The following is a 72,089-nucleotide window of genomic DNA, read 5'->3' as shown; positions in this document are numbered from 1 at the left end:
GCGATATTCTGTTTGTCGAGATCCAGATCTTCTTACATCTCAGGCTGGTTTCGTGGGTGCTCAGAGTGGTCTGGTAGATATCCAGCTCAATTCCGGGGACCAGCCGAAATAGGGTCCCCTACTCCTCCGCCATCTTTCCCTCTCCCCAGTTGTCATTTTTCAAATATTTTCTGAGCGCCCACTGTTTGCATTTTTCATTAAGGGAGTTTACATTTCTATAGTTCCATAGGCAGAGATGAATAATAAACAAACCCTCCCCTAAAAGATTTTCAAGATTAATAAAGACAGCTATATGCGCTGAGAAAAATAAAAGAGGGCATGAAATAGAGTGACTGGAGTGGGGACAGGGAATGATGGCTACTTCAGAATGGTGAGGGGAGGGCCACCAGAGGAAGTGATGCCTGAGCTAAGACTTGAAGTAATCCATTTATACAAATATATGGAGTAAGAAAAGTCAAAGAACAAGTGTAAAGACCCCCCGAACTGCAAAGGCCAGGGTAGGTGGAATATAGTTGAAAAGGGATGGAGAGGAGCATTTTAAAGTTAAATTGAAAAAAATCAGCAGGTCCAAATTGTGTCTAATAATTATCTGGTTAACAAGAAGAACAGTAACAATAATAATACCATATAACCTATGTAATATGCCAAATATTATTTCAAAGAAACATTAACTCCTTTAATCCTAACAATATCTCATTGGAAAAGTACTGTTATTAATCACTATTTTGCAAACGAGGAAACTGAGCATAAAGTAAACAAATGGCGTGCCCCAGATAACATAGAAAAAGTCATAGCGAGTATGTGGTGGAATCTGTTACTAACATAAGCAGTCAAGCTTTAAAATTTAATCACCATTCTATAACATATGTAGGCATTTGTCAGACCAAATAAGTATTTTAATTGCTTTTAAGTGCAATGAGAAGCTAATGAGAAGTATTAAGCAAGGAAGGTAAGAGTTATCCTTTAAAAAGTTTCCTCTGGCTATGTGTGTGTTTGTTTAAGAGGGGGTACTTGCAAAAATGGAAGCAAAAAGGATCAGTTAAAGAACAAATGCAGTCAGTCATTCAGCCAACAGATGACCAGTTTTTGGACTAATTGGTAGCAAGAGAGCTCATGAGAATTCATCAAATTCCAATGTATCTTGAAGGTAGAGATAAAAGATTTGCCGATTGATGAGAACTAGAAACTATGAAATAAGACTATCAGGGGAGACTTTTAATTTTTGCTCATTGAATGTGTAGATGGTGAGCCCATTAACATCAGAGGAGAGGGAAGTAAGTTGGAAAGAATAGGAAATAGAGGATTTTTGCTTTGGAAATGTTAAGTGTGGCATACCTATTAGATATCCAAGTGGAGACTTGAAGTAGAGAGTTGTAAATAAGTATCTGGTGCTCAGATGAAGGTTGGAACTGAAGATATAAATTTGGGTATCATTAGTATATGGATAACATGTTAAGCTAAGAGGCCAAATGAGTTTATCGCCTTGAAAGAAAACACAGTCTTCACTCTGATTTATTTGTGATATCCCAAACATTCCATGCTCTGTCATGCCTTTGGATCTTTGCAGGTAGGTAGGTAATAATTTTCTCTGAAAAATACATCTAATCTTACGTATCTTATCTCAAGACTTCCCTCTTCAGTAAAACTTTTCCTGATTACTTATGAAGAATTAGGGACTGATGAAAACATTTATTTTATCCATCCATCCACCTACCCACCCATGCATATATTCATCCATCTATCCATCAACCTAAAAGGCTTATGCTGGTTATGTTAGCTAACTTATGCTGGAGAGTTTGCTAATCATTTGGGAATGCCACAGTAAATACAAGGTACTAAGTCCCCATCTTTTGGATTTTTAAAATCTATATACATTGTCTAGAACTGCATTTTTTAAACTTTGAGTTGTGACATAGTAGTTCATTAAAAAAATAGGTCTTGATCAGCATGAAAAATAAGAAATAGAAAAAAAATAAAATAGAAACTATCAGAATGTATCATGTACAACAATAGTAAGTATTGCTTTGTGAATCATCCCTCCCATCCCAACATATGTATCAACTAGATTGAAACATAATGGTTATTTCTTTTATTATGGACAATGTTTTAAAAAGTTTGAAAGACATTGTACTAGACCACTCATCACCTTGCTTATGTATCTTTGCTTCATTTGACTGAACTCTGTGAGGAAGGAACCAGATCATTTTATAAAATGTTTTACATTTGAATCCTCAGAACTTAGCTTCTGATGTAGAACAAGTAAGCAATAAATGCTTGCGGAAAGATGATGGGATGGAGAAAAGTCAGAGAAAATGGGGTATTTGAAAAAGACAGCACAAAATCATCAGTGAAAGTCAACTTCAGCAGTCTTGAGTGGTTAGCCAAACACTGAGAGTCCCTGCATTATGATGGGAAGATAAGTACAGCGTAACTCCAGAAATAGATATATCATAGTAACTGGTTGTACCACAGAATGAAAGAACACCAGGCTATCAAATAAAATCTTGTCTTGTCCTATATTGGCTGTTATAAAAGACTGAATTTTTGTCTTATAATACCAATTCCATTTCTGTTCTGAAAAATAAATAAATATTTAATAGTTGTTACTTACTTGGTCCCTAAATAATTGATTGAATTTTATCCTCCGGGCCAGTGTGCATCTATGATTTGTAGATAACTTCTACATCCTTAGTAATAATTAACATTCTTAGGAGAAAGAAGTCTACTTTAAATAGAATGCTTGATCTCACAAAATAGAAAAGAATTCCAACTACGGTTACTTTATGACAAGGACATTCCATTGCCAGGAAGAATGGTAACAATTTTTATCCTGATTTAGTCCTTGTTTCCAATTCTTTCATTAAATCCAAATTTCAAGTAATAGGCCATAAATATACATTTTTAAAATTTAATCTTTTTCTGCATAAAATATTTATTTCCTGTGTCTTTTAAATTGGAACACTATTTGTTTATGTGCTTTTATATTTAAAACACCATCTTGACCACAATCTGAAGTTATAGAAAAATATTTGTAGGCCGCTTTATTTTGCTTAGTGACTATTTCCTTGAGAGCTTTTATAACAAAATATACTTATTATTTTCACAGTATAACTAGCAAAGAAAACTAGGTAAAAAAAAAAAAAACAGCTCTGAATATATGAGGGGCTTGATGATGGGAAGAAGGAAAGAAGGGAAGGGAGAAAAACAGGATGAAACAGAAAGGAAACCAAAGAAATAGGAGTTCTGGGGTTGCGGGAGCCGTGAAAAGCATGTTTAATATCTATGTCTTGCCACGTCTTCCAACTTCTTCCAAAACAACAGCAATAATAGTAAAGTTTTACCTAGAAACAAAAATACGAAACACCCTTAAAAAAAGCATGGTCCTGCTTTAACACAGTTCATCCCTAAGAAAATATTCATAGGAAATTGCAGCATGTTAAAACTTTTTCTAATTATAAAATACAATAATTATTGTTTAAAAATTGGATTATGGGTGGTGCCTCGGTGGCTCAGTCGGTTAAGTGTCTGCCTTTTTGGTTCAGGTCATGATCTCAGGGTCCTGGGATCGAGCCCCATGTCAGGCTCTGCTCAGGGGGAGTCTGTTTTTCCTCTCCCTCTGTGCTCTCGTTCTTTCTCTCTCTCTGACTTTCTCTCAAGTAAATAAATAAAATCTTAAAAAAAATTAAAAATAAAAATTGGATTATAGCATCAGCAAGCATAGCAACGGTGACAAGAGGCAATGTACACAATAGGGGTACGGATGTTCTGGGGAAACAAAACTGTGTTCCTATGTGTTCTTTTTTCCAGAAGAAAACTATTTTCTTTTGGCTAAAAGTCCATAGTGTGGGGAAGGAGACTAAGTGAACTGCATGCCTGAGATGAAGCAGGAGTAGGAGGTTTCAGGTATATAAAGTTAAAGTGACTGTCCCCTTCCCTACTCCACCTACCTAGATATATTTGTTTATATAAGTACATAGCATGTTTGGCACATTGATTTGTATATAGGTTGCACTCAATTAATATTAGATATTCTACTGAATGGATTAAAATTAAGGGACTTGGTGCAATTCTCTAGAAGGTGGAGAGAGGTACAAGAGTAAAGTAGGCAGAATAATGGTCTCCCAAAGATGTCCACATCCTAATCCCCAGGACCCGAGATGTGTTTTGTTATATGGCAAAGGGGGATAAAGTTGCATATGGAGTTATGGTTGCTAATTAGTTTATTTTAAAATATAGAAATTATTCTGGATTAATTGGTGGGCCCAAAGTAATCACAAAGATCTTTAAAGTGGAAGAACGAGGTAAGAAGGTGCAGAGTAATGTGATAAGAGACTCAGTGCACCTTTACTTGTCTTGCAGATGGAGGAAGGGGAGAGCATTTAAGGAATGTGGGTAGCTCATAGAAGCAGGAAAAAGGCAAGCAGATGGATTCTCCCTTAGAGACTCCAGAAAGTAGCACCTTAATTTTAGCCCAATGGGACTTGTGGTAGGCTTTTGACTGGTAGAACTCTAAGATAAGACATTTTGTGTGGATTGAAACCACTAAATCTGTGCTAAATTGTCACAGAAATAGAAAGCAAATACAATGAGTAAGTAAGCTTATAGGAATCTGCAGAAATGATTTTGTTAGTGATGTTCAGACAAAGTGTAAACAGATCTGAGGTGATGGTAGACATATCATTTAAAGTTTTATATTCATTTAAAAAAATAATTCCAGTATAGTTAACATACAGTGTTATATTAGTTTCAGGTGTATAATATAGCGATTCAACAGTTCTATACATTATTCAATGCCCATCATGATACGTGTACTCTTAATCCACTCCACCTATTTCACTCCTTCTCCCACCCACTTCCCTTCTGGTAACCATCAGTTTGTTCTCTATAGTTAAGAGTCTGTTTCTTGGATTGTTTCTTTTTTTCTTTGTTCATTTGTTTTGTTTCTTAAATTCCACATATGACTAAAATCATATGGCATTAATCTTTCTCTGACAACTTATTTTGCTTAGCATTATACTCTGTAGATCTATCCATGGTGTTGCAAATGGCAAGATTTCATTCTTTTTTATGACTGAGTAAAATTCCATCTTCTTTATCCATTCATCTATCAATGGACACTTGAGCTACTTCCATAATTTGAATGTTGTAAATAATGCTGCAATAAACATACGGGTGCATATATCTTTTTGAATTCATGTTTTTGTATTTTGGGGGTAAATACCTAATGGTGGGATTACCGGATCACATGGTAATTTTATTTTTAATTTTTTGAGGAAACTCCATACTGTTTTCCACAGTGGCTGCACCAGTTTGCATTCCCACCAACAGTGTACAAGTGTTCCTTTTTCTCCACATCCTTGCCAACACTTCTTGTTTCTTGTGTTTTTGATTTTAGCCACTCTGACAGATGTGAGGTGGTATCTCATTGCGGTTCTGATTTGCATTGCCCTGATGATGAGTGATATTGAGCATCTTTTAATGTGTGTGTTGGCCATCTGCATGTCTTCTTTGGAAAGATGTCTGTACATGCCTTCTGCCCGTGTTTTAATGAGATTATTTGTTTTTATGTGTGTGTTGGGTTGTATAAATTTTTTATATATTTTGGATACTACCCCTTTATCAGTTATGTCATTTGCAAATCTCTTCTCTCATTCAGTAGGTTGTCTTGAATTTTGTAGATTGTTTCCTTTGTTGTGAAGAAGCTTTTTATTTTGATGTAGTCTCAATAGTTTATTTTTGCTTGGGTTTCCCTTGGCCCAGGAGACACATATCTAGAAAAATGTTGTTATGGCCAATGTTAGAGAAATTACTGCCTGTGCTCTCTTCTAGGATTTTTATGGTTTCAGGTCTCACAATTTAGTTCTTTAATCCATTTTGAATTTATTTTGTGTATAGTGTAAAAAAGTGGTCCAGTTTCATTCTTTTGATGTAGCTGTCCAATTTTCCCAACACCATTTGTCGAAGAGACTGTCTTTCCCATTGCATATTCTTGCTCCCTTTGTTGAGGATTAATTCCCCATATAATTGTGGGTTTATTTCTGGGCTCTCTATTCTGTTCCATTTATCTGGGTGTCTATTGTTGTGCGAGTACCATACAGTTTTGATTACTACAACTTTGTAGTATATCTTGAAACCTGGGATTGTTGTCTCCAATTTTATTCTACCTTTTCAAGATTGCTTAGGTTATTCAGTCTTTTATGGTTCCATACAAATTTTAAGATTATGTGTTCTAGTTCTGTGAAAAATGCTGTTGGTATCTTGATAAAGATTGTATTAAATCTGTAGATTGCTTTGGGTAATATAGACATTTTAACAATATATATTCATTCAATCAATGGGCATGGAATATCTCTCCATTTCTTTGTGTCATCTTCAATTCCTTTCACTAATGTTTTATAGTGTTGGAGTACAACTTTTTTGCCTCTTTGGTTATGTTTATTTTCAGGTATTTTATTGTTTTGGGTACAATTGTAAATGGGATTTTTTTTTCTTACTTTCTCTTTCTGCTACTTTATTAATAGTATAGAGAAATGCAATGGATTTCTGTATATTGATTTTGTATCCTGTGACCTTACTGAATTGATTTATCAGTTCTAGTAGTTTTTTGGTGGAGTCTTTTGGGCTTTCTATATACAGTATCATGTCATCTGCAAATAGTGAAAATTTTACTTCTTCCTTACCAATTTGGATGGCTTTTATTCCTGATTGCTGTGGCTAGAACTTCCAGTACTATGTTAAATAAAAGTGGTGAAAATGGACATCCTTGTCTTGTTCCTGATCTTAGAGGGAAAGCTCTTAGGTTTTCACCATTGAGTATGATGTTAGCTGTGGGTTTTTTATACATGACCTTTATTATGTTGAGCTATGTTTCCTCTAAACCTACTTTGTTGAGGGTTTTTATCATGAATGGATGTTGTACTTTGCCAAATGCTTTTTCTGTGTCTATTGAAATGATCATATGGTTTTTATACTTTCTTTTATTGATGTGTTGTATCATGTTGATTGATTTATGAATATTGAATCTCCCCTTGCATCCTAAGAATAAATCCATCTTGATCATGGTGAATAATTTTTCTTAAGGTATTGTTGGATTCAGTTTCTAATATTCTGTTAAGGATTTTGCATCTATGTTCATTAGAAATATTGGCCTGTAGTTCTCCTTTTTTGTAGTATCATTGTCTGGTTTTGGTTTCAGGGTAATGCTGGTCTCATAGAATGAATTTGGAAGTTTTCCTTCCTCTTCTATTTTTTGGAAGAGTTTGAGCAGGATAGGTAGGTATTAATTGTTCTTTAAAAATTTGATAAAATACACTTATGAAGACTTCTGGCCCTGGGTTTTTGTTTTTGGGGAGTTTTTTTTTTTTATTACTAACTCAATTTCATTGCTGGTAATCAGTCTGTTCAATTTTTCTATTTCTTCCTGATTCAGCTTTGGGAGGTTATGTTTCTAGGAATTTATCCATTCCTTGTAGGTTGTCTAATATGTTTGCATATGTTTTTTCATATTCTCTTGTAATCCTTTATATTTCTAGGGTGTTGTTTGTTATTTCTCTTCCTTCATTTCTGATTTTGTTTATTTGACTCCTCTTGTGGGTTTTTTGTTTCTCTTTTAGATGAGTCTGGCTAAAGGTTTACCAATTTTGTTGATCTTTTCAAAGAACCAGCTCCTGGTTTCACTGATCTGTTCTATTATTTTTTAGTTTCTATTTTGTTTACTTCTGTTCTAATCATTTTTTAAAAAAGATTTATGTATGTATTTATTTATTTGAGAGCAGGAGAAAGAGCACAAGCAGGGGGAGGGGCAGAGGCACAGGGAGAGAGAATCCACAAGCAGATTCCCTTCTGATCGTGGAGTCCCATGCTGTACTTGATCCCAGGATCCTGAGATCATGACCTCAGCTGAAACCAAGAGTTGGCTGCTTAACTGACTGAGCCACCCAGATGCCCCTCTGTTCTAATCTTTATTATTTCCTTCCTTCTACTGGTTTCGGGTTTTGTTTGTTCTTTTTCTAGCTCACTGTGGTATAGAGTTAGGTTTTTTATTTGATAGTTTTCTTGCTTCTTGAGGTAGGCCTCTTTTGCATTAAACTTCCCTCTTAAGACAGCTTTTGCTGCATCCCAAAGGTTTTGGACCATTTTATTTCATTTTCATTTGTCTCCATGAATTTTTTGATTTCCTCTTTGATTTGTTGACTTATTCATTGTTTTGTAGCATGTTATTTGAACTCCATATATTTGTGTTCTTTCTAGATTTTTTTTTTGTGTGGTTGATTTCTAATTTCATAGCATTGTGGTTGGAAAAGATGTATAGTATGACTTTGATATTTTGAATTTGTTGAGACTTGATTTGTGGCCTAATATGTGATCTATTCTGGAAAATGTTCCTTTTGCACTTGAAAAGAATGGGTATTCTGCTGTTTTAGAATTGAATATTCTGAATATATCTGTTAGATTCATCTGATCCAATGTGTCATTCAAAGCCACTGTTTCCCTGTTGATTTTCTGTTTAAGTGATTCTATCCATTGATGTAAGTGGGGTGTTAAATTCCCCTACTATTATTGTATTACTATTGATTGCTTCTCTATTGTTTGTTATATAGCAGCTTTATTTATTTGAATGCTCCTGTGTTGGCTGCATTAATATTTACTATTGTTATATCTTTTTATTGAATTGTTCCCTTTATGATTATATAGTGTCCTTTTTGGTCTCTTGTTACAGTCTTTGTTTTAAAGTCTATTTTGCCTGATATAAGTATTGCTACCCCCATTTCCTTTTTATTTCCATTTGCATGATAAATGCTTTTCCATCCCTTCACTTTCAATCTGCATGTGTCTTTAGGTCTGAAATGAGTCTTTTGTAAGCAGCATATAGATGGGTCTTGCTTTTGTATCCATTTGTCACCCTGTGTCTCTTGATTGGAGCATTAAGTCAATTTATATTCAAAGTAATTACTGATATGTACTTACTGTCATTTTGTTACTTTATTGTTGTTTTTGTAGTTCTCTGTTTCTTTCTTCTCTTGCTCTTTTCTTTCATGGTTTGCTGATTTTCTTTAGTGATCTATTTAGATTCCTTTTTTCTTTATTTTTCGCATATCTATTACTGGTTTTTGATTCGTGGTTACCGTTCAGTTTGTATATAACATCTAATGCATTTAGCACTCTATAGTAAGTTAAGAGTTGCTTACATTTGAACCCATTCTTTCCTTTTCTCCCACCAACCCTATGTTTTAGGTATATGGTGTCATACTTTACTTTGCATTCTTTATTTTGTGAATCTCTTGACTGATTTTTATAGATATACTTAATTTTACTGCTTTTGTGCTTCTTACTTTTCTTACTCCTACTTATGGTTTTGCTTTCCACTTAAAGAGTCCCCTTTAACATTTCTTGTAGAACTGGTTTAGTTGTCTTGAATTCTTTTAACTATTGTTTGTCTGGGAACCTCTTTTTTTCTCTCCTTGTCTTCTGAATGATAGCCTTGCTCTATAGAGTAGTCTTGGCTGCAGGCTTTTTTTTTTTTTTTTTTTTCCTTTCAGCACTTTGAATATATCATGCCACTCTCTTCTGACCTGTAGGGTTTCTGCTGAAAGCTCAGCTGATAGCCTTATGGGATTTCCCTTGTATGTAACTGCTTTCTTTTCTCATGCTGTTTTTAAAATTCTGAATTTATCACTACTTTTTGCCATGTTAATTACTATGTGTCTTGGTATAGCTCTCCTTAGGTTGACTTTTGGGGAGCTTTTTGTCCCTCCTGGACCTGGATTTCTATTTCCATCCCCAGATTCAGGAATTTTTCAGCTATTATTTCTTCAAATAAATCTTCTGCCTCCTTTCTCTCACTTCTCCTTCTGGGATCCCTATAATGCAAATGTTATTTCACTTGATAGTGTCATTGAGTTCCCTAAGTCTACTTTCATTTATTATTATTATTTTTTCTCTCTTCTGTTCTTCTGTTCGATTGCTTTCCATTATTCTGTTCTCTAGGATGCTGATCCATTCTTCTGTTTCCTCTAGTCTACTATTTATTCCATCTAGTATATTTTTAATTTCACTTATTGAGCTCTTCATCTCCGATTGGTTCTTTTATTGTGTTTTCTATCTCTTTTTTGAGGATTTCACTGAGGTCCTCCACTCTTTTCTAAAGTCTAGTGAGTATCTTTATGGACATTGCTTAAAATTCTCCATCAGACTTATTACTTATCTCCATTTCATTTAGTTCTCTTACTGTGATTTTGTCTTGTTCTTCCATCTGGGACATTTTCCTCTATCTCCTCATTTTGTCCAGCTCTGCGTATTTGTTTCTATGTGTTCATAAAGTCAGTTATGGCTCTGCTATTGAAAGTGGTGGCCTTATGAATAAAGTTTTATATTCCTAAAGGTATGGTAAAACTTTAAAAAAATAATTCATTTGTGTTCTATTCATTTGTAAGCGTTGAAAATTGCATTTAAACTTGCTGCAATCTGTCATCAGCTTCTACCTTGTCCCCTCCTACACTATTTCTGTCCTCAGTACCAGCACCATAGCTAGGTATGCATATGCACATATATACACATTCACCACACACACACACACTTTAATTTTTTTTCATATTTGATGACACTTTTATTTTTTCTTTTCCTCTCTCACCACTCCTTATTTTTTAGTTTATCTTCCTTAAAATTTTTATTGTTGCAAGGACCAGAGACTCACTCACAGTAATTCAAATACTAGGGGCAGAGTATGCTTTAAATATATAGGAGGCAATAAGAGAGATAGGAAATCATAGAAATCCTTGAGCAGCAAATGTAGGAACTCCAGGTTTAATGGACACTGAAACTAAACAATCTAGAACCTCAGAAGTAGAAATTTGTGAATCTTTATTTTAAGTTCTTCTATTTACAAAGCAGATACTCCCAGTCTCTGGTTCTTTTGGTATATCTTCTAACTTCTCTCATCACCAATTTTTTAATAGAATTTATTTTTTAGAGCAGTTTTAGATAGAAAAATTGAGCTGAAAATACAGACTTCCTATTTACCTCCTGCCTCCACATATGCATAGCCTCCCCCATTATCAACAGATCACACCATGGTGGTACATTTGTTGCAAATGATGAGCCTATATAGATACATTATTATTACCTAGACACTATAGTTGACATTAAGTTTCACTATTGGTGTTCTACATTCTATGGGTTTGGACAAATGTATAATGACATGTATCCACCAGTATAGCATAATATTGTGCCTTTTGTAGAGCAGAAAATTTTAATTTTAATGAAGTCCAGCTTATCAATTCTTTCTTTTATGAATTGTGCCTTTGCTATTATGTCTAAAAAGTCATCCCAAATGTAAGGCCATCTAGGTTTTCTTCTCTGTTACCTTTTAGGAGTTTTATAGTTTTGTATTTTACATTTATATCTGCAATTTATTTTGAGTTAATGTTTGTGAATGGTTTGTGCCCAGACTCACTCTTTCTTTCTTTCTTTCTTTCTTTCTTTCTTTCTTTCTTTCTTTCTTTCTTTCTTTCTTTCTTTCTTTCTTTCTTCTTTTCTTTCCTTTCTTTTCCTTTCCTTTCCTTTCCTTCTTTCTTTCTCTCTCTTCCTTTCTTTTTCTCTCTTTCTTTCTTTTTTGCATCTGTCTATTCAAATGTTCCAGCACCATTTGTTAAAAAGACTGCCTTTGCTCCATTGTATTGTCTTCGCTCCTTTGTCAAAGATTAGTTAACTTTATTTATATAAGTGTATTTCTGGGCTCTATTCTGTTCTATTCATTTATTAGTCTATTCTTTCACCAGTACCATACTATCTTGTTTACTGTGGCTTTATAGTAAGTCATGAAATCCAGTAGTGTCAGTCTTCCAACTTTGTTCTTCTCCTTCAATATTTTTATCTCTTCTGGAACTTTGCCTTTCCATATAAATTTTAGAATCAGTTTGTCAATATCTACAAAATAACTTGCTGGAATTTTGATTGGGATTGCACTGAATCTATAGATCGATTTGGGAAGAACTGGTATCTTAATAGCACTGAGTCTTCCTATCCAAGAACACTGAATATCTCTCCATGTAATTTGTGGGTTAGTTGTTGTTGTTGTTTGTTTGTTTGTTTTTGTTCATCAGAGTTTTGTAGTTTTCCTTATATAGATCTTGTACATATTTTGTTAGATTTATACTTAAATATTTCATTTTGGGGGGTACTGGTGTAAATAATGCTGTTTTTTAATTTCAATATCCATGTGTATTTCCAGTATATAGGAAAGTAATTGACTTTTGTATATTAGCATTGGATCCTGCAATCCTGCTATAATCACCTTTTAGTTCCAGAAGATTTTTTGTCTATTCTTTTCAGTTTCCTACATAGATGGATGATCATGCCATTTGCAAAGACAGTTTTATTTCTTCCTCTTCAATCTATGTGCCTTTATTTCCTTTTCTTGTTTTATTGTATTAGCTAGGAGTACCAGCACTGCTTCACTGCATCACACAAATTTTGAAGTTGTGTTTTCCTTTCCATTTAGCACAAGTGTTTAAAAGTTTCTCTTGAGTGTATCTTTTACTCATGTGTTATTTAGAAGCATACTGCTTAATCTTTGACTATTTTGGGATTTTCCAGCTATTGTTCTGTTACTGATTTCTATTTTAATTTCATTGTGGACTAACAGTAAACACTGTATGATTGTTATCTTTCTAAGTTAGTTTATGGCCCAGAAAGTGGTCTACCTTGGTGAATGTTCCAGGTGAGCTAGAGAAAAATGTGTTTTGTGCTATTGTTGGATGAGGTAGTTTATACTTGTCCATTATATCAGTTGACTGATTGTGTTATTGGGTTCAACTATATCCTTACTGATTTCTCCTTGCTGGATATATCCACTTCTGGTAAAGGAGTGTTGAAGTCTCCAACTATAATAGTGGATTTATTGATTTCAACTTGCAATTCTATCAGTTTTGTCTCATCTTTTTATCCTCTGTTGTTAAGCAAATACATGTTAAAGCTTATTATGTCTTCTTAGAGAATTAACCCCTTTATCATTATGCAATGCCACTTTTTATCCCCAGTAATTTTCCTTGGTCTGAAGTTGGCTATGTCTGAAATTAATATAGCTACTTCAGCTTTCTTTTGATTGACATTAACATGATTTATCTTTCTCCACCCACTGAGTTTTAATATTTGTATTAAATATTAAATATATATTAAATATATATTTAAAATGGGTTTCTTGGGCACTTGGGTGGCTCAGTCAGTTAAGTGTCTGCATTCAGCTCAGGTCACAATCCCGGGTCCTGGAGTCCCAGGTTTGAGCCCCTTATTGGACTCCCTGATCAGTAGGGAGTCTGTTTCTCCCTCTGCCCCTCACCCCACTCATGTTCTCTCTCACTCTCTCTGTCTCTCGCTCAAATAAATAAATAAATAAATAAATAAATAAATAAATAAATAAAATGGGTTTCTTGCAGACAACAGATAGTTGGGTTTTATTTTTTCCACTCTGACAATCTTTTAATGGATGCATTTAGACTATTGAGTTCATAATGATTATTGATAAATTAGATTGATACCAGCCAGATTTATTACTCTTTTCTATTTGTTGTCTCTTTGATTCTATTGTCTCTCACTTTCTCTGCTTTTTTGGAAGTTTTAATTGAACATTTTATATGATTCCATTTTCTCTCCTTCCTTAGAGTATTAGTTACAGTTATTTTTTTTAAACCTTTTTAGTAGCTGCCCTAGAGTTTTCAATATACACTTACAACTAATCCAAGTCCACTTTCAAATAACACTATACCGCTTCATGGGTTATGTGAGCATCTAATAACAAAATAATGCTAATTCTTCCCTCCCATCCCTTATAGCAATGCTGTAATCCATTTCACTTATATATAAATGTGCATATGTACATAAACATATGTAATTGAATATATAATGTATTGTTCTTATAATTATTTTGAACACATTATCTATTAGATCAATTAAGAATAAAAAATAAGTTTTTATTTTACCTTCACTTATTCCTTCTCAGATGCTCTTTCTTCTTTTTGTGGATATGAGTTTCTGACCTATGTTGTTTTCTTTCTCTCTAAAGACTTTCTTTTAACATTGCTTACAAGGCAGGTCTACTGGCAACAAATCCTTTCAATTTTTGTTTGTCTGAGAAAGTCTTTATTTCTCCTTCAATTTTAAAGGGCAATTACATTGGATATGGAATTCTGTGTTGCTTGGTTTTTTTCTCCCAACACTTTAAATATTTCACTCCACTTTTGCTTTGCTTGCATGATTCCTGATAAAAAGTTGGATGTAATAGGTATCTTTGCTCCTCTACAAATAAGGTGTTTTTTCCCCTCTGGCATCTTTTAGTACTTTTCTTTATCTTTGATTTTTTTGTAGTTTAAAATGATGTATATATGTATATATATATATATAGATATAGATATAGATATATATAGATATCTATCTATATATATATAGGCATTTTCCCGCTTGCTATTCTCTGAGTTTTCTAGATCTGTGGTTTGGTGTCTGATTTTATTTTGGAGAAATTCTCAGTAATTATTGTTTCAAATATTTATTCTCTACTTTTCTTTATTTATTCTTCTGGAATTTCCATTATGCATATATTACACCTTTTGTAGTTGTCCCACCAATCTTGGATATTCCAGGGTTTTTTTTTTTTTTTTCAGTCTTTTTTGTCTTAGTTTTGTCAGTTTCTACTGAGATATTTTCAAGCTCAGAGATTCTTTTCTCAGTTGTGTCCAGTGTTCTAATGAGCTCATTAAAGGCATTCTTCATTCCTGTTATAGTGGTTTTGGTCTCTAAAATTTGTTCCTGATTCTTTCTTAGGATTTCCATCCCTCTTCTTACATTGCTGGTTTTTGTTTGTTTGTTATTTTGTTTGTTTTGTTTTGTTTTCATGTTGTCTGCTTTATGCATCTTAAAAATAGTTGCTTTAATTCCTGGCCTGATAATACCAACATTCCTGCCCTATTCAAGTTGGTTTTGATGGTTGCTTTGTCTTTTTAAACTGTATTTTTTTCCCTTTTGCTATATCTTTGATTGTCAGACTTGATATACTGGGTAAAAGGAACTGGTGTAAACAGTCCTTTAGTAATGTGGTTGTAAGATATAAGGGAGGAAAGTGCTCTATAGTTCTATGATTAAGTCTCAGTCTTTTTGTGGGTCTGCACCTCTGGGCTGTGAACTTTACACATAGTATTCCCTGCTCCCCCTTAGATCAGACAGGATAGCTAAAGCCAGCTTGAGTTGGGCATTTTTCTTTCCCTAGGTCAGTTAGGCTCTGATAAAGCCCCAGTAGGTTAGGATCTGGTTAGTTTCTTTGGAGGGCTGATTTTAAGAGGAACAGAGTGCTCTGGCATACTTCAAAATGGTTCCTTTTCTCTTCCTCCCTCAGGAAGCCCAAGGAGATTTTTCTCTAATATATACTGTGAGAATCTGGTTGAGCTCCTGAAGGTAAAATTCATTAACATATGGGGACCCCTTCCCCCTACCATGACTGGGTACCCCTGAGCAGACTTGTCCATACTGAGCCTTCCAGTATTTTATATCAATTACAGTTCAGGTTTCCCTACTTTAGCACTGGTTCCCATGGATATTTCTGCTAAGGTTTTCTGCTCTGGTAAGTTGCAATACTCTCTATTCTCTTGTTGATATCTCCAATTTTACAGGCAGCAAATTGCCTGCAACCTCACTTTGATGAATCTAAGAAGAGTTGTTGACTTTTCAGTTTGTTTAACCTTTTAATTATTAGGACAGAATAGTGACTTCTTCCAATAGTGATGGATGAGAAACTAGAAATCCTCATGATCACTTTTTCTAGTCTACTTTCTCTATTGTCTAGTTTCTGATTACTTATTCATAAGATTGGTCATGGCCTCTAGTTAATTTGAGAGTTATTTATTTACCATGTACTTTGTATCAGGCATTAGGAGCTGAGGTAAAATGATTATTAATAAGATAGAAAACATGTCAAGCTTCTTAGAAGTTAATTTTTTGAAAGGATAATTCCAAAATAAAAACAAGGTACACATATTTAATGGCAATGATTTTGATGATGGTATCCATTTGCTGAACCAGCCAAGATTATTGGAGCAAGAAGTTTGAGGAGATGAAGAGTTTTATTTTTGTCACATTAATTCTGAAATACCAATCTGACATGCAAGGGGCCAGGTCAAATAGGCCATTGGAGGCATAGATACCAGGTGCCTACTCCATATTTCTCAATTCATGTTTCCAAGAAAGAGATTTTTTTCCTTAAAACTTCTTAACAGTGTCCTTATCAGTGTATAATCTAGCTTCCTTTGGGTCATTTCCACAGCCATGACTAACATTGTCCCGGCCTTTCTTGATTTCACTACACAAGGCATAATATTACCTTTATAGGCAGACGTATCCGGGCTCTAGTACAGCTGCCATCAGGAATTTAAAAGTATTTTTGATCTCTAAGCTCAGTTTTCTCACCTTCTAAGATGCCTAGTAATACCCATTAGATTTTGTGAGCATTACATTTGGTAAGTATATAGAACTATCTAACCCAAATAATAGACTTTTGTTCATATTAAAAGATTAATTCAATTATACACATTATCATTTTGATTTTTTAAGTCTTTATATCTGTAATAAGAATCTTTTTCTAGAGATTTTTGGACTTTGATTAGCTAGAAACTATATGAGTTTGGGGAGTTAAATGGGTTTTGAAATCCTAATAGAATTGCATTTCTAACACAGAAGAAATAGTTCACTGACATGAATTTAAGATTATATTATATTTGCTAAATACAGCCTCTGGTCATGCCACTGTTCTTTTGGGAAACCAAATGGACTAGTAGTAGTAGGAGGAGGAGCAGTAGTACTTATAGTCATAGTAGCAGGGGTATATTGGCTGATCTTTCCTTTTGTCCTTTCTAAGTAGCATTAAGTTTCATTTTGTGGATTTTTCCCCCCCTTTGGGCCTATTTAGGTGGCACTGTAAACCAAAGTCATATCCCTTAAGCTAGAAAATGAGACTTTCCCCTCTATGGAATATTAATCTTAAACAAGATAATATGTAGACTGAAAAACATTAGTGTTCATCCATATCAAAGGTCACATGCTCAATAGATTCTTCCTGCTATAAAAGCATTCCTGTAGTTTTTGCTTTCTAGTCCTGGGACGTGGGTTTTGGTTTCTATGCATTTCTGTCTGAAGCTTTAGTTTACTCTACTGTTCTGCGGGATCCCAATATGCTTCCCATAAATTTCCTTTTGTATAAATTAGCCAGAATAGCATCTTGTGCTTACTGAGAGTCGTACCTGATATAAGACGTTGTTCACATCTTGGGGGCACCTGGGTGGCTCAGTTGGTTAAGACGTTGTTCACATCTTAAGAGTACAACATGTTCGTAAGTGTACAACAGACTTTTGAGACCTGAATTTTGACAAAATGCAGATAGAGTTTCTTGGTGCTAAGAGATGGAGCAGAAGGTTCTTATCTGAGGAGTGCCAGAATTCAAAGTGTTGAGAGACTAAAATCTATGCAGGAAAGGCAAAGGGATGCAAGAAGGGAGTTCAGAAAGTCATCAAATTAAATTGGGCCACAGGAAGATGTCACAGACAGAAGTATGGCAGTGAGAATTTGTGGCCAAGAAGAGCTGGGGCTAATGGAGCAGGTGTGAAGGAGAGGGAAAGATAAAACATGAATTCAGGAACATACAAGTTTTTCTCAGGTTGCCTCTTACGGTCTGTGCATTTATAAGGAGAGGATCCAAGGGCGCTTTACCTATCTTAGAGTACTTTGGAAAACAGTATCTGCTAGGTAAAACTAGATCTTTCTTTCATCCAGGTTTATCTATAGATATATTCTCTCCCCTATGCCTTTACCCTTGGAGGTTCTTTGCTTAAAGACAAATTGGGTTTATTTATTCCTTATCTTATGACAACCCTTCCTTCCCTCTGCCCCAAGGTATATATTTTGAGTTTTCATGCACATTTCACTTCATTTTAATTGGTGTTATAATTCTTTTCATACCATAACCCCAGTTATCAATGTTACTTTCTGTTACAACTGTATTATTTCAATATCTAGCTATAATGTTTTTGATCAAAAGACTATTTCCTTTTCAATACTAAAAAAATTCCTTTACCACATTTATAAGGTAGATAGAGTATAATAGATTGCCATGACATAATGTGTGCTTAGTTTCAAAGAAGTTTTCAATTAAATTTAAAGAGTTACTATTTAGTTTTTTTTTTTTTTTTTCCTTCCTCTCCCTGGAAAGTGTGTTTTATTTGTTTATGACTGGGGGGCTGGTAGACCTTCTCCATCATGTAGGTGGTACAAAAATTCACAGTAAAGTTTAAAGTTATTTTTCTTCTGGGACATTTGAAAATAAATATGGGTCTTTCTGAGAACTTCTAGACAGTTTGATATTAATAGCATATTTTATGATATTTTTCACTGTACAATATAGGACTCTAAAGCTTAACAAATGGCTCCAGCATCCATTTCCTTCATACTTAGCAAGGGGAGTTTTCCCAGTTTCTCCTCACATTCACTGGCAGCAAATAAAACAGAATGTTAGTTACGATCATGTATTTCCAGACACCCTAAGTCTACGTGTGATTGAACTACAAATGCATATATTTGGCATAAAATTTCTTCTTTTGAATATAATAGAATCTAGAAAAATGCAGCACTTAATGTAATTATGCATATGAATTTTTGAATGTTATTCTTTCAAGTAAGAATTATATAAATGAAAACTGATGCAGGAACCTTTAAAAATCTATGTTAGGTGCTCCAATTCCATGTAGAGCTTTCTGAAGCTTGCATTGCACCTCTTTTTTTTTTTTTTTTTTACAATACATAAGTAAATTTAAACTATTTGGAGCTTATAGAGATTATATCAGCAGTCATCTGCAGAGTGTCAGCAGTTTTGAAAGAGGTAGGATATGAATTGTATTTAGAAAGAAAAGCTTGATAGAGATCTTTTGCACTGCTGTATAGAATTGTTTCAGAGAAATATTATCTCTTGTTTGCTATTAGGTTTTGTCAGACCTGAATCCAAAAAACATATTGATTTGTTGTCAGTAAGTTGTATATGCTGGATGGATGTGTTTATCCCACAATTGTATGAAGCTAATTTCATTGCACTTGCTTGGGGGCAGATAGTACTAGAAAAGAAGCTCAAATCCACCTCCACCCTACCTCTACCAAACAATTTCCTTCATTCATTTTGAATTTGGTTCATAAATAAAGGACAGAAAAAAATCATCTCATAAATCTGGGTACTGGCTTGCACAATTTTGTTGTGATAAATCCTGAAAATTACTTTTTTCCTTCACTTTCACTATTAATGTTAAGCTTTTAGTGTATATCATTGGTCTGTCTTAGGACATGAAATATTAATTATGTTTATTAGCTGCTAATTTTACTTCTTTTACTCCATATTTGATTAGCTAAAGAACCGAGAATGGAAGCTGACATATGGTATCTCTGCAGTACTAATTGAACATCCGCCACTCATGCAATATTTCAAATGTATCAAGTAGATTGCTTACATAAGTAAGATAATGTTTTATCTCTATTCCATTAGGTTGAGTTGAATATTTACTCTTTTTAAGATTTTTTAAATTTTTATTTTTCGACAGAGAGAGAGAGAGAGACAGTGAGAGAGGGAACGCAAGCAGGGGGAGAGGGAGAAGCAGGCTTCCCGCCGAGCAGGGAGCCCGATGCGGGGCTCGATTCCAGGACCCTGGGATCATGACCTGAGCCAAAGGCAGACACTTAATGACTGAGCCACCCAGGTGCCCTGAATATTTACTCTTTTATAATATAAGATGCACAGTATGTTCTATTGTATGGGAAAAAAGAACCAGTTAGAAAAAAGAAAGAAAGAAAGAAAGAAAAAGAAAGAAAGAAAGAAAGAAAGAAAGAAAGAAAGAAAGAAAGAAAGAAAGAAAGAAAGAAAGAAAGAAAGAAAGAAAGAAAGAAAGTTTTCATGAGTTTTGAGCTCAGATGGAAATACTTACAGTGAAATTATGGTACTTACTATAGAGGGAAAGGAGTATTCCAGTGGAGACAGAGAAAAAGGAGGAAGAGATTCGTGTTGTAACCCTGGGTTTATTGAAGACATACCTACTAGCAGAGCAGCAACAATGTTCTCTCCTTTTCTCTGTCTCTCTCTCCCTCTCCTCCTCCTTCTCCCATTGTGTCTTACAGTTCTCCTCACCCTACCTTTTCTCTTCATCTTCTTCCAGGGAGCACAGAAGGTTTCTTTGACCATTTTTATTGGGTGACTAATCATATGTGCACAAATATGTCTATTTAATTCAGTAATTGTATTTAGCAAGAATAGCTAAAAGCTTACCTGGAAGTGTATGACTTTCCTTTATGTAACTCATTGTGACAAGAAAAGCAAGAAAAGTCTACCTGGAAGTGTATGACTTTCCTTTATGTCACTCATTGTGAGCTTCTTGAGTGATCTGTGTTCTTCATTTAGACCTCTCCTTTGTAAAAATGCATTTGACTCTTATTCTCCTCATTGACAATCTGAGATTCCTCATGTCCTGCACATTTCTAATTGTTTATCCTCATCAGAGTTTTCCTATGACTACCTTTACAGATACAATGAGTTCTGATAAAATTCTAGACTATTGTGCTCATGCTTGAGAGTTTTTGGGCTTCAAAATATCCAACTTCAAAAATGATGGCACCATTTCATCAGTTCTTCTGAGTTATGCCACATGAAACATCTTTTATTCTACTTACTTGCTTACTCCTTTGCAAGTAATAAATATTGAAGATTTTTTAAGAAAATAGATGTTAAATTTGTTGTTTTTGCTTTTGATTTAAAAACTTCTTTCAGATGTACATTTTATTAATAAAGTACCTACCTATGTTCCAGACACTGTTCTAGGCCCTGCAATATAGAGGTAAACAAAACTTTCACTCTTAAAGCTTATGTGTGTATGCAGGGAAAGGGCAGGCAATACTAAGTCAACAAATCAAACAACAAGGTAGTTTCCAGTAGTGTTAAGTGTTAAGAAGGAAATGTGGGCATTTTTCCTGGGTGTGGCTAGGTTGGAGGGAGGTTAATTGAATTGGATATTCAAGGAAGACCTGTTTGAAGAGTTATCTGAGCTAAGACCTGACTGATCTGAAAGAGCCGAGTGTGTGAAAATTTGTGGGGTGAGCATTCATCTAGAAAGAAGGGTGAGTGCTGGAACCTTATGGAAGGAATACATCCTTTGTGCCTGAGGCATATAAAGAAGGCTTTTCTGGATGTTATATAAGAAATAAAAGGCTAAGTGACAAGAAGTAGGTTATAGGTCAAATCACATTTGATCTTGTAGGCCCTCTATGATTTCATTTGAGGAGTTGTCACTGATTCTAAGTGAGATGGAATTCCATTGGTTGACTGAAGTCAGGGAATGACGAGATCAGATTTCATACAGGCATTTGGGTTCCTCTGTGAAGAATGGATAGAAATTATAGTGCCTTATTCAATGAGTCTTGGTTGGAGGCAAAAACAAAACAAAACAAAACAAAACAAAACAAAAAAAAAACATCCTTGGTTGGTTTAAACAGAAAGTGATTTGTTGGTCAGCATATTGGTTAGCACAGAGAATCACCCAGATGGTTGAAGAAATAGGCAGAAACACAACCAGAACCCCATCCCATAGGTCTGCAGTTGAGGCTTCACTGAGCTCTGAACACCTGGAGGCCCTGCAGTATCCAGACTCTGGGTGTTGACTCTTGCAGCTGTTCTAATTGAACCACTTCTGTGGGTCACTGGCTTCAGACTCAAGGTCCTTGGGCCATTGTCTCTGGTTTGCTCAAATTCTGCAAGAAGAAAATCTGGGAAAATGTTTGTCTTATGATTTCAGCTTCTATAGCAGCAAGCAAGTTTTTGCATGGCACGTTCTTTAAATGTAAAAAAAGGATTCGTATGCTTGACAGATAATAAAGTGACAAATATTCACCATAGAGGCTAGTGCAGTGATCCAGGTGAATGACCATTTTGGCTTGGACTAGTGAGGTAGCAATAAGGAAAGAAATCTTCAGAATTTAATTATTTGAAGGTAGAGTCAACAAGAGTTTCTTTTGGCATGAATATGGGGGATGGAGAGGAAAAGAAGAATCAAGTATAATTCCTAGGTTTGAGGACCTAGATGGATGGTGGTAACATTTTAATATTTAAGATAGACTTAGACATTTAAATGGTGATGCTAAGTTTAATTAATTCTAAAGCTTAGAGGCAAAATCAAGGGTGGAGATATAAACATAGCTTCATAGGCTTTTAGCCTCTTTTTTCTGATAAGGCATTATGTTTATCGCAGCCATTCTAGACTTAAAATTTTACTTTAATAGTGCCAATTATCTCTTTACTTAATAACTTAAAATAGCTCTGCAAAATTGCATGCAATATAAAGTGAAAACTCACCTGCTGAGCTTTCATGGCACCCTATAGTATGACTGAGCTTGGCATATTCATACTCAGCCTTATTTTCCATTGCTTCCCAGCTCACAGATAACCACTGTTATGATTAGGCCAACTATATCACTGGGTATCCCATAAGCATTGTGAAGTCCTGATTCCTATTTTTTTAAAATTGTTGTTACTCTCCCAAATTGGAAACATTATAGCAGAATGTTTAAGAGAACTTTTGAGTATGACAGACCAGCAATGACTCCAGGACCACACCAGTTATTAACTGTATGATCTAGGGATGCCTTAAACTTCCCTACTTTTCATCTGTAAAATGAAGATCTATTCCACGGGGATAAGATGATTGTACCTCTTCCATGGGGATGTGGTAAGAATTAAATGAGAGAATTTTTATAAATACTTGACACACATTGCAAGTACTCAGTAGATGGTAACTTCAATTATTATTGTTCGTCCTTCCCTTCCCTTTCTAAATGCAAAAGATCCATTCTTCAAAAAAAAGTTGTCCTTCAAGTCTAAGCTTTTGCAGCTCCTGCGGTACCCTTCAGCCTAGTTAAGGCTATAACTGAAAAGCAACAGCAACACTTACAAAGATTTATTGAAAAACAAACAAACAAAAACCAGGATCATGACTGTCCAAGGACAAAACACAAAGAACGGTCAGCGCTCTGAGGCTGAGGCTGGAGGCAGGGTCGAAGTGTATTCCTTTATAGCTCCATAGGCTGAAATCGTGAAGGCTTCTCAGTGCTCCTGTGTATCTGCGGCACCTAACTTCTTTATGTTCACTCAGTTTCTGTGCTCACTAAGGACTTCTCTACTCCCCATAACTTATAATTGCATATGTCTCTGGCTTGTTTTGATTTATCCCCACCTTAGGTCTATATGAGTTTATAGGTCACATGAATTGTGACCCTTAATTTGTATTTCTTGACCTTAATTTAAAATTTCTAGAGATCGAGTATTTGGCCTAACCTCCATGATTTCTCTTGGGTCAGATGTCCAACTGTACCCTGGGTACAAAATTAGGCTGTATAGTATCAGGCTTACACCTTTCTAGAAGCTGTAGGCAGGACAAATTAAACTAGAAGGGTTTTTGGGTACAGCAAGCAAGTAATTTGTTGTCAGTTGTAATTTGTTGGTAAGGAGGAGAAGACCGCTCAAACTTACTCAGATAATAAGGGACTTAGCTGAAAGGACATAAGAGAACCATGACAGTGTAGGGCATAAAATACAACTGGAGTAAGTAGGAATTGCAAAATTATCAAGCAAATTGCATCTTTCTATCTCAACCTGATTTTGCTCATCTCTATTTTACTCTCAGCAGACTGGTTTTATTTGCTTATTCAATAATATTAATTGCTCATTCAACATAAGCAAATAACTCAGGCATTCACTCTTCTAGGTTTTCTCTGCTTATTCATGGGATCAAATCTCCATAATTTTGTCTTACCTTGATTCTATCTCCATTGATTTAGTGATGGTTACTTTGAATTTTCCAGACACAGTCCCGCATCTCTTCTTTGCTCTGTCTACACTCATTCCCTTAGTGATCTCATCTGGTCTCATAGCTATAAATACTATATTTTTTCTGACAACTTCAGATTTATATCTTTGAACTCCAGACCCATATATTCAGCTGCTCACTTTATGTCTTGACTTGGATTTCTAATTGGCAACTCAAACTTAACATGTCCAAAATACTACTCCTCATTTCATCTCCCTTTCCAAACCTGTTCTGATCACAGTCTGTCTCATCTTAGTTGATAGCAACCCTATATGTCCAGTTGCTCAGTCCAGAACCCTTGGTGCTATCTTTGACTACTTTCTTAGTTGTACTCCTTATATGAAGTTAGCAAGTCTTTTTGGCTCTACCTTTTAAATGTATGCACCATCCAACCAGTCCTTCTTACCTCCATTGCCAACAGGCCACTTTCATTTCTCACCTGAATTATTGCAGTAGATTGTTAACTAGTTTCCCTGTTTCATCCACAGTCTATTCTAACAGATTTCCCAGAGTGATCCTCATGACAAAAAGCTCAGACTATCAACTCCTCTACTCAAAACCCTCCTTTGTTGTCCCTTCTCATGCAGAATAGAAGCCAATGTTTTTACAATCCTCTATAAGGCCCACAAGAGCTATCCCCTTCTCTTCCTTATTTCTGACTTTATCTCTTAGTATTCACCCTTGTTCATTCTTGTTCTCCTGGTTCACAGACCTCTTTGCTGTCCTTTAATGAGCTAGGCAAGACTATGCCCCAAGGCATTTGCGTTTACTTTTTTTTTTTTCTGCCTTAAAATTCCTTTCCCAAGATATTTACGTTCTCTATCCTCCAAGTTTTTACTTAAATGTTACTCTCAGTGCAAGGTCTTCCCTCACCTCCTTATTTAAAATTGTAACCTTTTTACCCTGCACTCCCTATCCCTGCTCCCTACTATATTTCACTCCAAAGAATTTAGCAGGGTTTGACATACTATATATCTTGCTTATTGACAGGTTTTCTCCTCCTCCAGTGGAAGGCAAACTCCACAAAGGCAGATTTCTGATTGATCCATTCATTGCTGTGTCCTCAATATCTGGAAAAAGGTCCGCCACTCAGTAATACATGCTGGGTCAATGAGTGCATTTATGAATAAACGAGGAAATGGCTATTTGTCATTTTTTGTCTGGTTGCTATATGGGGTCTTTATGGGGGAGAGATAATCTTTCTTATACATCTAGAACATGTAAGACATTTTGAATTTTCTGATTGTTTCATATAAATCTACTCTATGTAGCATGTGATATTCTTCCCATTTTACCAATGAGGATACTGAAATTTAGAGAGTAAAACCAACATGCCCAAAGTATGTGATGTGAACTTCAGATTTATGTCTTTGAACTCCAGACCCATATATTCAGCTGCTCACTTTGTCTCGACTTGGATTTCTAATTGGCAACTCAAACTTAACATGTCCAAAATACTACTCCTCATTTCATCTCCCTTTCCAAACCTGTTCTGATCACAGTCTGTCTCATCTTAGTTGATAGCAACTCTATATGTCCATGTTTTGTGAACTGTTATCTCCGTGTCTGTAATCTGTACTCCTTCTAATAATACATGCTGCTAGAATTAGGATTTCTATCTTCATCCCTATACATAACATTTCTGTTCTACCCATTTCTTATCCTTGCAAAAATAGCATTAGAAAAATACCTATAGATTTTATATCCCTTTGGGGTCAACAAGTAGAAGATCAATATTCTCACAAAATATACTAGACTTTGGAGTAGAGATTCTCCTATCGGTACTGCATTCCTTTTCTGACAGTCATTAGTGGCCCTTCACCCTTTATCCAGACATTTATCATAACGCTCTGCCCATTTCCTTTCTCCACAGCCTGCCTCTCTTCCCAGCTGAGCTATTTCCTGCTTAAAATCTCAGCCTATTCTTAGGGTCTGGTGTCACAAAAACAATATTTTTCTCTAATGTTTCTGAAAATATTAATTGTAGGTTTTCTGCAAATTTCATCTGTTCCCTACCCCACATTGTGTCTTTTTCCTTTGAGATTGTTCCTTTTTCTTTTTCTCTTAAATTTTTTTTTTCTTATTTGGTTTCTATCTTTAATATTATAAAGGTTTCTCAGTTCTTCCCTGGTTGTGCATTCATATTAAAGAGTAAATGAAGCTTTGGGGGCACACCTGGGGCTTACCCATTAAGGCGTTATAGAGGGCAGTCCACAGCCAACTGTGAACATGTGTCTTTTCTTCTTGATCTCTCCATTTTCTTTATCTGGTCTTCTGCCTGGTTGTCACATTCTGTAAGCTAGTGTGTGAAGGAGAGTAAGAATATCATCATTCAGTCTGTAGACTTTTGTTAATTCCTAGTGTTTAGTACAGCACATCAGCTCTCCTAGAGCTATGTTTCCAGGTCTGCAAGATTAATTGCTTCCTTTACAGAGAGGCAATGCTCTGGTTTCAGCTCACCCCCACCTCGGACTGGCTCCTCCCCCCACCCCTTCCAAAAGTACATGTCTTTAATTTCTGAGTCTGAGATTCTGTGACTCAAACCAGATTAATTCTTCCAGTTTTCTTCCCAGGCAAGCACATAGGGTGGAACTCTCTATATTCTTCGATGTCATTTACTACTCACAGCAATAGAGCACATAGCTTTTAGGTGTCCTGACTCAAGAGATGAACTGCCTTGCTTCAAACCCTAACTCTGCCACTTATTAAGTATATGATCTGAGTAAATTCTTCAACCTTTCAGGGCCTTCCTCATCTGTAAATTGTGGATAATAATAGTACCTATCCCAAAGAGCTACTAAAATAATGAAAGCACTTATAAATGTGCCTGACACACATAATAGATGCTAGAGAAATGTTTGGATGTACTGTGTACTTTCATTCTTTCTACAGTCTGCTGATTTCTACCAGCTCCTGTTGTTTCTCTTCCTATTCTTTTGTCCTTATAGATTAAGATGTCCTATTCCCTTATTATCAATTTAATAATGTTTTTGGAACAAGCTGATATAAATACTTTAATACTTTATAATTATCTTAATAATGCAACTCTCCCAAATCTATTCCCCTCTTTATGTATTAGCATGGGAAATCAGTACCTGTTCTGGTAATCTACCTGGTACTTGCATACCTCTGGGAAATGGCTTGTTTTCCGGTCCCCTTCCTAGGGACCAGAGTCCTACTATCAAATCCCAGCCAGCCTACCAGTGCACAAGCCTCTCTGACTGCCAACTACTTGCTTGCTCAGATTTCCCCAAATTCCCTGTGCCGGGAGTCACCTTCACCATGCCGAACCTAAGGAGACACTTCTACTTTGATGTGTTGAATTTTCATTGCCTGTGTTTTGCCCTTAAATTTACTAATCACTGTTTTTCTTGTTAGCTGGGATCAAATTCTTTGTTTTTGAACCTTTCAGAGCCTCTCCGGTTTTTAACTGGCCCAGGCCTAGGTATTTAACCAAAATATTACACAACTTCCTTTCTTTCTATTTTTAAATTCTCACTTCCCATTTTCATTTTTCTCTTTTTTCTCCTATTCCCTTCCTTCTCTGAAATTTGAAAGAACACTTTTAATGACTTTTGAGGCAGGGCTTTTTAGTGATAGGATGACAGCTATATTATATCCACTGGAAATATGTTTGAAGAACTGTATACACAGGAAATAGCAACGCATTATTGTTTAGGGAAATGCAGTCATCTTTCTCATTACTATAATAAGGGGCATTTTTATTTTTTATTGTACACTAGCAAACCATTCTGATTTCATTCTAGTTGCACATTAGGCTTCATATTCCAAAATGAGGAACAGTAATGAGGAAGAGTAATTATTCATAGTTTACTACAGTGAAATGATTTTGTGAGAATGACATTTTCATAATCACTCTCCCCCACCAGTACTGTCATTACTATCAAATTAAGAAATATACAAATATTTATTTAGAAATCTCTGAGAACATAAAGGGTTTAAGATTGTGTTATGTTTACTCTTCCCTCCCATGGGCTTTGAGAAGACATGGCCATTTTGAAGTGGACAAAAATGACCTTGAATTTACAAAATGCATCTAAAATACTCAGTAATTGAAGCTACTGAGTACTAGAGAGGGAGAGTAATTAGAGTGTGTACTAATGTTAACAAGTCAGAAGTACTATAACAATGGAAGTGAGGCACTAAGTCTGGAGCAGGAAATGCTGCTTGCTCCATTTTCATATACTAATTAAAATACAGCTGCATTTTTATTTGGTTGTTCACTCTTGCTTACCATTTATACCATTGTGTCATTGTGGATACCAGTGTGTGTACTATTCTGTCTGTGAGGGGCTAGGCATCTTATTCACTGTGCAGAGATCAGTAGGTGTTCCTTTGTAGAGCTCTGATAAAATGGAAATCAACTTCTAGGAACAAATCTCACTGAAGGAAGGAGGAAGGTAGGAAGGGAGGGAAAGAAACTTGCCAGATTAGTTCTCATTCTAAAGTCCCCTACCTCTAGCACTGATTCACTGTTGCTTATAGACAGTCAGTTTGCTCATGTCATGTATACTTAGTTAGCCTATAGTGTTAAAAAGACTGCCATCTAAATATGGAATCATGTAGAAAGTCAGATAGTTAAGGATTGCTTCCTCTTTCAGTGTATGCTCATTATTGGCTTTGCAAATCCTCAGTCAACATTACAGGTAAGAGTTTGTAGAGATTTACTATTTTATTATGATTTAAATGTAAAAATAGATATATTAAAATAAAGTTGGGATCCACCGTGTTTTAGTTGTATTCTATGTCTGATACTGGAGAGATATGTATCATATTATATCATGTCATACATATCTTTCAGAATTCACCTATTATGCTCTATTCTACTATAGCAACTCAACAGCTCTATAATTTTATTGTTATAGTAATCAGTTTTTGAGAAAATTGAGAGCACAAAAGTAGAGAATACAAACGTTCTTATTTTATCTCCTATGTGTGTATTTTTGTTTGCTTGTTCAGGAACTCTTTTTTAGTGCTGGAGAAAAAAACAACTTCTTTAATAAATGATTCTCTGCTAACAATTTGATAGGAAACCATTTTGAGTTCGTGAACCCTGTAAAATTATGGGTTTATGCCTGTTTTTCATTCTGTTAATTAACTTCAAGGCTTGTTGAAAAATGACGCATTTCAGAATTAAATAAAAACACCTTACATCAAAATATTATATTGGCCTCTCCCTTTCAAACATGCCAGGCTCGGGAATTCTATAGCTCCAAGGTAAAGATGTCTTCTCCCTGAGCCTTGCTGGTCTTCGGAGCCAGTTACAAATTATACTGGAGTGAGTTAGTTCCTGCATTTTGTCAAAATGACTACAGCTTCGGGCACCTGGGTGGCTCAGTTGGTTAGGTGACTGCCTTCGGCTCAGGTCATGATCCTGGAGTCCCTGGATCGAGTCCCGCATCGGGCTCCCTGCTCAACAGGGGGTCTGCTTCTCCCTCTGACCCTCTTCCCTCTCGTGCTCTCTGTCTCTCATTCTCTCTCTCAAATAAATAAATAAAATCTTAAAAAAAAAATGACTACAGCTTCCCTGCAAATCTGTAAAGTGTGGTCAATGGAAGAAGACACCTTTAATTTGTTTTTATCTCCAACACTCAGAAAAGACAAGCCAAAGAGCCATAAATGTTTTTCCTGTTTTGAAGATTGATTTGAATGCCATAAAATATGTAGAGTTGAGAGTTGTGTAGAGCATGGTGATTTTGGAGGCAAACAAGGCTGTGAGTTCCATCCCTGTATGAGTTTTAAAGTTGTACTCTTAGAAACTGTGTGTGCAATTGTATCCCTAACTGTAACTCAGTTTGTTAATTCATGGCCTGAAGATAAGATTGAAATTTCTCATGTGTCTCCTCAGGACCTCATTTCTAAATGTTTATTATTGCTAACACACAATATAAAAATCTCGATTTCTAATTTTTTTTCTTTAAATAGCAGCAGCTCTGTGGTGTCCAGTCATAGAACATCCAAATCTTGATCTTGGGGTTGTGAGTGAGCCCCACGTTGGGTAGAGAGATTACTTTAAAAAAAAAAAAAAGCAGAAGCTCTGTCTGAGCTCATATGCATATGCCCCACAAGAGACCAATTGGTTGGAGCAGGGAAGCTGCTGCTTCCTTTGGATGTCTCTCTGGGCCACCTCTCCCCCTTCCTCAACCCACGCATTTTGTTTCTGTTCCTATTCACCGCCTGGGTCCTTAACCATTATAGGTTGCAAACATTGCTTTAGATTTAGGGCAGCTGCTAACCTATTAGTAACCATTTGGTTTTGAAAAGGTGACTCTTGCTGACCCATGCAGAACATAAACTGGATTTCAGTCACCTCTCACTCTCTCACCTGAGTGACCTTACATAGTAGACAAGCAGCCCAAGCTTAGATAGAATATACAACAACAGCCAAATGTACCTAGATAAAATGGGAGCTTTCTATTAATCTGGAGTTTGAACAAAAGAGTATTTCTGTGTCAGCACAAGTCAGTCATCCTTGCTTGGAGGAAAAGGCGAAAAATAAAAGCTGGAAGTCTACTGCTTTGTTTAAACAGGACAGCAACATTTTGGACCATACAAGGCACATCCAATTTATGTGGTACAAGTAAAGCTTCCAGAAAGATTTTCCTCAATGTTACCTTTTTTTAAAAGTTCAAATCCGGTTCCTTATGTTATAAATGTGAGTTTTTTCACAAATGACTAAACCTCATGAGTACTGTGGAGTGACTCATGCTGATAGATCATTGCTTCCTTTTTAAAGCAAGCACTCTGTAGTCATTTGAAAACCAAATTCATAAACTGAGGTTTATTTTGCTATGTGTGGGCATTTATAAATATCAGCTGGGAAAAGAGAGAAGAGGGGTTACCTTTTTCAATCTTAAGCACTGCTCAGGAGTTCCTCCACATGGAGCGGCATTGTGACGAAGCTGTGCGAAGACCTTCACAGCTCTGCGGCGAGGCTGCTTTAATGAGGAGGTTTGAGACAGGCTGGAGGAGAATGCTCTGCCTGAGTTTTGCTTCCTGATGGTTCGACACAAAAGCCTGATATTGATCTGGCATTGGAAGGGACATCTGTAAATGCTTGAGGTGATGTTCTGTGAAGGATAAATTTAGGAAGAAAATAATTAGGTTCAGTTTTCTGTGGTGACTAATCCATAAATGCTTTTAGAGGGAAAAGCTTAGTATTCAGGTGCATGCAGAGGCACTGGGCGAAGTTCTTCATGTACTAGAGGCAGGGGGTCTAGACCAGATATTACAAGATCCTTTAGCTTGTCAGCGGCACAGCATGAGAAATATTTGCAAGCCAAGGTTATTCCTGCAGCAAACATTCAAGACTGCTGAGAAGAAGCAGTCTGTGTTTTGTTGCATGTGTAGTATTCTGGGTGACCCTGGATGGGGTTTGCCTCAAACAATATGCAAGCAGTGAGGAAATGTAGGCAGAGAAAAATCCATCAGTTCTATGGTGCTTTTGTACTGAACCCAAGGTCAGACAATCAGATGTATGACTGTTGTTCAAATTTTTGAGTTATTTGTTTTTACTTGTTTTATTACTTTAGATTAACCAGAAATAAGCCCAACAACTTGGCAGTCCAACCACCTGAGTCCACCTTCCAGTGAGCCATCAGTGGCTCTCTGAGCCTTTAAGGTGTAGGATGAAGCCGGGGGAAGGTGTGCTTCATAGTTTTCCATTTTAACACACCTCCCACACTCCCGACTCAGTATTTCATAGATTGGGGTTGACAAGCAAAGATATCTGAAGAATGTAGCCTGATAGCCACATATTAACTGTCAAGGTAATAACTCCCTTAGGGTTTTAGGAAAAAGAAGGCTTCCAACCTGACATTTACAAACACTGTCGGTTTCAGCCTGTCTACTACCCCCAGTTGCTGAGCGTGGTATCCAAATGCTATACCATATGCTAATATCCCACAAATACAAGAGAGAATGAAGAGCATCTGACACTGTTGGACCTCCTTTTCTTCAAACAGTCCTGGATGTCATGAACAGGGAAAAAGAGAACTAATTTTCTGTGAAATCAAACATCCTCGTTGACCCAGCTTGACTCACATTGCACCAACATGTCAGTAGTTATAGAATTTTTTGCAATAGTTAGGAGGAAAAAAATCACTGCTTGTTGTTTATCATTGTAAATGTTTCCATTATAAATCTTTCCTGAGTTTGACTAATTATGTGGATGATATCTTATAGTTAGAATATACATTTTAAAAAACTTACCTTTTCCCCGAGTAAAAATAATGGTTATCCTTGGAAAATAAACAATTACAACATTCCCATGAAGGGTGAAGCTATGAATTAAATTCCTTTTTTTGCGTCCCATGTATCCTTAGTGTATCTCATCCTGTTTGGATCATAATCTTTCTCTGTGTCCACATCATCTCAAAATGAAAATTCTGAAAATCGGCATCAATAAAATGGGTGGCTATCTCGGGGTCTCCATCTACATCCTCTTCTTTTGCTTGATCGTGCAATTTTAACACCATCCTTGCTGGGATTTCCCAAATCCATTTTTGCCTATTGTACAGCAAAGACTTCATTTTCCAATAACACATTCTGTAACTTTTTCAGCATGCCTTTCTCATACACTTCTCTTTCATATCATTTAGTGCGAGTTCCTGTTAGCTCATGCTTGGATTATTACACTGTTTTAGATGCCTTCCTCACTTTCGGGATTTATATCTTTGAAACTCTATTTTTACCACAGCCTAAGGTGTGTAGCTACTACAGTGATTCAAGGTATTATAGCACTCAGCTATCGGACACTTGGTACCGATCAGATCAAATACAAATACCTGTATTTGAATTTCAAGTCATTTTAGCTTGCTGCTTTGGTTTCTAACTACAATTGTTTGCTTTTGTGTTGGCCGCCATGACCTCCTCTCCAGGTAAGATAACATTTCTCTTTCTTTCACGTACCACTCCTGCTGACTGTATACTCAAGTTTTCTCCTATGCCTCAGAAAGCCTATAAACTATTATTGTTTTTCCATTTTTCTATCTTTCATTCCCTTCTTTCTTCCCTTCTCCTTGCCTTTATGTCTCCCCAGCTCTCTCAATGAATATTTAATGGTAGTGCTTTAGAGAGAGAACATTAAGAGCAAGCTTGCAATAGGTGAATAAAGAAAGAGAACAAGAAGTTTATAAACCAAAATACTTTTAGGCTGCCTCTTATTACAAACAGCATGCAAGCCTGCATTCCATTCTCCCCCAAACCATCTGCCACAGTTATAGTCCCAGTTTGCTAATTTGAAATTTCACTCTTTGGTATTTTCTCTTAAGAATCAATGGCCACAACAATGTTCTCAATTCAAAATCATGTTTTTACTACAGTGAATGACATATTTTAAGGAGATGGTACTGAATCCCTAATCATTTTTTAGTTCAAAGGGGATTAAAGGAAGATTGTATTTTAGGGCACAAGTTGAAAGATTGGTATTTCGTATACTTTCCCCTGGGCTGGTGAACGGAGACAGATTGGTAGAAGAGACAGCTGCTGCTATGTGAATGGGAGTAACTTCCGACCAGAGCGTGCGTGTGTATTTGGAGATAGAATTAGAGTTCAGTTAATATTCAAAGTGGTTATCCAGCCACAATTTTGAAAAGTAGATGCTCCCCTGGAAGCATTTGCAAAAGATGCATGAAAACCCCAGGAGGGAACACCCACCTCCAAGGAATCTGCGGAGGGCCTTATAGGAGAGGCTTGTGCTGGGTTTATGGCGTGAATGGAGACGTCAGTCGGAGGGGTGGTGGGCATTGCAGGAAAGGGCTGATATGTACTGAAGCAAAGTGGCAGGAACAAGGACAGGACATTTAGGGAACTGCAAGTTGTAAGACATGAGGCCTCAGGATTTTAAGGAGAAAAGTCACTTGTTCAGATTACAGTTTTAGAAAAATCAATGTGCAGCAAAGTAGACTGGATTAATGAGTCTCCATCTATATGCCTGAAGAATATTGGTGTAGTCAAAGCTGCTCACAAGTAACAGTGGTTTAATTAGCAGGAAAATTGGTAGTTTCCTCAACTGTAAGAGTTTCTCTTGTGTTTTCATTAAAAAATCTTTTATTTGCCTACAAGTACCACTGATAACAAAAACAAATATAATAAGTGGTATTGATTTGACAAATATGAATAACTATAATAACCGAAACAACCATCTATGCTTCTTTTTTACTGTAGTTTTTGCAAGTATACTGCCTGTGGATGTGTTTTTATACTTTATGATATAAAATATTATGTTTTCTGTTATGAAAAATTCCCCAGTTTATGTGCTGAAATGAATCTCTAAATGTTTCATGATATCCACAGAATAAAAATAGCATTCAAACTCCCTCTGCCCAGTTTGACTGCTGCTCTGTCTCACACCCTCTTGGCTTCACCTCTGCGTTCAGCTCCATTCACGACAGGCAGTTCAATGAAGGATTCAAGTCACTTCATGTTGCCAGTGTCTCAGGTCAAGTCTCACATGCCTTTGTTTTCTGTTGTGTGGAGGAGCTAACATTCCTGAGGGCAATTCTCAAGAAGAGGAGTGTATGGATCCACTTGTCTTCCCACCAATCTTGAAGAGGTCGATTTCTGAGCATTCTGTAGGCTCTGTGGTAGTTCCAGACGGATCCAGCTCCCTGTGGCCAGTGACCAGCTTGATAATGACTCTGCATTAGTCTTTTCCTCCTTCCCTCACTACTGCCCTCTGGGATTTCCTCCCAAATAAACAACCTGAACACAAATTTTGTCTCAGCCTCCACTTCTGAGGATAAACCTTCCTCCCTTAATGATTCTCGCTACTTCTCATAGAGTTTGAGGACCACTAAGGGACAGGAATAGTCCTAGAGGGACAACAAGACTTTTGTGGAGGCCGTTCCTAGGATGAGGGCAAACATAATCAAGGTTCTGGTTCTACCTGACACAATGACATCTGAGATGCAGCACATTCCAGTTAACATAACAAAAATGCCTTCTACTTTTATAGTGCTTCATCCTATTCAAAAATTATTTATTAAGATTTTAGTTTTTAATTTTTTTTGCAAGTCCCTCGTTTAAATTTTTTCTAAATTCAAATCTCTCTCTTTCTCTATTATTCCATTTATATAAAATCCAAACCCATCAGACTAAGTTCTGGTGTTGGTAGTCTGGTTAATGGTGATCTTTAGGAAGAAGGAGGAGGTATAATGACTGGGAGGGGGCACACGTCAAACCTCATGTTAATGTCTCCATTATTTATGTGAAGTGTGTAGGGGAGGGATTATTTTCATATTAGAAATGAGGAAACTTAGGTATGCAAAGTATAAGTGATTTTTTTAAGGTCAGGTAACAAGTGAGGGACAGACCTGATTGTCAAAGACTTTACTTTAGATCCTAATTAAGAAATAAATATTTCTCTATGAACCCACTGAAACTAAGCTGCTCTCTAATTGCTTTGCTGAACTATATGTGTGGCAGACTTTTAAAGAGGTCAATAAATAATACCAGCTTCCTCATTCAAGTTCTGAATCAAATGAGAAATAGGATAAAGAATTGACAAATGTAGACAAAAAATTATCAGCTTTTTGATAAAGCTGAAACTCATGAATAGGGACTTATTTGTTTAACTCCAGAACTAGAAGGACCTGCCCACTTCGTAGTCCTAGTTGTACCGCAGCTGGTTGCTATGGGAAAGGAATAAGAAGGGGCTGGACATCATATGCTAGGTTTGTCCTTCAAACCTCTTTAATAAGATTAAGACACTCTTCCTCCAGAAAGGAAAGAGCAAAAGAGAGGAGAGACACCACGGGTCTTATGCTAAATGGGAATAGGGAATAAGAAATCCCTCTCAATAATGTGATCAGTCATGAATTCATTCATTGACAATGTGTACAGAGTGACCACTATATTTCAGGTACAGAGTGATATAGTGATGAGCAAGACATCATGTTCCCTACCTCCTGCTGTTGGTTAAAATCTGAAAAAGTAATCTCCAGCATAAAGTCAAAAATTTATTAGTTCTTGATAAATCATAATAAATGATAGTAAAGTGTGAATCATCTAATATAAATGAATTTAAAACTTCAAACTATGAGTTGCATGAAGATGTATATGTACTGCTTTTTATTGCATTATGCTTTTAGAAGAGATAATCTAATATCTGCCTGCAATATTAGATAATTTAATACTGATAATCCAATATCTAAGTGACTCTCTTTTGTTTGCAGAGAAATATCAGCCACCAACTTCAACCTTTGCATCCATACCATTCCTACTTTGAGGTGGAAGAGATTCTCTGTCACCATAACCTGAATCTCATTCTCTCCTGGTGGTTAGAAGCAATATTCTTCAACCCACCCCCCTCTCTCTCTCTCTTTTTTAAAGATTTTATTTATTTATTTGATAGAGAGAGGGAGAGGGAGCACGAGAGAGAGAGAGCGCCAGTGGGAGGAGAGGCAGATTCTTCACTGAGCAGGGAGCCCGATGTGGGGCTCAATCCCAGGACCCTGAGATCATGACCTGAGCTGAAGGCAGCCGCTTAACCAACTGAACAATTACGGCACCCCTCTCCCTTTTGATAAAGAGAAACATTTAAACATTTCCCATCTAAAATAAGCAAAATACACACACACACACACGTGCACGCACACACACACATGCACACACACACACAATTATTGACCTAACATGCCTACTTAATCATCCTCTTTCTTGCTCCCTTAGCAGAAAGCTTCTAAAAGAGAGGTCAGTCTAAAATTCACATTCCTACTTCATCTGGCTTGTTTCACTACCCACCAGGTACACAGTTTACTTCTTAATCTAGGCCCTGCTTCTTTTCTTTATTGTCTTTTATCATTGTTTCACGGCCTCCTTGAATAATGACTGGCTTCCCAAATATTCTATGCTGTCATGCCTCTGTACTTTTATACATATAATTCCCTCTCCATGAAAAGTCTTCATCCTCTTCTTTATCTTGTGAAGTCCTTACTTTTTTAAAAATGACTCAGTCTAAGGGGTACCTGGCTGGCTCAGTCAGTAGAGCACACAACTCTTGACCTTGGGGTCATGAGTTCATGCTCTAGATTTTTACTAAAAAAATAACAAAATAAAATAAAATTCTTTAAAAAAAGGGAGTTTAAGCTCCATCTCCAGGTTTATGTTCCTTTCTAAACTGAGTAACTGGCTTATATTTGTGCTCCTTTAGCATTCTCTGGATATCTCTATGGTAGACGAACCATGAGAGACGATAGACTATGATTTCTATTATTTTAAATCTCTTAAAGTATGTGTTATGGTCTAGAATGTGGTCTATCTTGGTGAAAGTTCCATGTGAGTTTTAGAAGAATGTGTATTCTGCTGTCATTGGATGAAGTAGTCTATACATGCTCATTATATTCAGTTAATTAATGGTGTTGTTGAGTTCACCTATGTCCTTCCTGATTTTCTTTCTTTTTTTTTTTAAGTTTTTATTTATTTTTTAGAGAGCAAGCGAGAGAGAAACATCATGAGAGGGGAGAGGGTCAGAGGGAGAAGCAGGCTCCCCTCTGAGCCGGGAGCCCGATGTGGGACTCGATCCCAGGACCCTGGGATCATGACCTGAGCCGAAGGCAGACGCTTAACCATCTGAGCCACCCAGGCGCCCGATTCCTGATTTTCTACCTGCTGGGTCTATCCCTTTCTGAGAGAGGGGTGTTGAAGGCTTCAATAATGACAGTGGATTCATCTGTTTCAACTTACATGTCTATCAGTTCTTGCCTCACGTAGTTTGATGCTCCATTGTGAGGTGCATTCATGTTAAGGATTGTTATGTCTTCTTGGAGAATTGATCTCTTTATCATTATGTAATGCCTTACTTTATACCTAATAACTTCTCTTGCTTTGAAGTCTCCTCTGTCTGAAATTTATATAGCTACTCCTGCTTTCTTTTGACTAATGTTAGCATGACACATTTTTCTCCATCCATTTCCTTTTAGTCCATATGCCTCTTTATATTTAAAATGGGTTTCTAATAATAGATATATAGCTGGGTCTTGCTTTTTGATCCATTGTGATAGTCCTTGTCTTTTAATTGGTGTATTAGGACATTGATGTTCAAAGTAATTATTGATATGGTTGGATTAACATCTACTGTGTTTGCTACTGTTTTCTATTTATTGCCTTTGTTCTTTGATTCTATTTTTGTCTTCCACTCTTTTCCTGATTTTTTTGTGGTTTTCATTGAGCATTTTGTACAATTCCATTTTCTTTCCTTTCTTAGCATATCAGTTACAGTTCTTTTTAGTGGTTGCCTTAGAATTTATAATACACATTTATAAGGAATCCAAGTCCACTTTCAAGTAACACTATATCAAATATTACTGTAAATAACACTATACTAAGAGTGAATACCTGATAACAAAATAATTCTGATTCCTCTGTCCATTTTGTATCATTACTGTCATTTATTTCCACTTATACATATGCATACATATATACATAAACATACATCATTGAATATATTGTTGCTATTACTATTTTGAACAAATTGTTTTCTGTTAGATCAGTTAAGGGTAAAAGAATAAAAGTTTGTATTTTAACTTCACTCATTTTTTTCTCAGATGCTCTTCCTTTCTTTACGTAGATGCTAGTTTTTGACTGATATCATTTTCCTTCTCTAAAGAACTTAACACTGTTTGCAAAGCAGATCTACTGGCAACAAGTCCTTCCCTTTGTGTGTGTTTTTTTTTAAGATTTTTAAGTTTATTTTAGAGAGAGAGAAATAAAAAGAGAGAGAGCAGAGGGAGGGACAAAGGGAGAGGGAGAAAGAATCCCAAGCAGACTTCATGCTGAGCTCAGAACCCTATGCGGGGCTTGATCCCAGGACCCTGAGATCATGACCTGAGTTGAAATCAAGAGCTGGACACACAACTGACTGAGCCACCCAGGCGCCCCTGTCCTTCATGGTTAAAGGATAATTACACTGGATACAGAATTCTGGGTTGGTGTTTTGTTTGTTTGTTTCTCTCAACACTCTAAGTCACTCTAGTGTTTTCTTGTTTGCACCTCCATGAGGAAAAGCTGGCTGTGATTGTGGTCTTTGCTCCTCCATAAGTAAGTTTTTTTTTTTTTTATCTCTGACTTCTTTCATTAATGTTTTTATCTTTGATTTTCTGCAGTTTGAAAGTGATATGTCTAGGTATAGTTTTGACAGTTGCCTTGCTCAGTGTTCTCTGGGTTTCCTGGGTCTGTGGTTTGGTATCTGACTTCATTTTGGAGAAATTCTGTCATTAATTTTCCAAACTTTCTTCTGTTCCTTCCTCTCTCTTCTTCTGGAACTACCATCATGCTTATGCTATGCCTTTTGTATTTGTCTTACAGTTCTCGGATATTTTTTTCCCCCAGGCCTTTATCTCCTTCTTTTTTCAGTTTCAGCAGTTTCTATTGAGACATCCTCAGACTCAGCCGAGTCCAGTGTCCTAACAAGGCCATCAAAGGCACTCTTCATTTTTATTACGATGTTTTTGATTTCTGGCATTTCTTTTTAGTTCTTTCTTAGGATTTCAATCTCTCTGTTACATTGACCATCTCTTCTTCCACCTTGCTACTTTATCCATTAGAGCCTTCAGTATATTATTATTATTTTGAATTACTGTTCTGATAATTTAGTATCCCTGCTATATCTGAGTCTGGCTTTGATGCTTGCTTTTTCTCCATAAATTGTGGGGTTTTTTTGCCTTCTGGTATACCTTGCAATTTTTTCTTGAGGTACTTGATAAGAGAATTGTATAAGTAGGCCTCTAGTAATGTGGTGGTGGGGTGTGGGAGGAGGAAAAGCATTCTATGGTCCTATATTTAGTTCTCAGTGAGTCTGTGCCTCTGGACTATGGACTTCACAGGTATCTCTCAGGCTTTTTTCTCTCTGTGTCAGGTGAGACAGGATGGCTAGAGTTGGCTGGAGTTCAGGATTTTCCTTCCACCAGGTCAGTTATGCTCTGATCATGTCCTAACTAGCTTCTTCTGAGGGTAGGCCTTATTAAGAATGGAATGTCTGGTGTATTTCAAAATGGTTCCCTTTCCTCTTCCCCTGTCAGAAGCACCAGGGAATTTCTCTCTCATATTTACTGTGAAACTTGGTCAAACTCCTGGAGGTAAAATTCACAAAATTGTTGGGACTCCCTATGATTGAGTCCCCCTGGAGTTTCTATTTTTTTTAAATGTTTTAAATTATTATTTTTTTGTTTAAAGTTTTTATTTAAATTCTAGTTAGTTAACATATAGTGCAATATTGGTTTTAGGAGTAGAATTTAGTGATTCATCACTTACATATAACAGACAGTGCTCTTCACAAGTGCCCTCCTTAATACCCATCACCTATTTAGCCCATCCCCCCCACCTCCCCTCTAGCAACATGATACTAATTCTTTATCAGAGAACTCTCTGACTTATCCATACTGAGCCTCCAGCAGTTCATCAGCCACAATTAAGGTTTCCTACCCTGACACAGGTTTCGGTGGCTATTTCTACTGTGGAGTCTCTGTTCTAGTATGCCGTGACTCCCTGTATTCTTCTGTCTGTCTCTCTAAGCTTGGGGGCTTTGGTTTGTCCTGTGTCCTCCCCTCTATTATATATTGTAGAAGATTTTTTTAGTCTATTTAGCTTTTTGTTTATTGTTATGGTGGAGTAGGGACTTCCAAGCTCTGCAGAATCAGAAAACAGAAGTCTCTATAATGACATTTATAATTCACTATAAGTACTAGTTATTTAGCTCTTTATTTTCCCAGGATGTAAGCTCCCTAACAGCACAGACTTGTGTCACTGCCTCCTATACCCAAGCCCTAGCTCAGGGCCTTTCTCATAATAGGCTCAAATAAATGTGGAATGAATGAAGGAATGATTACAAAAAATATATTCCAAGATGGATGCATATGATTTTGTATCAAATATAATATACAGAAATGGTTGTTGTAGAACAAATATATTTGATGAAAAAATGACCAATCTGTTAACCTAGACACAATAGGGATCATACCTTTTAAATGAAGTAAAAGGAGATTCTGCATCAGGCAAAAGAAACTGTGCATGACTAATGCACAGTGTGTTCCATCCATTTTCAATGCTCACAAGTTATATGAGACACATGATAGATAGATGAGAGATACATGCAGGGAAAAAAAAGGACAGAAACAAAGATGGAGATATAGCAAATGTATTCAATGTTAAAGCTGTTGTTTCTTTGCAGAAATAGCATTAGAAAAAGCTTGGAAGATTTAATGTACATAAACAAATATGACTTAGGAGATAAAGAAGATTATGAAGCAGAAGAAAAAGCCTTAGGATCCATTGAAACTACAATATAATGATTGTCTTGTGGAAAATGAAGAAAGATAAAAACACAGTTTCTAAAATAATAAACAATTTGGTAGGCAAAACATCCTTTCCACAATATTCTAAAATGCTTTAAAGCTTTTTGAGATCTATTGTGCCATAGAGAAATGAACAAGACTTTTTGATGAGACCTGTATTCATATATCAGCTCCATCACTTACTAATTGACGAATTGTCTCATTTTGGCAGGTTATTTTTTTTCCTCCCTAGACTTCAATTATCTGCTCAATGAAGATAGTTCCTACTTTCAAAGCTCATTTCTAGATGTAGCAGTATATGTGTAATGTGCAGTTACAATTAGTATGGTATTAGAACGTTATATACTGTATTATATCACAGCATACATACACATTTGTGAATGATTCCTATCTATTTGTGTCTCTAACTTTGTCCTCTCTCTAAGGTCCAAGTCCATATTACCAACTACCTAATGATTACAGAATCATCAGGAAATGAGCATGCCTAGAAGTAAACTCCTGTTTTCCTCTGCAATTTGAAACATCAAGGTCATAGCTGGATACATTTTATCTGTGAGTCAGATCTAAGCATATGTGAGTGTGAGACCAAAAATTAGAGTGAAAGTAGAAGACAAGCATTGTGTGAACAATTAATAATTGAGGTGCAAGCTGAGTCAGGGAACGAAGGTGTAGGATTTGGGCTGTGAAAGAGGTGGGAGTGTCTGGGCTGCACAAGACATGTGCATTGGCAAGTTCACCAAAGCACAGGCATGGGAAAAGCCATTAGCTAGATCAGTGGCTTTTTACTAACCCACATTGCTATTTAAGCAAATTACTGTTTGCAGTGCTCTTTATTTAAGAACATCTTAACATCAAGTGTTCAGTGTTTTGAGTGTTAATATAGAAGGAACAGCTGAGAACCCTCTGCAAACCACTCTTGCTTGTGTTAGTTGGTTGGCTCAGGTCTTAGTGCAATGCTGTAGGGGTAATAATAGTAACATTCTTGTCCAACTTCTGATTCAAAAGGGAATACTTTTGATATCACTGCATTTAGAAAATATTTATTGCCTGATTTTTTATGTGTCTATAACCTTTATCAGGTCAACCATTATCTTTTTAGATACCACTTATTTGTCAAAACTTCACCTGTCTACACTGAAACAAGGTAGCAGGGAAAGCAGTTTGTTGTTTTCTTTTTTTAATAATGCAAGTGTTTTCAATAACACAAAGTGGAATGAACATTGTGTGTTATTGAAATACTTATGTAATCATTGCCTAAGAGACTAAAATGAGATGAATTCATGACTCATCTGCAACATATAAACTGGTAGGAAAAATGGCTTTGGTTTAAAAAGGCTGAACATTTTTGATGAGGAAAGGCATAAGCCCCTGAAATGAAATATTTTACAATTCTAATTAGAGACCTATCACAGTAAATCCTTTAGTTGCCATTTATATATTTGCATATATATTTCAGACTTACAAATATATTCAGAATAATCCCTCAAGAAACCCCTCTCTTTTCACTCCGAATAAGGCATTCACATTTACAACCCTAAATTACTTAAATATTAATCAAGGCTAAAATTAAATATACTAATATCAAAGGGTCATTTTTTTTAGTTTTTTAATTTTTATTGTTATGTTAATCACCATACATTACATCATTAGTTTTTGATGTAGTGTTCCATGGTTCATTGTTGGCATATAACACCCAGTGCTCCATGCAGAAGTGCCCTCTTTAATACCCATCACCAGGCTAACCTATCCCCCCACCCCCTCCCCTCTAGAACTCTCAAGTTTGTTTCTCAGAGTCCATGGTCTCTCATGGTTTGTCTCCCCCTCCGATTTCCCCGCCTTCATTCTTCCCCTCCTGCTATCTTCTTCTTCTTCTTCTTTTTTTTTTTTTAACATATATTGTATTATTTGTTTCAGAGGTATAGATCTGTGATTCAACAGTTCAAAGGGTCATTTTTGAGATGAGTCACTATATTTTTATTTTGTTCAGTTAAATTCAACTTTATATTGTCAATTGTCTGAATTTTATACTCATTCTTGGAAAAACTTTAGATACTAACCATAATTTAGTATTTATTTAAATAAAAATTTAAAGTATTTTAAATTTAAATTGGGATTTAATATTAATATAATAAAATAAACTAATATGTGAAGGGATTAAGAAATGCTAGCATGAGGAGGTAGTTAAGAGCATAGACTTCACAGGTTTGGTTCCTGGCTCTGGCACTTTTTTGATGTGTGACCTTGGATAAATTGATTAACCTCTATGCTTCAGTTTTCCTTTCTGTACAATGGAGATATTGATAATACCTCACTCAAAGAGAGGTATTATGAGTATTTTAATGTGTGAATATAACTGTCTTAGAGTATTCCAGACAGATCCTATAAATTTGGACTATTATCATCATCATTGCCATAATGTCATGAAATACGTGACAAATTATGATTCTTCTAGTATCTTTTTTCAAAGAATTATTTATTTATTTTAGAGAGAGAGAGAGAGAGAGAGAGTGAGCACGGGGAGGGGCAGAGGGAGAGGGAGAGAGAGAATCCCAAACCGACTCCCCTTTGAGCTAAGAGCCTGATTTAAATCTCAATCTCAGGACCCCAGATCATTACCTGAGCCAAAATCAAGAGTCAGTCGTTTAACTGACTGAGTCACCCAGGTGCCCCTGATTCTTCTAGTACCTTAAGTGTAGTTCATATTAATGGGCTTTTTTTGTTTGTTTGTTTCCATTAATGTTTTAATGAGACAGCATGTATAGTTCCTAATGACAATGTGAATTTGTTGCCTTCAATGAACAAAATTTCAAGGATAATATGACATTATTATTATTTGTTATAGTTAAAAACAAAGCAAGGGAGGCACATGGAACAAGAGATTTTTCTAACAAGACTAAAATGGTGTCTACTATCTTTACCAGCTATGATTTCTATAAGCTAAGATAAATACACTCATATTTCTATATGCTTCATAACTGGCAACCCTATTATCTATCCTGTGTTAGTCTTCTTTTGGGAAAAATGTTCAAGTTCCTATTGCCATAACAACAGACTACTCTCCCTAAAACAAGATATGCTCTGAGTCAAAGTAAAATTGTTTCCATGGAAACTGCTACACATTTAAGTACAGCAGGCTGGTTTTTAATCAGTAAAATTGTCCTTTGTCAAAAAGCAATCACATATTGCTGCTAATATAATTACATATATTTTGGGGGTATGGTAAATAAATAAAGTAAAATAGGTTCTCACAAAAATAAAAACAAAATTGATTAGCCCTTTTTAATAGTTATAGTTTCTTATTCATGAAATAAAAATCTCTATCATATATACATGTGCCAATCCATAACACAGCTCTACTGAATATAAAATGTTCCTATTTCTTATAGTCGGACCAATTTAAATAAAATCTTCATCACTGAAAATGAAAATGTCCCACGGTCCAAATCTGTTTCCTGGTTACCCCCTTCATTCCCAGTCATTTGCTTTTCTGATGGTTCTTTCTAATGTGGAAGGGAAAGGGTGTGACTATGGCTAACAGTCTGGGAATTGAAATTGGAAGTGGTCGGCTTGTTTCCATTTTCTGTCAAGTAGAAAAAGGGGGGCGGCAGTTTCACTGAAGTGATGCTCTGGTGAACTCTAATTTCCTATTTACCACTGTGGCGATGTATGTAGGTAGAACTACGTTTGACTCCTGATCTGTGGTTTTTCTAGCCATGTGACTTTGGGCTTAATTTTTTTTCATTCGTAAAGTGGAGTTAATATGCTTACCCCACGGATTATTGAGAGAATTAGATGAGACAAGGCATGAAGGAGGCTTAATACATGTGTTATCTCACCTACGGATGCCTAACGCATGGAATGCGCTCAGTTGCTAATAGCAGCTCTCATTGTTCCCATTATCATGAATCTGACTTGAATCCTAGCAGAAAAGGAAGTTTAAAGTTCCTGGTATTGCATATATACAGCTCCTCGACAATAAATTTTGTTTCATTTTTTCATCCTATTTTTATAGTATAAAGATGTATGTAAAATATAAATATATAATATAGATTACATGGTAATATAATAAAATAGTTTTGCAGCACTCTGAGATCAAAGTTAAAATACTTGATGTGATTTAAGGTTATTTTAAACACCTTTTTTTTAAAGATGAATGGATCCATATTGTACTTTTCTCTCACAATTCTAATTGCACCCAGCAGATCAGATAACTTTAGGCTGAAACATACCTCAGATTTTCTAGGACAATCTTGAATTTAAATATCCTGTTTCATTGTTCCCACGGGTATAGCTATACCTGTCAGACACTGTGTCCTGATTTTGGGGTAAAAAATGTCGTCACTGGAAATGCGAGACTTGTACCACCCCTGACTTTGCCACTGGCAGGTAGTTGTAGTCAGGATTCCAGGTCTTAGAGTGCAGATGGCACCTCAGCAGGGTCATTCTGCTACCACAAAACATGCTGGCAAAGTCCCATGACACCAGTCTATGTGACAAGGAGCATCAGAGGACAGCAGGTGACTCCTTTTCATCTTTTTGTTTCCAAGGAAAGGGCGCAAAGGGCGGGTTGTCAACAACCTAAATAATTGACAGCCAAATCTCTGCTCTATCGTTCCATTTTAAAACTATTATTAGGCTTGGTACTGCGAATTGTTTCACCGATAGTGGTCTAAAATAACACGGAGAATGGCCCTCTCTCTTCTATATGTTGCCTGTTCTGAAGGGAAAATAAAGAATCCGAACAATCACTTCTGAGCGATCATCAAGATGAAATTCAAATCCTTCTTTTGACTGGCCATAGTCAGAGACAGGTCAGACAAGGTTGAGACCACATTCTTCATTCTCCTGGGATCCTGAGCCCCTAACTTTAAAGGAGTCTTTCAGTTCCTCACCTCTCTTCCAACTTCTGATTATGGGAAATTATTTGAAATTTCATGAAAAAAATGATCAATGCATTGATATTTTCAAAAGATTTGAGGCAAAGAGCAGACAAGATCAAGGGTGCTGGAAATTCTCTCACAGGAAAGAAAAGATTTAGACTTGAACTAGAACAGAGAAAGACTGTGAAATAGAAGGAAAATTATAGTACTTGGGTAGGCATAAATAAAGAGCAAGCTATATTAAAGAAAGATGTATGGAATAAGTCTTTCAGTTGGTAAAACTGGTGTATTAGTTGCCTAGGGTTGCATAACAAATTACTACAAACTCCAAGACTTATGGCAATAGAAATTTATATTGTTTCACCATCCTGAGGGGCTAGAAGTCTGAAATTGAGATGTCAGCCGGGCCATGTTCTCTCTGAAGGTTCTATGGGAGGATCTTTCCTTGTCTCTTCCTAGCTTCTGGTGATGGATGTCAAGCCTGGGTATCCCTTGGCTTGTAGGAGCATCACTCCAATCTCTGCCTCTGTCTTCACATGGTTTTCATCTTCCGTGTCTGTTTCTGTGCTCCTTTTCTTAAAAAGACACCAGTCATATTGGACTAGAACCTCCCTAATCCAGTCTGACCTTATCTTAACTAGTTACATTTCCAATGACTATATTTCCAAATGATCACATTTACTGGCAGGGTCATGAGTTTTGCGGGGAGACTGTTCAATCCAGGCCATCGGATGTTCTTTTCTCTACCCCACATCTTAACCCCCATGCTAAAATATTGGGAAGAGCTAGAGATAATTGCAGAGTGCAAGTCAAAGGCCATGACTCAGGATTGCATCAAAGAGTGCCCTGGAGGGAGAAGGATGCCATGAAAATATATAACCACAATTTGATTGTGTAATTGTGGACTGGCCAGCAGACTTGGAAGTTAAACAGTAATAAATGGTTAACTCCAACAAGCTTGATTCTATTTCACAAAACACATGATGAGTGGAAGCAATACATGCTTAAAGTAGAGACACTTAATTTAGTATTCTGGTTGACAAGCTGCTTTTCTAAGAATTTTCCTGAATACAAAGGGTTAAAATCTGCCTCACTTCATTACTGTGAACGTCAAGTGAGATAACATTAATGTGTGGCACCTAGTGAAGCAATTCCCATACTAGTTCTTTTCCCCTTCTTTTTATATGGGTATATTGATACATTGGTGTGGTCCAATGCCAGGGATCTCTGCCTCCTGTAGTAGAGGTTTACATTTATTTCATCCAGGTCAGAAATAAGACTTACCTCTTCTAGCTACATAGTAAAATTGAAAGAGAAGCTCTTGTACTTTTTATTCTCTTTTTCTCCATAGAAATGTCTCTTCGTTTAGAAAAGAAACACTTATAAACTACTATTTTAGATTAATTTGACTAAAAATGTTCGATAAAGCCTGAATTATCTATTATCTATCTCTATCTATCTATCTATCTATCATCTATCTATCATCTATCTATCTGTAATAAATAAACCAAAGAACTCACTGCCTTGTGAGGATATAAATAGCTGGTATGCCAGTTTAAGCATATAGTCTCCCTTGTATCTGCTTGTCTCTGAGCAGGTGTTTATAACCGAGGGTCTGCCCTAAGCCTTAGAATTTAGCTGCATTGAAGTGCAGCTTCTTCGTGTCTTCTTTGTATCCTATTCCTCCCACTGAATTCTAGAAACCAAGGATCTGTGCTGCACCGAACTGCTCTGCTATTATCAAACTGCTGAGTGGGAGGCTAGAGCAGAGCATGTAAGTAAATCTGGTAAACAGTGTTTAAAATTAGTACGTGACAAGTACAATTTTTTTCTTTTTCATGGCTTCCCTTGGGCATTAATTAAATACAGCATTTTCAAGCATTTTCTCATACAGAATCATTTCCTCCTATGTATTAAAATATTCAGACTGTGAATGCAACAGACAGCAATATTAAATTCTAATGACTATTTCTGAAATAGCAGGGAGTTGGGTCATACCCAGTCTGTAATAGACACCAGTAAAATTGAAATATTTTTCCATTAACATGCAGATGAGTCAAGTTTGAGAATTACTTCATTTGTGGAAGAGTTTCTTTTTTTCCTAATGGGGAGTTAAAATTAGGGCATGTTGCTACTACCCCTGGAAATTTTTTTTTTGTTTTTCTCTCTCTCTGTCTTCTTCCTGCCTCCCTCCCTCTTTTCTTGTTCCATCCTCTCCCTGTTTCCTTCCTCCCCTCCTCCCTCCCTTTTTTTTTCCTGTTTTCTTCTCCCCCTCCTCCTTCTCTCTCCCACTCTCTTTCTTGAATACAGATACTTGAGTTCTGCAGCTATATTAATCATTGTGCCTAATCTTTCTATCATGTATGAGAATGAATAGCAATAACTAGAAATAATCTAAAAATTGCATATTAGAATTGAAAAGAAAAACCTGCCTCATTTTTATTACTACAAAAAGCATTTTGTTTTATAATAACATATTGCTATTAATAATAACATGTAACTATTTCTATATCTTGACTTTAAATGATCCCATAGATATGCAATTTAATTAATGTTTATTTCATGAACAATATATTTTTGTGCAAGTAAATTTTTTGGCAATCAGTCCTTGACCTAAAATCATGCTTTTGTTGGTGTTTATTTTTCAAAAAGAATATTTTGAAATTTCATGCTTAAAAGCACACACACACAAGATTCATTTTGACGAGTGCCTAAAATCTTTCAGAAACACTCTCTTACACCTAGAAATAAATACTAAATGGCTGGTTTTATCTGTACATCCCATTATTCTGACTATCTGAAAAATGTGCTATCTGCCATGTGCAGAACACTGACACACTGCTTTGTGTTATAGAGGCTGCAAAAATACAGCTTCTTGTTTTCATGGATTTTAAACCTGCTAGCATATATAATATACTAGCATATATTATCTATAACTTAAGTATGAAAATGTCCACGAGCAGAAGATGTAAACACATAAACAGCTGCAGATTGGAGGAGGTTTCTAGAATATGGCTATTTGGCACGGAAATAACGAAAGAGAATTTTGGGGGGAAAAAAGCTATGAGGCAAATGATAGATTTGTAGCAATGAAAAAGAGCCATAAATCTGTATGACCTAAAAATACAGAAAAAAATTAGAAGATTGAGTTTCAATTAGCGGCTGGCTGAGTGTGTTTTGACGACTGCTTGCTATGGTCTCTGCACTGTTCTTGGAGAATGGAAACAGGTGTTAGGTTACTGAGGTGTATTCTTTTATACTGATTATGAATATATTTTTTGAAAAGCAATGGAGTAGGGTAAAACTGAAATAATGTTTATTCTGTAATAGTAGTTTAGTCTGCCAATCAAATAAAAAAAAGACTTATTCACAGGATAATACATTCCTCTCAAGAATCCATTTAACTCAAAAAGTAACAGACTTTTTCTGGTCTCATTCCTGTGTCTATAGAAAATTGGTTCTGATAACAAGAGATAGCTAGTATAGAAAGTGTTCCAAAAACCAGGAAAATACTCTGATGGTCTTGGGATCGGCAATGGAGTAAAATTCTAGTGAGATAAAGTGGACTGAGATTAAATGACATCTTTTCTGAAAAATTAACACAAACACACAACTCTTACAGTCACCAACAAATAAGAATAGGCTAGTTTCTATGCCAAGACAATCAGATGAATACATATTTATAATCTTTTTATCTCTTTCCTATTACTATCCTCCCATGCCCACTTCTCAAACCCTATTTGTCCACCATGGATGAGACCGACAACCACTTTTTTTTTTTTTTAAGATGTTATTTATTTATTTGACAGAGAGAGACACAGCGGGAGGAGGAACACAAGTAGGGGGAATGGGAGAGAGAGAAGCAGGCTTCCCGCAGAGCAGGGAGCCCTATGTGGGGCTCGATCCCAGGACCCTGGGATCATGACCTGAGCCAAAGGCAGACGCTTAACGACTGAGCCACCCAGGCGCCCGACAATCACTTATGCACATGTTTCATAAGTTGCCTATAATAAAAGCAATTTCCACAGTTAGAATAAATCCATGGCTTACGCATAACTGGACCCATGTTACCTTTAGTTACTATCTGTAAGTAATGATATACGGGGATGGTTGTGGTGATCTAAATTTCAAGAGTGGATTGTTATTTACAGGTATTTTCTAATTGGATCCTCTCAGCCATGAGATGTAGATGAGGCTGAATGTTTTGTATATCATACCTGTAAAGATAAGAAAACAGTATCTTCAATTAGCTGCCCATGCTCAATCATCAAATCAGTAATAGAGCCGGGTTTAAAGGAAGATCTAACCTCTCCAAATACTGGACTTTCTCTATGACATCACACTGTTATGTATACTCTTCTTCTAACTTGTAGCATATTGTAATTATATTATTTGTAAATATTTTTAAATGTTACGGGTCAAAATAAAGAATTAGGCCAAGGGGGATAAATAAATAGTAACCTATGGTTGCATTATCTCATTAGAAAAATTGTCATTGTTCTTTTGGTTACAAAATAGTGGTATTTCTGTTTTTGATGAAAATAATATGGTTTATTTTGCATAGTCTCAGAGTTTATTTCCAACCAAATGGCCAGCCTTAGCACCTTATTCTCCACAACATATAGTTAAAAAAGCTTTCCCATTTCCTAGTTATGTTCTAATTTTAGTATATGTGCTGCCGAAGTGAGCACTCTAGTTATGTTCTAATAATGAAACTTGGGGAATTAACTAGTATCAAGTGACTAGTCTAAGGTCATTTTGTAGGTAAATTGAGATTTAAAAAAATCCCAGAGTTTCTACTACATTGCTTAAGTCCCTGAATCACATTTCCCTGCTGCTGCATTACTTAACTGGGCAAAGAGCTGTGCTTTTTCAATGAAAGATCATGCTGTTTTGTGATGCTCAGCATTTGTAATTAATGCACAAATCACTGCCAGTATATCTTTCGAAAAAGATTATTTTAATTGGACCAATGAAACAATTAAACCTTGATTTTACTAAGTGCAGTCTATTTGGCTATTTGAAAATTAATGTAAAAAGAATCACCAGTACTTGAGTTTCCAATTTTCCACATGCGTAGTTATAACGTTTTGAACTAAGCCACTTGGCGAAATATTTCATTGGAAACATTTCTTCTTCTAAATGAAGATAGGAAAGCAGATTATGTTCTTAATGAGAAACAGTTAGGTTGATGTGTTTGGATGGCATTTACTAAAATAGCCTATTTAGACAATCTTACTTTATCTGATCTACTTAAACATTAGAAGAAATTCTAAGCTATGTTACAAGACTTCGAACCGCCACCCCCCAAAAATAATAATAATAATAAAAATGTTCAAGATGCTTGTCACTTCAAGCATACTGTGAAGGTGTTGGAATCATTAAATATAAAAATTTCTGCTTTTGGATTTATTTTAATTAAGAAGACATTTCTATTTAATTCCTTTTTTGTTTCAAGCGAAAAACTTACATTGAGACAGGGGTTCGTTTCAGGAATATAACTATTATTTAATATGTTCTGTACCAAAAGAAAAAATGGATGCACTTTTTTTCATCTGCCATATGAAAACTATAATGTTTGATCAATCCTTTCTTTTCCTAAATATTAGTAAATATTTCTCAGATATATCCAGGAGATATTTAATTCACATGATCTCCCTCAGTGAATAATCAACAAATAAAAAGAACATTTTAAAAGAAATGACATAAGGGAAAAAACCTATCTTATACTTTAAAAACATAAACATTTGAATCTTAATTGAAGGATTACTGGGAATCTTGATGGCCCATGCTACTTTTTGTCTTAGATTCAGGGCACAGTCTTAGAGAAGCAAATTGAGGGTAAAGTCAAGATGTTGGAAGGTGATAAGTCAGACTTTCAAGGGGGGGGAATTTATCAGGATGAAAACAATGGTGAAATCTCCCCAAATGAGTAGTAAAATAATTAAAATTATGAATCAAGATCCTTTTTAATTATTATTAACTTTTTTTTTAAACTTCTGTTAACTACTATAACTTCCCTATATGTAGTAGCAAGAAAGTATTGACCAAGTTTTGGTTCCTGCAAGATTCCCAGTGTGATATTAATACATACCGGGAAACATGTAGAGAGTAATGTTGTAATAATGTCAGATATATATTAAATATATTACTATTATAATAAATTAATATATAATATGTATTATATTATGTTATATTATATATAATTTATATATTGTATATTCTTTATATTATATATAACATATAATAAAAACCTTAGATATGCATGTTAACTATAGTGGTTATATATTATTTCTTTAATTGACATTTTGACATATAAGATTAACGGTAATATAGTTTGTTATGTATCAGGTCTTCATGATTTAATTCCTAGGCCCCTACAATTGAGAACAATTATTTATTTATTTATTTATTTATTTAATACATTTTTAAAATTAATTTCAAGTTTTTATTTAAGTTCTAGTTAGTTAACATATATATAATACTAATTTAAGGAGTAGAATTTAGTGATTCATCACTTACATAGAACACCCAGTGCTCATCACAACAAGTGCCCTCTTTAATACCCATCACCCATTTACCCCCATCCTCCCCGCCCACCTCCCCTTCAGCAACCCTGTTTATTCTCTAACCTTAAGAGTTTCTTAGGGACACCTGGGGTGTTCAGTCGGTTAAAGTGTTCAACTCTTAATCTCAGCTCGGGTCTTGATCTCAGGGTTGTGAGTTCAATCCCCATGTTGAGTGTGGAGACTCCAAAAAAAAAAAAAAAAGAGTTTCTTATGGTTTGCTTCCCTCTCTTTTTTTTTCCCTTCCCCTATGTTAATCCATTTTGTTTCTTAAACTCTACATATGAGTGAAATCATATGGTATTTGTCTTTCTTTGGTTGACTTGTTTGGTTTTTTTTTTTAAGATTTTTTTATTTATTTGACAGAGAGACACAGCGAGAGAGGGAGCACAAGCGGGGGGAGTGGGAGAGGGAGAAGCAGGCTTCCTGCAGAGCAGGGAGCCCGATGTGGGGCTCGATCCCAGGATCCCGGGATCATGACCTGAGCTGAAGGCAGACACTTAACCAACTGAGCCACCCAGGCGCCCCTTGACTTGTTTTGCTTAGCATAATACACTCGAGCTCCATCCATATCGTGAGAACAATCGTTTAATTACAAGTATTTACTTAAGTCATATTTTCCAACATCTTTCAAGCTATTCTCATTCAGTCAGAATTTCTGTTTGAGTTTTTGAAAGTGTAACTAAAAACTTTAACAGCAAGCCAAATAAATATATAGTGATATGGCAATCAGGGAAGAAATAAATCCAAGTCACTTTCACCCATCCAATCACCCGCTAGAAGATGAATTATAGGTACAAAAGCAAAACAAATATGTGGTGCACCATTGGGTGATAAAAAAGAAATATGAAGGTAACAGAATAACTGGTCTTAGGACAATTTTATAACGGCCACTTTTTCCGTGCAATTTTTCCTCTTCGTTCTCCCTGTTAGTTCTGCTGGGCAACTACATCACAGTCGCAAATAAATATGTAACCAAAGGCCATCTAGAATTGTAGGTTAAAATAAGGAGTCATCCATTATATAAGTTCCTGAATGCCATTAATTCTCTCTATTATCTCAGTGGCAAATTGTTTTCGTTTAGAATAATTATAAGTTAGCAGTTCTTCATTGTGCTCACTGCTTGCTACTGAACACTAACTGCAGAGTGCTGAGCTGAACCTTGTCTCCATGGAACAGGAGAAGTATCAGAATATAAATGAGGCAAAAGGAGGGCACCTTGGGGATGTAAAGGCCATAGGGATTAGCGCTGAACACAAATCCTAGCTCCTCAGTAAATAAGCTCCCATAGTTTTCATTTAGCACACTTATCACTGGGGAGTCTCAAACACTGGTGAAGTGATAGTATTTAGAAGTGATAGGACTAAAGATAATGGCTGGAATCTATGTCTTGAATTCATTCCATGTGCCTTTTTTTTTTTTTTTGAAAAGATAATCCCTGAAAGAATCTTCAAGCATAGACCTTGTAAATTCTTTTTGATTTTTAGTCTGTTATTTAAAAAAAAAAAAGCGAGTTAGATGTAAGTGGATAAAGTACATTGGAAAGCAGAATTTTTTTTCTCACTAAAGTGGGGTGATAGGTCTGGGACAAGCTGCTAAATGTGAGACAAAAGAATTGTATTATTTATAAGTACTTAGAAAAGTGCATTGGCCTGGGTATTACAAGTAAAGGTATTATGCTTACCTGTCCCCAGTAAGCAGCTGTGAAACTTGATAAAAAATATGAGGCAATCCTTTCAGGCATTAGAAAACATACTGATGTGATCCCTGAGAGAAGACGTAATAGGTGAGCGACACAGTTACCTCAGTTGTTTGCCCAGAAAACATTTCAGACCTTGCACGAGGTACTGGATCCCAAGCAGAGAGTAGCAGAATTTCTGGGAAGAGAAAGCAGAGATCAGATGTCAGGGTTGTTGAGGTGTCTGGATCTGTGGGGCAAGGCAGCAAAGAGGAGTTAGCTCTGTAAGAAAAAGAGCCCAGAAATCTGAAAAGGTGTTTCCTTGAGTGTTTGACAAAATACTAAGCTGTATATACCCAGGGTAAGACTCCATGAGGCCCAGGAGAAAACAAACAAACCACTCTAGAAGGCTCTGAACTGAATAGAGATCTTAGAAGTCAAACAGTGCTGGAAAATACCTGTCAGAATGGAGAGCTCTTGGGTAACATTTCAAATATTCAAAGAAGCTCCTAGAAGAGAGGAGGGCTACTTTAGCCCTAAGGTAAGGGCTACTCTAGACTTGGCCTTACAAAATTTAAAACTTAAAGCTGTTTTTTCTTTTCTCATCTGTATATTTTATTTTTAACACACACAAAATTTATAAATGGTTTAATTGAATACTTTTTTTATTAGTTAAAGCATAATTCACTCTATGGTTAATTAACTTATATACAAATATAGTCCCTTCTTATGTGATTTTTTTTTTTTAAAGATTTTATTTATTTGACAGAGAGAGACAGCGAGAGAGGGAACACAAGCAGGGGGAGTGGGAGAGGGAGGAGCAGGCTTCCCGCTGAGCAGGGAACCAATAACCCTGGGACCATGACCTGAGCCGGAGGCAGATGCTTAACGACTGAGCCACCCAGGCACCCCCTTATATGATTTTTTTAAAAAGCAAAACAAATACCTTAATTTTGATAGATTAAAAAAACAGTTTATCAAGGACAATAATTTTAGTAAAAATGGAAATCAATCACCATACCTTTTCTTGAGCTCTTCAAAGGATTATTTTTCAATCCTGATTTCTCTGTGTGATTGAATAATACATATGCTTTTTTCAGATTTGATATAAACATCAGTAAAAAATCATCAGTAAATGCACTCACTGCTGGAACGAAACTCAACATTCTGTAAAAGGAAGAAAAAAAACAGGTTCTAAACAGAGTAGCATCAGGTAGAACATAGGGAGTACAGTCGATGGTGCTATAATAGTGGTATATGGTGACAGATGGTAGCTACGCTTGTGATGAGCATAGCATAACTTATAGGCTCATCAAATCATTATGTTGTACACCTGAAACTAATGTAATATTATGTGCTAACCATACTACAATTAAAATAAATAAACAGTAATATCCACAAGTCCATCACACAATAAAAAATAACAGACACACAAAGAAGCAAGAAAATGTGAATCTTTAACTCAGACAAAAATGCAATTAATAGAGAGGCACCCAGGTGGCTCAGTTGGTTAAGTGGCCGACTCTTGATTTTGGCTCAGGTCATGATCTCAGGACTCTCAGATTGAGGCAGCAGGGAGTCTGCTTAGGATTCTCCCTCTCCTTTTCCCTCTGCTCCTCCCTCTGCTCATGCTCTCTCTATCTCTCTCTCTAAAATAAATAAATAAAAATCCTTTAAAAATGCAGTTAATAGAAACAAACCTAGAGTTGACAAAAATGTTAAATCAGCTACTATAAAAAATTCAATATTTTAAAGGAAAAGATTGACATAATGGACAAAGAAATGGGGGATGCCATTAGAAAAATAGACACAGGGATGCCTGGGTGGTTCAGTCGGTTAAGCATCTGCCTTTGGCTCAGGTCATGATCCCAGTGTCCTGGGATTGAGTCCCACATCAGGCTCCTTGCTTAGCGGGGAGCCTGCTTCTCCCTCTGCCTGCCGCTCCCCCTGCTTGAGCTCTCTCTCTCTGGCAAATAAATACATAAAAATCTTAAAAAAAAATAGGCACAATAAGAAAAAAACAAATGCAAATTCTAAAACTATGAAACAGCAATATATATATATCATTAGATAGGCTCGATAGAAGTTTGGACACTGAAGAAGAAAAGATAAAGTAACTTGAAGACTGACTGACCAATAGAAATTATTGAAACTGCAACACTGAGAGAATAAAAAGGAGGAACCTCAGTAATGTGTGGAATAATATTAAGTGGTCTATCTATAAGTAATTGGAGTCTGGGAAGACAATGAAAGAGAAGTTGAGAAACAAAAATTATATGAGGACCTGAGTGTCAAAATGTTCTAAATTTGAATGAAAATATGCTCAATATCTCCCAGACAAGATTAAAAAAAATAAAGAACATTCAGTTACATTATAACCAAATTGTTGGAAATCAAAAGTAAAGAGAATTGCATCAAAAAGAATAAAACACCTAGGAATAAATTTAACCAAGGAGGTGAAAGACCTGTACAGTGAAAACTATATAACACTGATGAAATAAATTGAAGACAGCACAGATAACATTAATTCTTCCAATTAATATTATTAACATAATTAATATTATTAAAATGTTTGTACTACTAAAAGTAATCTACAGATTCAGTGCAATCCGCATCAAAACACTAATGACATTTTTCACAGAAATAGAACAACAATCTTAAAATTCATATGGAATCACAAAAGACACAAAAAGCTTAATTAATCTTGAACAGAAAGAACAGAACTTGAGGCAGCATGGTTTCTGATTTCAAATTATATTACAAAGCTGTAGTAATCAAAACTGTATGGTATTGGCATAGAAACAGACACAGAGATCAATGGAACAAAATAGAGAGCCCAGAAATAAAACCGTGCATATTACAGTCAATTAATTTATAACAAAGGAGCTAAGAATGTACGATGGGGAAAGGACAGTCCCTTCAATAAACAGTGTTGGGAAAACTGGACAGCCACATGCGAAAGAATGAAACTAGACCCACTATCTTACACCATACACAGAAATAAACTCAAAATGGATTAAAGACTTAAATGTAACACCTCAAACCATAAAATTCCTAGAAGGAAACATAGGTAAAAATCTCCTTGATATCAGTCTTAGTGACAATTTTTTGGTTGTGACAGCAAAAGCAACAAAAGTGGGACTACGTCAAAGTAAAAAGCTTTGCACAGCAAAAGAAGTCAATAATATGAAAAGGCAACCTGCTGAATGGGAGACAATATTTATTAAACATATATCTGATGTGGGGTTAATAACCAAAATAAAGAACTCCTACAACTCTATAGCAAAACACATAATTTCATTAACAAATGGGTAAAGGATCTGAATAGACTTTTTTTTTCTAAAGAAGACATACGAATGGTCAATAGGTACATGAAAAAGTGCTCAATACCACTAATCATCAGGTAAATGCAAATTAAAACCACAATGAGTTATTACCTCATACCTGTAATGATGGCTTTTGTTCTAAAGTCAATAGATGAAAAGTGTTGTCAAAGGTGTGGAGAAAAGGCAACCTTTACATTATTGGCATAAATTGGTAAATTAGTGCAGCCATTATGAGAAACAGTATGGAGGTTTATCAAAAAATTAAAATGGAACTTCCATATGGTTTAGCAATCTCACTTCCAGGTATATATCCAAAGGAAGCAAAATCAGAATTGCAGAGGGAACTGTCTGTACTCCCAGGTTTATTGCAGTAATCACAACACATAAGATAACAACCGAAGTGTTTGTCATGAGTGAATAAAAAAAATGTGGTATGTGTATAGAATGGAATACTATCCAGCCACAAAAGAAGGAAATCTTGCCATTTATGACTACATGGATGAACCTGGAGGACACTGTGCTAAGTGAAATAAGCCAGACATGAAAAGACAAATACTGCATGATCTTGCTTATTTGTGGAATCTAAAAAAGTTGAACTCATAGTAAGGGGAAATAGAACAGTGGTTTTCAGGGACTAGGGCATGGGGGAAAGGAGGGGATTTTGACGAGGGTGCAGGCTTTCAGTTATAAGATGAATAAAGTTCTGAAGACCTAATGTACAACAAGATGACTATAATTAATAATAATTTGTTATTTATTTATTTGTTTTAAAGATTTTATTAATTTTTTGACAGAGAGAGAGAAAGAGACAGCGAGAGAGGGAGAAGCAAGCTTCCCTCCGAGCAGGGAACTTGATGAGGGGCTCCATCCCAGGATCCTGGGATCATGACCTGAGCTGAAGGCAGGCGCTGAACGACTGAGCCACCCAGGCGCCCAGTAATTTGATTAGTGGAAATTTGCTAAGTGAATAGATCTCATGTGTTCTCACCACACATGCATACATTCAAAGGTAACTTTATGATGTGATGGATATGTTAATTAGGTTGATTGTCATTTCACATCCTTGCATATGTATACTAAAACATTATGTGGTCCATGTTAAATATATACAATTTTTATTTGTCAGTCATACCTCAATAAAGCTGGAAAAGAATATGTATGTATAAAGGTACTCATAGAATAGAAATGAAACAGGGTAGAAAATATATATACCATGCACCTTCATCATAAGACACCTGAGAGAGCTATATTAATATCAGATAAAATCAATTTCAAGAGAAGAGCTTTACCAGGTATAAAGTGACATTTCATAGTGGTAAAATTTCATCAGGAAGACATAAGTGCTTTGAAGAAAAGCTACTTTAGTAATACAAGAGAAAAAAACAGGATATTTTATTTCTTTTGCTATTTTAATGCTCAGAATTGTTTCTCAGACTACCTATACTTATAATTGTATATCAGTTTTAGTAGTATGCCATGGCTTTCTTTTATGATTTTTATGATTATGACTGTGTGGCTGACATGACTAGTATGACTTCATACTAGTCATTTCCCGTCTTCCGTGCTCTCAGAACCCTAATTTTGTTTGGATGGCAATATGGCCCACCCCAGAGGATAAATCATGATTAGACTATCAATCAGAGCAATCCATTTCCATTTTTTTAATGTTGGAATAGATACAAGCCTTTGTTTCTCTTCTGGCAAATAGAATATAAAAAGAATCTGCTTCTGTGTAAATTTGTCATTACATATAAGGGAGTCCTGTATAGAAAAAGCCTTTTTGTCCTATGTCTTTCATTCCTACTTGGGTGCACTTGTGTAATGACATGTTTAGAATTGCAGCAGACATTATGAGGCATTGGTGAAGGCATTGCCACATTTTTGAGTGGAACAAAAAAAAAAAATTGTAGAGTCTTTCGTGAATGAACTGGACTTTAAATGACCTATCTCCAGACATTTTGTGATATGAGGTTATTAAATGGCTTCCTTGTTTAAGTAACTAATTCTTGAGAATTCTGTTACTTTCAGCAAAGAACTTAAAGATTAATATTTAAGAATAACATTAATAGGGCTCCACAAGATATCCAGTTATATTTTGGGCTGTATAGTCAACATGAAGAGCCTAGGTAAACAATGTATCTAGATATTTCATATTCCATCCAAAGTTGAAAAGGCTGTTAAATAAAAATAAGGGATTTTTTTTTACTTTAATAGTATACTTCATGTATAATATCTAATCCACTAAATATTCTTACTAATATATTTTTTAAGATTTTATTTATTTATCCGAGAGACAGTGAGAGCACTAGCAGGGGGAGGGGCAAAGGGAGAGGGAGAGGGACAAACAGACTCCCCACTGAGCATGGAGCCCCAGGCAGGGCTCAATCCCAGCACCCTGAGATCATGACCTGAGACCTGGGATGCTTAACTGGCTGAGCCACCCAGGCACCCCAACTAATATTTTTTCAAACAATGCCATATATTCATTGAAATAGTTACAAAAACTTTCCTAGTGTTTATGCCTTTTATAGTATACTATCTTCAGAATAACTTTGGCTTTTGTATTGGCTACTTTTATATTATGTTATATTATTTTATGTTATATTAGAATTTTTATAACAGACTAAATAAAACGGGTTATTTAAATCAACTAGACTAAGATGTGACTTGTTAGAGACCGATGGCATAATGTGTGTCTAATATCTTTCTCTTTTTAACTGATCCTCAAATGGTGGATCTCTGATTGTATGTATGCTCAACTGCCTTTTCTTGGGAACTTTTCTCTGGCCTCTTAAATAAATACTTAATATTTCAACTACTATCTGCATTATTTTGTACCATTATGTACTCCATGCTCAGTTATTTTCAATGAATTTTGAAAAAATGAAAAATAAACTATTTTCATCTTTCTTTCCTTCTTAACTTATATTATGTAAATTTTTGATATATTATTTTAATATCTTTTTTTACTGATAAAAAAATATACCATAAAGAAGTCCCAAAGTCCATATTCATTCATTCATTCCTTCTTTCATGTATTCACTGATTTCTTGTTAATTTTATTTAACAAATATTTATTGAATGCCTACTGTATTAGTGTCCAGTGAAAACATTATAGATACCAAGGTGACTTCACACATACCATAGTTTATTTTAATGAAGTTAACACAGAAAATGAATTAAAATAGTTATAACTCATAAGTTAGTAAGCTAAGTTCTTTAATGTTAGTTAAGCTAGTAATTTATAAATAAATAAAATCTTTAAAAAAAAAAAAGGGCGCCTGGGTGGCTCAGTCGGTTAAGCGACTGCCTTTGGCTCAGGTCATGATCCCAGGGTCCTGGGATCGAGTCCCGCGTCGGGCTCCCCCTGCTCTGCGGGGAGCCTGCTTCTCCCTCTGCCTCTGCCTGCCACTCACCCTGTTTGTGCTCTCTCTCTCTGTCAAATAAATAAATAAAATCTTAAAAAAAAAAAGCTAGTAATTTAAATGCTATAAAAGCAGTGTGTGCATGGCATTATGGTAACATTAAGGAGAGACCTCTGATTTAGTAGTTCTGAGGTTAAGAGTAGAAAAGATATAAAATATTGCTTCCGGTGACATTTTACCTTTATTTTGTAGGGAGTTAGTGAAAAAATGGCCAAAGGTTGCATTAGATCATTACTATCCCATAGAACGGTGTCTGTGATGGTGAAAATGTTCTATATTTGCACCATTTAATAAAGCATACACTAGTCACATGTGGCTAATAAGCACTTTAATTATAGCTAGGGTGACTGAGGAACTGAATGTTAAGCTTTCAGTTAAATTTATATAGCCACATGTGGCTAGTAATCATCATGCTAGACCGTGAAGCTCTTGAAGAGGAAAGTGCATGGAAAGAGGCATGTAAGTTTGAGTTCTATTGATTTAGGTATGATGTGATAAGATGCTTCAGGAAAAGAGGGCCATTCTTTAAGTTACAGAGGATCATAAAACTATTCAAGAAAGTTTGAAATTTTAAGTCCTAAAGGCAACAGGCCCATTAAAGTCTTTTACGGGAATGGTAAAAACCAAGTTACATTTCAAAACACGATTATGACAGCAGAGGAGGGACGGATTGAAGTCCAAACACTGGAGACAGTCACCGCTGAGTGCACATGCTACATTATGAGGGTAGGAACTAAAACAGAGGCAGTGAAACAGAGGTTGGGGAGAGGACAGGAGAAAGGAACTGAATATATTCAATTGATATTTGGGAGGTAAAACTGATAAGACTAAGGGATATGTTAAATGTAAATTGTTAGGGAGAGGACATTATTAAGGATGACCCAGGTTTGGCTCAGAGGAAGGTGTGTTTAATTTTACGTAGATTGGGGTTGAAATGGATTTGAACTTCAGAATAGGGTTAACCTCTTACGGTATTAATTTAACATTCTTGACTGGCTCTGAAAAATGACGGAGGACCCCAGGACTCAGTACTACTCTTCTCCCTAAGCTTTTCAATCTGTGATTTTACCTATCACCCAGCTTTATAAGCTGATAACTGTTAAATATGTACTTCCACCTTGATTACACCACTGATTTCCAAACTCACATGATGGTTGTCTCCTTGATATTCTAATTGGATGGGCAAAATGAAGTTCTTCATGGCCACCACCTCAACATATTTCTCCAGGCAACATCATTCCCCCCAGGTGCTCAAACTCAAAACCTGGAACTGATCCTTGATTCCTTATGTTTCTTAACCTACTATATCCAAAATCCAAGGACATTTCAGCCCTGTTTAAAAACAGATTCAGTATCTGCCCACTTTTCTATATCTTCACTGATGCTTTCCAATTTCAAGCAAACATCAGTTCTTAACTGAATTGTCATCGTATTCTCCTACCTGGATTTCTAGCACTTCTTCCCACCCTTATACATTCAGTTCTTCAGCAAGCAGTCAAGTGTAATGTCAAAACAAATCTAATCATTAACCTTTACATGAACTAAACCTTCCTTCAGCTTCCCATTACACACTGAGAATGAATTCCAATCTTTGCATATTTACCATTCTCCCTTTTTATCTACAAGCTCACTCAGCGTCTTTAGGTTTCTCTGTTTTTCCACATAGCCAAAGTTCATTGTTCCATTAAGGTCTTTACACTTGCTGATTCCTTTACTTGGAATGCTTTGTTTCTCATTATTTTCTTGATCGGTAACTACTTATGATGAAAATATCAGCTCAGTTTTGCCTTTTCTGACAGAGTGACTAGTTTGCTCTAGTCATTGGGACATAATGGTGTGTTGGTTTACTTATGTCAGAGCACTTAAAACAAAATTATTATATTCATTTGTTTACTTATTTATTTACTCTTTCCTTCCCCTAGCATGTAATAACTGCAAATATATATATAACATATATATTCACATATATATATATATCCCACAATATGTAGGTTCATTTTCTAATGAACATGGAATTAGAACAAATGAGGTTCAAGATCTTCAGTGTCATTTCATATAGATCATTGTGATGTACACTCAAACATTTCATCTTATAAGAGAAAAAAATAATTCCAATAACTAGTATGCTTGTGTATCAAGATTCTGCTTCTCTTTTCACTGGTCATGGCCAAAATGACAATTGTACTTCTCTGAACCATGCTTCCATATATTTTCCAGCTTCCATTCTTCATATTTCTTTTAAATATCATTAAACTAGGTAGTGGTGATCGTTCAAGTATCTACTTTTCTTTTCCAGGAAATAACAGGTCTGGTCCCAATACAAATGGATGCAATTATTGTAGTTCTTAGACAGCAGTCTTATTTCCCTGTTCTCAAGTCTTGAGGGATGTTTTATTATCAACTCTATGAACTATAAATATCAACCTAAAGGGCAATTGAATATAGAGATTTGGAGTTCAAGAGAGAGAAGTAATGAAAAGGAGGCTTTGGGAATTACTGATATACCTGTCAATTGTTCTTACACCTGTGCCATGATCAGAATCACCTGAACATCATTTAAAATATAGATTCCAGGAGCTTGTCATCAGACATTGTAATTCAGTGGATCTGGGCCAGGAACCGAAAATTTATATATGAATGCGTGTGAATGAGGAGAAATAAACAGGTTGGGGAGGTGGTGACAGGATTTAAGGGAAGCAGCTAAGCCACTGAGGGGAATTAGGCAAGAGACTTGACCACGTATAAGTGAAGGTATAATTTGTCAATATTCTGAACCAGTTCTCTAGGAAAAGAAGTCTAAATTTTGAATGATTTTTGAAGTACTTCTGGAGGTAAATATGAATACACATTCCTACATGCAATTAGTCACAAATTTTCTGTTATTTTGTTATATCTGTATTTGAACAGAAAGCCCAAAGAAATATACATCATTTAAAAAAGTAGATTCTTGCCTTAAAATGGAATAAATTAAATTTAAATAAGCCAAATTATATCTTATATTCATTGGAGAAGCTGATGATGTAGGAATATTTTCTTAAGCATTGTTTTGTAAAGCAAAAAAGTCTTATAATCTAAATGATCACCATTTAATACATTTTTATAAATGTGGATTTTCTATAGTGAGCACATATTTTTTAAGTAGGTCATATCTGCCATGAAAAATGTTAACTAAAAGAAGCTATAGTTTTGTGTATGTGTTTACATACTAATTTGTCATTTACATTTCTAGTATACAGAAACACAGAAAAGCATATAAAATTACATATCTGTATATATTTGATCTTGTATCCAATGTCATGAAAAATAGCATTTGTGATAGAAAAGTTATAGCACATATTTTTAGATATAATTTGCATTCAACCCACATGAAAGCTGTAGAAATCCGTTCTATTTGAAAATTAATTATTCTTGTCCTCAATATTGCCTTTGACAAGGTAAGAAACAGTTGGATTCATTCTAATTTGCTTCAAGTAGTGGTAATTAGAGAGGGTGTGAAGAACAGCTCTCCACTCAATTCTCTCTAATTATTATAAGATACATAATAAACCTCTTAGAAAAGCAAATGCTTTGAGTCCATTACCCCCACTCCTCCGGAAATATAAAGTAACATGTTCTTTCTCTTTTTTGGTTTCATTTAAAAAGAAATGTGTTGAGGAGCCATTGCAGATTTTCATGGGAAACCATTTTTGAAGGTTTTTAAAGTTAAGATATGGAGCAGACTAAAATGCTCTGAAATTTTTCACAAGTTTTCTATCACATCATATCTTCTCCATCTTGTGTTATTAGAGTGGCCTTATGTTCATTCCTCATGAATTTAATTTGGTTTCTGTTCAGTAGCCTGGCCTATTGAGATATGCTTGAATCCGGATTGTTCTCGTTATTTTCACGCCCAATTTTCAGTCATTTGCAGATATGAGGAGCATATTTTGAACATCTTCACTCTTTTTTCACTGCAATAGCACAGAAAAAGTCCAAGCTCTGTGATACTTTACTAGATTTCCCTTTATGTTGACCAGGTGTCAATAACCAATTTTCACTGGTGTCAGTCGCACAATGTGGCTCGGTTTCACCTAATCATAGTGTGATTGTTCCCTATTTTATTGAAGCTGTGTTCTAGAAGAGTCACAACACACTTCCAGAGTTTTCTTGTGACTAATCTCTAGAACTGGCAAAGTCCCCAAACAAGAGCTGAAAAGGCAGAGAATAAAGTTGGGATAAGGCGAGACTGGGAACCAGGCTTTATTCCAATATATATGATCTTACACAACAATAGAGTTTTGGAAGGACAAGTACATTTCCTCCTAGAATTAGGTAAATGTGGTTAGCCAAATAGTGGTCCTTCAAAGATGTTGGTGCACTAATCTCTGTTAACTGTGAATATGTTAACTTACATAGCAAAAGGAACTTTGAAGATACAATTGGGTTGTGTACCTTAAAGTAGGGAAATTATCCTGGATCATTGGAATGGGCTCATTCTAATCACATGAGCCTGTAGAAGCAGAGAACAATCTTTAGCTGGAAAAAGGCAGAAGATAGATATGTCAGAAGGGGTATCAGAGATTCTGAGCATTAAAATGTTTTGACATGCCATTTCAGGCTGAGATGTAGGAGTTCACTTGCAAGAATAGGGGAGAAGCTACTTCTGGGAACACGGGGGGTCCCTAACTGACAGCTAGTGGGGGAAATAGGGGCCTCCATCCAACAACAGAAAGGAATCAGATTTTTAACAACCTGAATGACCTAGGGAATAGATTCTTCTATGGAGCCTCTTGATAAGAACCCAGCAGGGCAACACTTGGATTCTGTCCTGGGAATCCAACCCAAAGCACAAGAACAAATTGAGCCAGCAGACTATGGTGTTCAGACCTGTGGAAAAAAAAAATAATTGTGTTGTTTAAAACCACTCAATTTGTGTAATCTATGTAGCAACGATAGAAAATCAATACAATAATTAATATCTTTAATAATTTTGATATGAAGTTTAGTTGATTTTATGTAAGCAAAATGACAATAGTGATTTCTTGAAGTTAAGCTTTTACTTAATCTCATCAAAATTTATTGATTGTTATTTTTATGTTACATATTTACTAACCTAAACTAAATTTTTACTTATGATCAACATTAAATATGGGTAATATTTGCTAGGCTTCAGTTTTATGGGAAAATATTTTCCCTTATGTTATATCAAATAGTTATAGAAATTGAAGAAGGAGAATGGAATACTTTGGTTTTATCATGATCAGAACAGTTTTCATAAATAAATGACCAGTTGCAGTTAAGTGTTCATTTGGGGCACCTGGGTGGCTCAGTTGGTTAAGCGTCCAACTGTTGAATTCAGCTCAGGTCAGGATCTCAAGAGAGTGAAATCGAGTCCTGCCTCAGGCTCAGGGTGGAGCCTGTGAAAGATTCTCTCTCTCTCTCTCTCTCTCTCTCTCGCTCGCTCGCTCTGTCTCTCCCCACACCTCCCTCTCTAAAAAACAAAACAAAACAAAACAGAAAAGTTCTTCATTGAATGTCAGGCCATCTGGGTTCTTTGATGACTGTGATTCACATCAGCTAGTGTCCTTGAGTAACTCTCTGATCTCTCAGGATGCCAGCAGCATTGTCTGTAAAACAGGAATTCGTAAAAATGATCTGAAAGACCCTTGTCAGCACTGAGAGCCTGTAGTTCTGGGAACAGTGAATTCAAGGACAGGTGGGGATTGACAATAAGAAATGGAAAAGGGGAAACTGTTCTTACCTTATCTTTCTTAGAGAGTGGTTGTGAGGATAAAATAATAAAACCAAAAATATTTCCCCTTTCTACCTTCAGGTATTTTCCATCTGGGATGAGATTTTAATTCATTTGGACAAGCCAGGTGCTCACTTACTATCCCATTGTCTTTCCTGTGCTTTAAGTCCCTCCATATGTTGTTTACTCCCCCTTTCTGATTTGAAAAATGTTTAACATTTGCTTAACAGAACCGAAGCAAACACAAGTTTTGATATTTCCCTTCTGTTGGTCATCCATTAACATTCATTTTATTCCCAAATCAGTGAAATCTGTCCTTTAATTTTTCTGTCTTCACATCGTTTTAAAAATCTTTTAAAACATTTCATTACATTTCTTAAAAAAAGTGTCTTTGTTTCATTCTGGAGATACCCTACCTGAACCAGGGACAATAGCCAATAATACTTTTTAGATAGATATTTACTGCCTGTTTTTAAAATATGCCCAGTTGCATCTTATCATCAAACACATGTAGCTACAAATGGGTTTGGCATTATATTATGCGATGAAAACATGACCAATTTGTTAAGTTAAACAAATGGAAAAAAATTAATCTCAAATGCCTGAATCACTTCAAATTTTGAAAACTAAACTATTATAGAATTTTATCGATTAAATTAAATTAATATCGATGTAATTTTGTACAATAGAATAGATGGCCTACAGGGGTCTGGGAAATATTGTTAGACTTATTTAATTATACAGCTGCTTAAGGTTGAGATATTGTGCTGCAGGAAGTGTGTAGATTAGGATAAATAGAGACCTAAGGGATTGGATTTTTTTCTAAATCGGGATTATAATGGCCGTGTTTGTAAGATGTTATTTTTTCTCAGGATCTTGTTTCTTGTAAGTGTACGTGAAATTTGGGCTAAATGTTTAGTGTATTCCTCCTACAGCCTGCTTGCTGTTTGAAACATGGGAAAGACCCTCCCTTAATACCGTTTGCTGTTGTGCTAAGCAGTATTAAGGGAAGGTCTTTCCCATGTTTCAGAAGGAGCAGCCTAGAGCATACCAGGCTGTGGTCAGGTTCCTACAGCTGCATACAGCACCTACTTGTTCATTCCTAGCACTTGGGCTTTTATTCGACATAAATTTTCCTAAACTTCCTGCTAGCAAACCTTTACATGAACCCTAACAACTTCTATGTGGATGTGGAAAACCATCCCTTCCATACGTAGCACCCCTCCCACGCACTAACCTGTGCTTGGAACTTCCCTTCTTACCTCTCACTACTAATTACCTCTCCTTTCCCTAAGTTTTCCTTTTCTACCTCTTATTTGGGTTTTTTCTCAGACCTTTGCGCATGCTTAAGTTTCTCACATCTTTTTTTTTTTAATTTTTTTTATTGTTTAAGTTTCTCACAATCTTAAATCTTTTCATTTCAGCTACTTCTTATTTCTCTCCTTATATCCCCAATCCCCCAATTTGGTGTGTACTTTCTGTTTTTCTATTTCCCACTCCTCCTCAATCCACTTCATTATGACTTCTAATAGCACCAGTTCCTTTCTAAGTGGTTAAATGCACTGGAAATTTTTCCAGAACTCATTTTATTCGACCTCTCAGAGGCATGGGACCCCGTTGGTAACTCATTCCTTATTGAAACTCTCTTCTCTTTCCCCAACTATATCCCCTGGCTTTCTCCTATCTAACTGGCTGTCTTGTCTCTTTTGACGGTGAAAGCTCTTCTGGTAATCAGGTACTGAAATTTCTCAACGCTGTGTTCTGCACTCTCTATACTTTTCTTCATATGTATTCTCCCTACCTCAGACTTCAGTGACATGTGCAGCATTTCCACATGGATGTTCGAAAGGGATGTCAAATTCAGCATGTCTGTGACCAAACCATACTCTTTCCTCCCACATCTGGCCCTTGACTGTGGTTTTCTACCTCAGACAATCACTTCACAAGCCATCCAGTTAGTCAAGCCAGAAACAGGAGTTATTTTTGGTGCATCCCTTTGTCTCACATCCTATGTGTTTTTCCCCTCCTGAATATATTTTTGAATCTGCCATTCTCTATACTTCTACCAACTGCACCCTAGTCTGAGCCTCCATCTTCTTTCTCCTGAACGACTATTTTGGCCTCCTGACAGGTAACCCTGCATCCATCCTGCCCACCTTCCAATTCTTTTACATATTTCAGCCAGGGTACATTTTCAAAATAGACATTTTTACTATCTTTGATCATAAAACTCTTTACTTATTCTTCATGGCAGGGTAAAAAATCCACAATTTTAAATATAATTAAAGCAGATATCTCTTTATGGCCCGGTCCTTGCTTACTATGTAGGTTTTATCTCATATGATTCTACCTACTCTTTCTTACCATACCAGATTTTTGTCCATCTTTTCACTCCTGGAATGTTACAATTTTCCTATAATACTAACAGTATCACTGAGCACATTGTTTCTCTGGCTGTTGCTTTTTTCTTCCTTCTCACCCCCATAGGTAACTTTTACTTACCCTTCAGCTCTGAGTGTCAAAATATCTTCCTCACTGTGCTTTCATGGAATCATATATTTTGTGTTTTTTTTTTTTTCTCCTCATTTGGTGTGGCAGCTAATCTCAGCTTGTACTTACACAATGATTACTGTGACACTGGAATAACTTCTCCATACCACTGGATTGTCAAGCCCACGAAAGTTGAAAATATATCAACTTTTGCTTATAACTGAATCTGTTGTTTCTAGGTTCTCAATAAAATTTTTTTTAAAGATTTTATTTATTTATTTGACAGAGAGAGCGAGAGCAGGAACACAAGCAGGGGGAGTGGGAAAGGGAGAGGGAGAAGCAGGCCTCCCGCTGAGCAGGGAGCCTAATGCGGGGCTTGATCCCACGACCCTGGGATCATGACCTGAGCTGAAGGCAGATGCTTAAAGACTGAGCCACCCAGGCGCCCCTCAATAAAAGTTTTTATATTGATTGAATGATTCTTGTCATCCTTAAGCTATAACCAAAATGCAAATTTCTCCATACCTCTGCAGTGACTTCAATTATATTTTTAAGCTTTCTTACCCACCATTCTCCTAGTACTAACTCCTCACTCCTCCTTGTCAATGCTTCCTCATTAGCTTACATTTCCAATAAATATCCCTATACTCTTTACCCCTTCAAAATATTTCTTCTACCTTTTTGACTTATTGCTACTTCTTATGCATCTAGGAGCTGGAATCTGCTATGAATAATTTTAATGCAATTAAGATAGGTCTAAAACATTGATTTTGTAAGCCTCTGTAAAATTCTCTGCCCTTTTGGTTAAAGATAACCAACTACATCACTTCTTGTATTTTCCATTGTTGTCATCTGTTGCCCTCCGGGTCATTCCCCAATATTTTCCAAAGACTTTGAATTCCATTAATTTATATAGTCATGTAAAATAACTGATGAGTTCTCTCATGCTCTGGACTCTGAGGTTGAACTATTAAACAACACATAAAAGGCCCAGCTGTTATATGGCAGTGAAGTATGGGAGAGAGAACATATGGTCAACAGACAAGAAAATTGATTAATGGGTTATCTTCAGATAGTCAAGAAACTACGAGGGAAAATAATGCAAGGTGGTTCAGAAGAGACTGAGGGAGATATTTAGTTTAGATTATTTGGATGGTCTGGGAAAGCCTGTGAGGAGGTACATGGAAACCTAATATCCTTGAGGCTAACAACTTTCACAGTTACATTGTGGAAGTGGTAAACTTTTAAAGCCTGAGCCCCAGTAAATGAGTCTCCAGATGACTTAAGGAGTGGGGATAGGGTACACCTCTGGAGCTTCTGTTGTTAACATATACTTGTCTTCTTTCCTGCTCCCCAACCACTATACACAGAGATACACAAACCAGATGATTTCACCCTTCCCTATGTTTTTGCCTCTTTGGAATGATCTAAACCTTGGGGGAAGGAGAAGGAGCCAGGGGAAAGCTCCGATGGTTCAGTCTAAGCCCACTGGCTCAGGACAGACAATGATCTGAGAGGAGCAATGTGGCATTCTAGAAATCTTTCCCTATCTATTCCTCTTCTAAAATGCCTGCTTTTTTTCTGCTTCCAGTATCGCATCCTTGCCCCATCCACAAGAGGAATACCACGACCTTCTGGCTCCTCAAGAGATTTTCCTCTAAGTTCATGTGCATGTGTGTGTGTGTGTGTGTGTGTGTGTGTGTTCCGTATGTGGTTAAGAGTTCTATGACTTATTACTTCCCTATGGTTTTTCTGACATCTCTATGGTTGAATCAGAGTGGAAGCTGCCAGCTTGTAGTTCACTCTAGTTAAAAAAAGTCTACCAGTTACCCAATTGCACATGAAAAATAACACAACACAACACAAAACAAAACGAAAAACCCTTCTTAGTCCTATTTTTACTTGACCTTGACCTCTTTGTAAGATTTGAGTCTGTTGACCACTCTTCCATTTCTTAGGACTCCCCCTTCTTAAAGATTCCACTACACCATTCTCCTCTGATCAATGGTCCATCCTATGTGTTTCTAGATAAAACTCAATGTCTTAAATATAACACATAAGACTCTTTTAGTCCTCTCCACCATGGCAGACACATTCACCTCCATACTGTACCCATGGCACAATCCTGCTTGAGTCATTAGTCACCAATATGTGCCTTGTATCAGTCTCTTTCTTGGCTATCTTGTTTATCACATGCTGTTCCTTCTGCTTGGATTATCCCTCTTCCCCAGCCCTCTCTTTCCCATCTCCTCAGCAAACTCTTTTCTTTTCTAGGGAAAACAAGGACAAAAAAGAAAACAAAATAGCATTTGTATTGCTTGCATCATCTAGCATGCCAGAACTCTTTCCACTGTTCCCATATTTTGACTTTTTTTTCATGTTGCTCTAGTGTTTAGTTTATATCTTGTCTTGTGACTCTGTGATTAAATTGTGAGCTCCTGCATGGCATGGGCTTTGTTCCTTCAACAATTTGGGGTATATACTAGTTAGTTAATAAACATCTGTTACATTAATAATTTAAAGAACAATAAATGTTTGCCATGGGCAAGGTTCTTATAAAAACAGCTAGTTAGTATATTGATCAAGTAATTTTCATAGAAAAAAATGTGGTTTCTTTTTGTTGTTGTTATTAAACTTCCACTTTGTAGACAACAATATTGCCAACTTACTAATAGATTAGAGCCCAAAGTTCTGGATTTTTCAGAAGCATAGATAATGTTAGAACAAAAAAAAATTAGATGTCATTGCAAGGCATTTTTT

Source organism: Mirounga angustirostris, unplaced genomic scaffold (genome assembly GCF_029215605.1).
Source record: "Mirounga angustirostris isolate CCGP_5_RB_7025 unplaced genomic scaffold, mMirAng1.0.hap1 SCAF_2, whole genome shotgun sequence".
Lineage (NCBI taxonomy): Eukaryota > Metazoa > Chordata > Mammalia > Carnivora > Phocidae > Mirounga > Mirounga angustirostris.
The sequence above is the reverse complement of the archived record's forward strand: the minus strand, read 5'-3'. Positions refer to the sequence as shown.